Raw genomic sequence first — 60,879 nt, 5'->3', positions numbered from 1 at the left:
TTTTGAGATTAATGAAATTTGTTGGCACCCAAATTCCAAGTGTTTCTTTCTGTTTGTGATAATGTGTGTGCCGCTAGAAGTCTTGATACTTGGTTTTAGTCATGAATGAAACATTAAAGGAATTAAAATTGGTCCAAGTGCACAATGTAGCCGACGTAGTCCACTAACTGGCGTTGCCAGTTGCCCTCAGTGCTAGACTTGGTAACAATGGTTTGAATAATTCCTCGTTTCATTGATAGCTGTCTGAACAGCGTTTACAAAAGCGGGGTCGTACCCGTTGGGTAGCTTCCCTTAGCTAAATATTGAACAAAAATTTAGCTAAGTCAAGATGCTCTTAGGTAGCGGTATGACTATTTGTAGTAATACCGAAGGTGTTCGGTATTCCAAGGGTGGGTCGTTGTGACGCCATCCTTGTCCATTAAGTAGAAGGTTCCCGGGCCAATGACCTCTACAATTTTGTATGGACCTTCCCAAGTTGGGCGGAGTTTCGTCGGTAGGGGTATAACTTCTTTCATCACCCAGTCCCCCAGTTGGAGGTTGCGGGCCTTAACCCTGGCGTTGTAGAAACGTGATACTCGCCGCTTATTCTGGAGATTGCGCAAATGGGCTGCGTCTCGCTTTTCCTCTAGTAAATCCTTGTCGAGGTTAACTCCGTCGCAGTTGGTCTCGGGGCAGTAACCTTCGACCCTAGCGGTTGGTTGGATTACCTCGACAGGCAGGACAGCCTCGGTCCCAAACATCATACAAAAGGGGTTTCACCTGTGGCGGAGGTTGGGGTTGTTCTGATGGCCATAGAACCTCCGGGAGCTTCTCCGCCCAAAAACCTTTGCCTCATCTAGCCACTTCTGCAATAGTTTCTTGATTATCTTGTTTGCCGCCTCGACCTGGCCGTTGGTTTGGGGATGGGCGACCGATGCAAAACGCATCTTGGTGCCCAGATTGGCGGTGAAAGAGATGAGTTCCTTATTGTTGAACTGTGTGCCGTTGTCTGTGATGATTGCGTGCGGGACACCATAGCGGCAGTAGATGTTCTTCCAGAGGAAGTGGATTACCTTGGCGATAGTTATCACCGTCAGTGGCTCCGCCTCTATCCATTTGCTGCTGTAGTCAATGGCGACAATGATATATTTGAATTGACCTTTGGCGGTTTGGAATTTTCCCATCAAATCCAGGCCTCACGTTGAGTGAATCCAGGGGCTGACGATAACCGACAGAGGTTCCGCCGGAGCGTGTGGAAGATTAGCAAATTGTTGGCATTTGTGACAGGATCTTGATATCCGCCGGGCGTCATCACCAAGCGTAGGCCAAAAGTAGCCTTGTCGAATTGTGCGATTAGCCAAGGACCTGGCGCCTGAGTGATTTCCGCATTCCCCGCCATGTATTGTTGCCAGCACGACCTGTCCCTCTTCTGGGGTTAGACAACGAAGGTTGGGGTGAGTGAATCCCTGGAGGTAAAGTTTGCCGCTCTGCATGTTGTACCGGGTTGCTCTCCGCTGGAGCTGTCGCGCCTTGATTTTGTCTTCCGGCAATGTCTCGTTGCGTTTGTATTGGATAATCTCATCCATCCAACTAGGATTGACCTCGATGCTAAAGATCTCCGCCAAGGTTTTGGTGATACTTGGCCTGTCCAGGGACTCCACCCTTGTGTCTGCTGGGCTCTGGTGTGGTTGGGCGGTTGCCAGTCTTGCCAGCGAATCAGCCTTGCCGTTCTTTTCCCTGGGGATTTGTGTGATGGTGTGGAACTTGAATTTCTTGAGCAACGTCTTGGTGTACCCTAAGTATGCCACTAACTGCTGATCCTTGGCCCGAAAGCTGTCGTTGACCTGGTTAACGACCAGCTGAGAGTCGCTGAAGATGTTGACACTGTCGGCCCCTGAATCAATGGCTAGGAGTAGGCCGGCAATGAGTGCCTCATATTCCGCCATGTTGTTAGAAGCTTTGAAGTTGAATTTCAACGCGTACTCGACGTTAAGCCCCTGCGGTCCTGTCAAGATGATTCAGGCACCGTTGGCCTTGGCTGAGGCGGACCCATCCACGTGTAGGTTCCACTTCGACTGTTGGGGTGTCAGCTCTACAGCCGTAGCAATTCTGTTCCGAGCGGTATATCGATCTTGGTTTCGGGCTGACGCTCGGTGAGCTCAGTGATGAAGTCTGCCACCGCCTGGCCTTTCATCGCGGTTCGTGGTTTGTAATCAATGTCGAACTCGCTGAGCTCAATGGCCCACTTGCTGAGGCGGCCCGAATGTTCAGGATTTGCATTACTTGTCTCAGCGGTTGATTGGTTAACACATGGATTGTATGGGCTTGGAAGTACTAGCGGAGGCGTCTGGCGGCAACAATGAGTGCGAGAGCAAGCTGCTCCAATGGAGGATACCGCGTCTTTGCTCCGTTCATGCCCTACCGGCATAGAAAACTGGGAGCTCGTCCTGGCCTTCCCGCCAGACGATGGCGCAGCTCACCGCTGATTGAGATACCTCTAGGTAAATGTACAATGTTTCTCCTTGGACAGGAATGGAGAGGAGCGGAACTGCCGCCAGGTATTCCTTCAGGCCTTGGAACGCCGCCTGGCATTCTGGGTTCCAGTCGATGACCTTCTTGTGGGTTTTTTTGAGGACTTTGAAAAATGGGGCACACCTGTCGGTCAATCTGGAGATGAATCGAGACAGGGCGGTTAGCTGGCCCTGGAGGCATTGGACGTGCACCTTCCACTCTGGGTCCTTCAGGTTGAGGATAGCCTTTACCTTGTCAGGGTTGGCCTCGATGCCCGTTCACTGACAATATATCCCAGAAATTTGCTGGCGGTGACGCCAAAGAAACATTTCTCCGGGTTGAGGCCGTAGGCCAAGAGAATGGTTATTATGATTTTCAGATTTGCCACATGTCCGCTGGCCTTTCTACTTTTGACCAACATGTCGTCTACGTAGACTTCGATTATCTTGCCCAGATGTTCCGCGAACATGGCGTTCATCAGCCGCTGATAAGTTACCCCAGCGTTCTTCAAACCGAAAGGCATCACATTGTAACAATACAGGCCTTTGTCGGTGGTGAAGGTGGTGCATCCTGGTCGGCGGGATGCATCCTGATCTGGTTATAACCGGAAAAAGCATCCATCATGCTGAGAGCTCGTGTCCAGCGGTTGCGTCGACGAGTTGATCGATGTGAGGTAATGGGAAGCTATCTTTCGGGCATGCCTTGTTAAGGTTTTTGAAGTCGACGCACATCCTCCACTTACCGCTAACTTTTTTACCATAACCAGGTTGGAAATCCACTGTGGATAGATGACTTGGCGGATGAACCCAATGCCCTGGAGCTTGGCAACCTCTTCTCTGATAGCGCGTACTTTTCTTCGTCGAAGGCTCTGCGTTTCTGTTTGATAGGGTAGAAGGATGGCTTGATGCTCAACTTGTGTGAGATGATTTCAGGGGAGATACCTGGCATGTCTGCATATGACCAGGCAAAGACCGTAGCGTTGTCACGTAGGAACTGGGTGAGCTCCGCCTCCAACTCTGGGTCCAATTGAGCCCTATGCGGACCGTCCGCTCAGGGTGCTCGTCCGAGATACTGACAACCCTCAGTGATGTTTCTGGGTTGACCGGCTCCTTCCTTACGTACTTCTTTTCATCCTCCCTGGGGTCCTCAAAGATGTTTGGTGCGGTGCCCGACTGCTACCGCTAGGATCTCGTGGCAGCAGGCCGATTGTGCCATTGTAGTAGAGTAACACTCGCGTGCCAATTGTTGACTTCCCTTGACACATCCTGTGCCGTTGGGTGTGGGGAATTTCATGAGCAACATGTACCCGCGATGATGCACTTGAGTTTGTTGAGCGCTGGCGACCAATGATGGCGTTGTATGAACTCGAACAATCGACACTATGAACTCCGTATGTATCTCAGCCATACATGGACTACTGCCATAATGAACCGCATATAATCAGAACCCAGCGGTTGCGTAACGTCGCCGGAGAAGCTGAGCAGTGGTTCATGGTCTTGGAGCAATTTTCTGTTCCTCTTAAGGTTGTTGTAACAACCGCGAATATAACATTGACAGCGGAGCCGCTGTCAACCAGGACTCTTCCTACTGACATTTTGCCCAGAATAGCGTCAATCAAGAAAGGATCGTCGTGGGCAGATGTACTCCACGTTCTCCTCCTCCGAGAAGGTAATGGGTTCCCAACCAGATCTTGGGATTTTGGCGGATCTTTCGTAGAGGATGTTGCAGACTTCCTTTGAGTGATTAGCTCGCGCATAACACTTTCTAGCTCTGTGAGACATGCTGGTGATTGGAGCACCTCCGTCGATTGTGTTGATGCGGCCCATGGGCTCAATATCGGCGATCATGGGTGGCGGTTGGCGTACCTTGAACTGCTCAAGCTTGCCGTCCGATACAAAGTCTCAATGGCCGTTTTGAGGGCGTTGCAGCTGTTGGTATTGTGACAGTTGTCCTCGTGGTATTTGCACCACCTGCCGGTGTTCCTTGGTTTTCCTATTTTGGGTATTTTCCCGGGGGCGGCGGTGGGATCTGATCCTTGCATTGATTGTATATTTCTTCATGTGAAGCCGTGAGGACTGTAAATACTGCATACCGTTGGGAAGACTCCGCATGTTTGTTGCGGTTGTCCCCATGGGATGGGCGGTTTCCCTTGTAGTGCTGATCCTTTGTCGCTTGTTTTGGTACTGACCCTGCTGCCATTCCCTCTTCTTGTCAGCTGGTGGTGTGGAGGTTTTATTAGCGGTCCCCTGCTGACTGGAGGAGGGTTGTGTCGACTTTGTCAATGCCGCTGGTGGCGGTGGGGCCTCCCCATATGTGATGAATTCTGCTTGGGCATGAATGACCGCCTCACTTATGAGGTGGTCGTATACCGCATTTGGATGATTGTAGTTGAGGTGATAGAGAAATGGCCCTTTGAGGAGTCCCTGCTTAAAAGCCGCTGAAGCCATTGTTTTATCGAGGTCATGGCACTGAGATGCTGCCGCTCGCCATCTTGTGACGAATGCCTTCAGTGTCTCCTCCGTACCCTGCTTGACGTTGAACAATTGGCTTGTGTTGTGGTTCCCGGCGGACAGTAGGATGAACCGAGAAAGGAAAGCATGCGATAATGCTTGAAATGAGTCAATGGATCCCGGCGGGCACTCGAAGAACTAATTCATTGCCTCATTGTCCAGCGTTTCACTGAACAAGTGGCACAGGGTGGCGTCATCGAATCCCTTGTTGTTGGTGACCTTCTTGAAGGTGTCCATATGGACGAAGGGATCAGTCTTACCGCTGTAATGTGACATTTTAGGGGTCTTTGCATACGCCGGTCTGACGGCTAGCAAAATTGCAGCGGTAAATGGTCCTGGCCTGGCCGCGAAAAGCGGGTTGAAGCTGGTCCGGGATGCCCGATTCCGCCCGGATTAACCTTTGTTCCAACTGCTGCATCCTCTCCAATATTTGAGCGGTTGCATCGCCGGGGGTCCAGGCGACCACTCCGCTGAGCTGATCCTCGCCCTAGAGCGGGCGAGTCTCCCTCTGTTCTCGCCCTAGGTCTCGAGCGATGGGTGCGTAGTGATGACTCCGCCTCTTGTTCCAACATTGGCTGGGGTGTGGGGGGTGGTCCCATTGCGCTAGCTCTGGTGGGTGCAGCGGGACTTGCATATGTACGACAGGTGCTGGCATCAGTGCTCCCGTGCCGGGTCGGCTATGCCTGGTGCTTCGTGACTGTTCACTTCGTGCTGGTTGGGAGTTGCTTCCAGCGCTTTCTTTAGCTCGTCGAAGCGGGACACAAGCGTGGCCACGGTCTCTGGGCTTCGGCCTTTTCCTTGCCTTCTTGTTCACGTTCTCTGTTCGCCTTGTGAAGATCCGCCAGTGCCAGCTCGTACAGGGAGGCGAGGTCTTGGCTGGCGGGTGGCTGCTACTTGGGTTTGTTTCACCGCTGGGGTTGACCGGGGTGGTGAATAACGCGCGGTTTACGCTTACCGCTGGGTTGGTGGGTTGGGGAATGGCGGATTGATCTGCCTGCCCTTCAGCGTTTCCCCCGCTGTCGTTAGTCATGGTGATTGTGGCGGGATGACCTTTTGTTCAAGGGTTCCATAGACGGCGCCAATGTTAATGCTCAAGTCCGGCGGTAGCCGATTCCTTGTTTAACGCGGGTCCGGTGGGCAACCGCTACTCCTAGGATTAGGTGATTCCTGTTGCTGCAACACGATAGACAAGGCGTCAGAGGAGACCGAGTTGGGTGGTCTTTACTTCTCCGATGCCTAAGTCAGTCACTGTATGCGCAGCATAACAATAAATGAGTAGTAATTGCGTAATTAATGAGGAGAGAGGAGAGGACCTTTTATAGGCGAGGAAGGGGTTGATCTTCTTCTTGTTTCCGATGTGGGACTGCTGTGCTTCGATTCCCAGCGTCAGGGGCTTCTGATGCTATCTTGACGAGGCGCGTGGCGGCACGTCAACGGTGATCTGGGGGCGGTCCGGGGCTCGAGCGGTAGCCGCCTGGCGTGACTTCGCAGGTCATCCCTTGGTGAGATTCGGTACCTCCGGCGGTACAATGAGCGTGGCTCATTATAGCTAATTATGCTCGTTCTAGCGTATGTAGGTACAACTGGTACCTCGTAGGGAGGCCACCCTCCCATGCTCTCCAAGAGGCTTCAAGAGAAGGAAATATGTGCATTGTATCCCACATCGGAAATATAGAATAGAGTGGGACTTCCATTAGGTATAAGAGGAAGTCCTCCCTTCTTGGAAAGGGATGGGATCCATGATCCCTACACTTGTATCACTACAAAGGTCACTTGACCTCACTCATAGTAAAATATCTAAGTGGACGTAGCCTTGCCTCAAGGGCAAGGTGAACCACTATACATGTTTTCTCTCTCTCTCTCTCTCTCTCTCTCTCTCTCTCTCTCTCTCTCTCTCTCTCTCTCCGGTCATACTTCATACTTAGGTCCTGTATTCTCACACAGAACATTGGCGCTAGAAGGAGGGCCCCTTTGTTGGGTACGAACCTCCGACCTTGAGCAAGGGTCATGTACGGGACCAATCATGTACGCGCAAGACACCCCGCACTCGAGAAGGGTCATGTACGAGTACCACGAGCCACCGGGTACATGAACCTCCAACCTTAAGCAAGATTCATGTACGGGTACCGCGAGTTACCGGGTACATGGGTACATATTATGCAACCCTCACCCTCAACCTCTCCCAAGCCTCCAAGAGCCAGCGGGTACTCTAAGCCACCGGTACTATGAGTCAGCGGGTATGTGCACACCCCACTCCCAAGTACTCTCACCTCCCAAGCTCAGACAAATAGCCGTGTAGCCCTGCTTGCACATGTAGCTCTCACTCATATGTGTAACCACGCAATGGGTGCCCTTGCTCATGAGTTTATAATACTCGCTCGTCATTCCTCGACACCAAGACACCAACAACAACTATTACTCATCCATGCATCCATCTCATTGCCATGCAACATACCACAAACCACTGATGTGCCGTAAGTCCACCAAGGTACCATTCCCGGGGCAGCTAGTCTATCTGGGACTTTGATGTCTACTTGGACTATTTTGGGTTCATAATCTTCTCGGCATCACCCGTTTAAGCTTCACCGGTACTGCACTTCAGAAGTGATCTGGGCAGCCATGCTTCCTAGGCTTAGTCATCAACTCCGTACCGCTCTCTTCCTCCGGGAACTCATCACAATCTGGACCCCGAAGTTCCTTCTTTCGGTGAGTCACCGATACCATCCTGACTATCCAGTACCCGATGGTCCCGTCTGAGATCCAGTTGCCATGTCAACCTCCTGAATCCGGGAACAATCGTTTCCCATCTCTGTCCTCGCCACCCGGCAGCACCTGCACTTCCCAGTAGCAGCTTCACTCCCCATGCCAGCACTTCATCTCTCGGTTGCCAATACATCTTCCTTCGGCACCCGGAACATCCCTCCCGACATCAATTTTGCCACTCGACATCAGTACTTTGCGAGAGCTTCAGCGTGGTGGTTTCACCTGTACTTTGCTTAATGCATACTCACCGGTATCTCAAAAAAAAAGCTCGAGAGAACTTCTCTGGCACCAAGATTCCCGGATCATTAATTACTTCACCTCCAGGTATCACACCCATACCCACCGGCATCTTCTTCACCTCCAGGTGACCTTCACTGGCACCCGCTGGCCTCACCGCATCATCTTCTCTTCTCGGCAAACTCCTTGGATCCACCTGCAAACCTACTCCAACACTTCTCGCTTGTAACATCCCGTATCTTCACTTACCCGTTTACTAGTCATTTGGACGGTAAACGACAACTACTTTCACTTTACCGTCGTTTCGATACTTTTAGTGGCCCTAAAATATGACTTTTTGTTCGGGTCAAAATTTGAGAAAATGTTCTTCATGAAAGTTGTAGAGAACGTTAAACCGAGCGCGTGTATATGTGGTTCGTAAAAATCGGAGTTCGCATGCGAAAGTTATACGCGAAAATGTGAAAGTTACTGTTCATGGTAAAAATTATATATATATGGAAAAATTACCGAGGTAGGTTTCTATTTCCGGAAACTCACCCCCAACTCTCTCTCTTCCCCGCGCTCTCCCCTTCCTCTTCGGGCAGCAGCTTCCTCGCTGCAATTCGACGCCGTCCGGCCGTCCCCCGGCGTGTTCCAAGCCACCACAAACTCGCCTCCTTCCCACCTCACGCTGGTGCCCTTGATTTGCAACGATTTGGCCGAAAAAGCTCAAATCGACGTGAAGTTCCTTCCGGGTCCAATTTCGATCCTTCAGGCGATTCCATCGTTTCCGACCACCTCCGACCGCAAAGGTGGACAGCAGGGACTCCTCGAGCTGGTGAACGTTTTCCCCAACCCTCTTCTTGCAATTCCGGTGTAGAGGTCGAATCGAAGAGGGCATCTGAAAACCATTTCTGGGTTTTCTTCACGGGATTAATCCGGACGTTTAAAGGTAAATTGAGAGAAGTTGTATTTGAGAATGTTGTTGGGTCTGTGGTTTTGCAGCTACTGTTGAATTCTGGTGGCCATCGGAGGTGGTGCAGCTGGCGCGTGAGCCCCATGCGCCGCCACTGTGGGTGGCGCGTGGAGGCATGTAGGACAGTGTTTTAATTCCGGTTTTTAGCCCATTAAATCCTATAAATTGTGTAGAGCTTGTATGTGAAGTTGGTGATTTTGGAGAAACTTGGAATTAATTATGAATTTCTGAAGTTTTAGGGTTTCGATTATCGAATTACGAGAATCCGACCATTGGATATCTCACGGTTCTGCCTTGGAACCTTTAAATTAACGAATTGGTATTAGTAGTATAATTTGGGCTAAATCCGAGGAGAATTGGGAGGTGAAATTATGAGGAATTGGTTTAGGAATTGTATTAAATTATTGAAGAATTATTCACGGAATATAATGTGTACAGGACGACGTACCGAGCTATTGCTCGATGACGGAACACGAATGCGTGATCGTCGGAATAGTACTGTGAGTGGACTTTTGTTTTAAATAGCGATGCATGCATTTATTTTCTTAAATAATGCTTTAGTGATTATTCCTATTACTTTTTGAGGAAATGAATTAATTTTCGGAAATTGATTTCGAATTATATCATGGATTTATTTTCAATAATGAGCTTCAAGGTTGGTTTTGTTTTATTATATTATTTGATGAATTCCTTATTTCCGAGGTAAATTTCTGGAATTAAGCATATCCCTAATCACCGAGTTAAGCTCCTGGAAGATTTTAAGATGAGTTTCAATGGAGTTGGATATTCTCAATTGTTTATTGACTTTCAATTTTGGCATCGGGAATGCCTAATTAAGGATTTTGGATTTGGTTGGCTTTTTGGAGATTTTGAGAGATTTTGGAAATGGGATTTACCTATACTAATTTCCGGTTTTGGTTACGGATTTGAGAATATCTGGGCGTGTAGGACACGCCGTCGATTTATTTCCATTTCTCACTTATCCATTTTGAGATTGAGAGTAATCTTGGCGTGCGGGGGCACGTCGTTGAATACATGGTTTCTATCTCGTGAGAAATGTGGGGAAGCTACATGGATTTACTGGTTTTCGATTATGTTCCTCACCATACGCGGGTTATGTTGTTAGGTCTCCTCCTCACTGACTTTGTGTTTGTGAGTGGCAGTTGAGGTAGCTTGTTCTCCTCCTCACCTACTTTGTGTTGGTGAGTGGCAGTAGAGGTGATTTATTCTCCTCCTCACGTGGGTGGCAGTCGAGGTTATTTGGTCTCCTCCTCGCACAATCTATGTGTGAGTGGAAGTTGAGGTTATTAGTTCTCCTCCTCGCACAATCTATGTGTGAGTGGCAGTTGAGGGTAGGTAGAGCCTGGAGGCTCCATTGCCCGCATGGTGATATCTCTTCCCCATATCCTATTATTCTCGACTAGCGGGCCTAGTCTGATTTCCGTGTAACCTGCGGGGCTGGTCTTATCCTGTTGAGTATCTGAGTTTCGATCTTTCCTCTCGGTCTAGTCGGTTTTTCTTGAGCGGAGCTTCTCGTGATTTGTTTCTAAATCATTACATGCATCGAGGGATTTTAAGGAAATAAATGTGGGAAAGTATAAATCCACTTGGTTTAAAAATTGTTTATTTTTGTCCACTCACGCTAACGTATTTTATGTACTTTCCCCTGGGCCCTTCGGTTTCAAATGCCCAGTTTGCAGGCGAATTGGTTGAGGTCGGGCGTACACGGAGTTGAGGCATAGTCAACAGCATGGCTTCCGCATCTGTCGTTGAATTAGGTTTTCCTCTTATACCTTTCTGTTAGAATTGCTCTGATTTCCTATGAGATTTATGCTTTTCGAGTTGAGATGTGTGTTTTGTGAATTGGAGACTGATGTTGATTTAGGGAGCAGGGTGGCTCCAGGAGCATAAGGATGAATTGTTTGAGGAGTGTAAATGTTTTCTACAGGTTTGGGTTGCCCATTTTAGGGGAAGTTCCGCCAAATTTTTGGTAGAATTTCTTCTAAGGTGGGCCCCGCAGGGTCACTTTGGATTTCAGGGTGAAATCCGAGGCGGGTCCTGTCATCGCTGGCCTAACCCGGCATCTTGAGCAATCTCCGGCACCTTCTGAACATGTCCAGGTCAGGCCAGAACCACATACCCAAGTGGCTTCGCTGACCCATCATAGTCTCTCAGTCGACTCAATGATCTCTATCCGGGTATCGTCTCGGTCTCGGAGCACGGAGATCAGAGAAATCCATCCGGGTTCAAAAAAAAAAAAAAAAAATCTCTCGGCACCTGAAGAACAGGTTTGGACACCCACCCTCCAACACCCATCTTGACAGATATTACCGGTACCTTCCCCAGCTCTCGGTGAGGTCGTAACAGCTCCTACTAGTGCCTCATCACAGCAGCACCACCGGTGGCATCACTTTCCTCCCAACAACAATCCCGGCAGGCTCACCGATAACCTCCAGTAGCTTTCGAAACTGATGGAGCCTGATGTCTCCTCTCTGTAGTCGAACTCGTGTTGGAAAAATATGGACTTAACATTATCTGATATGCATTGAGGTTAAGCAATTGATTTGACGAGATATAAATACAAGAAGTACATGAATATAACTCTATTTCTGGTTATCTATTGAGGTGTATATCTTTCAATAGAAGTAGGGAACTCATTGGCTAATTAACCTGATTAGCATTAAGTGTTGTGATAAAATTAAGCCTCTCTAAGTAATAGACATTCAATCGATATTAGACTCCTTATGGGATGAGTCTAACTCGTGTGTTTTGGCCAATATAAATAGGGAGCAAAGTCCCTGTATTCATCACCATTTTTTGCATATCGTTCAGCCCCATTCTGAAGCTTTTTGTGTTGACATACAGAAGGCTTCTAGCTCCAGTTCTGCTGCTATTCATCCTCATTCCAGTTGCTCAAAGATGTCTAACCTTGGTCAAGATGTTTCTGCAGGGATCCAAAGTGCCATTGATCCAGGTGAAGTCCTAGTTCCACTAGGAAAGCTATTCTGCAGTTTCTGTGTGGATGTTGTGCAGCTGGTTTAATTGTTCTTGATGTGTGTTGTATGATTTGATCTTGTGGATGATGTGTTCTGTGATTGCATCATGTAGTTTAACAAATGTATCAGAGCTTAGGAATTTCATAAAACACATATCACGTGTTGCTTGTTTTGCTTTAGTTTAGGGATCGGATTGATTAGGGCTCACTGAGATAAACTCTCAGTTATGGGGATTCAAGACCCCTCTTTAGAATTGATTGGATCATGAGGAAGGGTTGAAATTTGCTGCTTGTTTTCTTTTGCTTCCACTATAAAATAATTGTTGCAGCGCTGTAGCAGAGGCCAAGGTATGTTCGTTGGGAATCCCAGAACTTGTATTTCAATTTTTGCATATGGAAAGGGTTGTCATATGGATTACTGTTTAGCATATGGAAAGGGTTGTCATAATCATATTTGGAATGCTTGATCATGTATATTGAAGGAATTCTGCATATATGGTTGAATGCTTTACTGTGATCGTGTGATGTAAAGTGTGAAATTGAGAATTATATGATTACTGTGATGGTATGATATGATGATTTTGATTGAGTATTGTTTGTTTTAAGTATGCTATGGTTTTTAGTTAACAATTAGAAATATGTGTCCCAACATAAAAGCTGCAGTATTGTTATTTTCATGGCATAAATTAATAAGTTCATACAAAAATTGAGCATATGGTATTCTTGAAAGATTGTATTGGTCATTTTGCACAAAGCAAGTTTTCACCATCACTCTTCAAGGATTTTAAGTTTTAACAAAACTGGAACTTGTGTTTCTGCATTTAAAATTGCACTTATATTTTGTCTTCCAAAGAAGTAGTTCACTGTGTAATTTGAATACAGAACAGTATCATATGTAAATACAATCATCTATTTAGATACCTTGAAGCTTTCTTGTCCAAAGATTTTGACTGGTTCAAGGAATGACTGATTTTTGTAAAATGCAGTATGGTGATTAGAACTTTAGAATGTTAACTTTTATACCCAAAGGTGTTACTTGATATTATTTCAGTTATGGGGTTTTATGGAAAACTAATCATGTATCTGCCTAATTTTAAAGCTCATGACTGCTTTTGAATTTTATGTCTTTTTCTTTATTTTGGTTGTGTTAGTCAAATACATGATTTTGTTTTACAGATTAACACACAGAAAACAAAATCTCACATGTTGGTTTACAGACAAGTTAAGAAGCTTGAACTAGTTGGTTATACTGATTCAGACTTTGTAGGCCATTATCTGGATTCTAAAAAGTCCACATCTGGTTATGTCTTCACGCTTGCAGGAGGGGATGTTGCATGGAAAACCATGAAACAGTCATTGATTTCCACCTCCACTATACAGGCTGAGTTCATAGCCATTTATGAAGGAGTCTGTGAAGGCTTGTGGATCAAATTTTTTTAATACATACTAAAGTATTAAGTTCAGTTGTTTCAGATGCATTGAAATTTTTTTGTGATAATGAGGCTGTAGTATTTTTTTGGTAAAAACAGTAAGAGGTCCAACAACTCTAAACACATAGACTTAAATTCTATAGTGTTAGAGAAAGAGTGAAGCATGGTGAGATAATTAAATGTCTTGAACATAAATACAGAGTCACAGCTTGCAGATCCTTTCACTAAAGCATTTTCAGTTACAAGTTTTCAGAAGCATACCAAGAACATGGGAATTCTATCTGTTTTGGAGGCTTGAGTTCAGTGGGAGTCAATTTTAATTTTTAGAACTTTATTTTGTAATAGGATTCTTGGTTCAGTCATTGTCGTTTTTATTTTTGCTTGTAATTTTTTATACTGCAGTTTATGAATAAAATGAGGTATTTCATGTGTGTTCTTTTGGTTTTAGCATTATTTTAATTTCTGCAGTCTTGCAAATTACAGTTTTTGAACTTTAAAATATTAGTGTGTGTTATCAAGTGAACTTTTCTGCATTGAGGAATTTTGCAGATTCAGTTTCAGTTTTGAATTAAGCAAATACTAGTTCACTAGTGTTTTCAGTTTTGCTGTAAGATTTTGAGTTGTCAAAATCATTATGTTGGACTATAAGCATTGATTTTGCAGGTAGATATACTTATCCAAATTTTGCTTTTGTTATCACCTTGAGCTTATGTGATTGCAGAAATTCGTGTTAGTGATTTTTAATCAACCTGGTTATTTAATCATAGTTGGTTCGAGGTTCTGCATTATTTTATGCAAATTGACCAAGCTGAATGAGTAATGAGTAGTTATGTATTTCAGTGCACACTTTAGTTTGTTATCTTTATCAAGTTATTGGTTCAATTGTGTAGCAAGCAGACAATGTTAGTCCAAGTGGGAGATTGTTGGAAAAATATGGACTTAACATTATCTGATATGCATTGAGGTTAAGCAATTGATTTGACTAGATATAAATAACAAGAAGTACATGAATATAACTCTATTTCTGGTTATCTATTGAGGTGTATATCTTTCAATAGAAGTAGGGAACTCATTGGCTAATTAACCTGATTAGCATTAAGTGTTGTGATAAAATTAAGCCTCTCTAAGTAATAGACATTCAGTCGATATTAGACTCCTTATGGATGAGTCTAATTCTTGTGTTTTGGGCTTTTGGTCAATATAAATAGGGAGCAAAGTCCCTGTATTCATCACCAGTTTTTGCATATCGTTCAGCCCCATTCTGAAGCTTTTGGTGTTGACATACATAAGGCTTCTAGCTCCAGTTCTGCTGCTATTCATCCTCGTTCCAGTTGCTCAAAGATGTCTAACCTTGGTCAAGATGTTTCTGCAGGGATCCAAAGTGCCATTGATACAGGTGGAGTCCTAGTTCCACTAGGAAAGCTATTTTGCAGTTTCTGTGTGGATGTTGTGCAGCTGGTTTAATTGTTCTTGATGTGTGTTGTATGATTTGATCTTGTGGATGATGTGTTCTGTGATTGCATCATGTAGTTTAACAACTCGTACAAGCAAACTCGAACTTGATCTTGATCTAATAGTCACTCGGTGATGTTGCACCAAGGCTCTCCCACAGATATCGCCTCAGATGCTGCTCGCACTCTCTTCCCCGGGCACCTTCATGAAGATAAGAAGTTGTCTTCCTTACTTTACTATATATCATATGCTCATTACTATTCGCAGCATGATATATATTTGACATATGCACAAATATACTCATAGACACCTCAGCTGTTTCATATCAACACCTATTGCATGCATACACCCATGCACATTACAACCAGCAATATAATCCCTGAGCAGTTTCGAACACGACCCCGGTCAAGGAGCCTCTTTCCAGCACTCCGGGTACTTACACACTCTTCCGGGAACTCTTTGACTTCTTCCCCACCGGGATCATCATCGTCTCGGTCAAAGTTACGGGCTGTGAGTAGTCGAATTCTCCACTGAGAATTTAGCTTTGTTTTCTTCTTCCGCACCAGCTATCTCCTCCGAGGTCGTCATGTCTCTTTGATTTACCCATCAATCTTCTCTAGACACCGGGCAACGCAGCGGTGACCAACCCCTCCATGCAAAGCTGAGTTGTTGTATATACATTAATTAGATTGAAATTTCAAGCAATCCCATGTCTTCACTATACACATGATCTGTTCAATTACTACCACGTATCAATCAAGTAGGTATACATGCAATTAGGGTTACACGTACCCTGCAACTTTACAGCACATGCCTGTCACTTCCATTACAATACTGCATATATGACCATCCATGTCTCAAATAGACTCATATATAGACCTGCTGCGTATGTTTTATCCATATCTCACAATCATATAAAGAAATGTTATTTTATTGCAGCAAGTCCATTTAGGTTCCAGGAACCTAAGAGCATTTTCAATTGTTGAGTCAAAATGCCTATGTCAAATTTAAATTTGAAGATTGAGGTGGCAAATTGTCAATTTTGACATACTTTTACTCCAATAGATAGGTCTAATTTAAATATTATTTTTTTTTTAGAATATTTTATAATAAAGAGAAAAACGTTTTCTCTTTCTTCTCTATCTTCTTCTCCTTCTGTCTTCTGCAACTTTCTTTCTTCTGTTTGAATCTCCCCAATTCTTTCTCTCATTTTCTTTCAAGAAACAATAACACATGAATTCCCATAACTTCCAAAGATCTAAAAGCCTCAATTTCTCCAAAATATAATTACAAACTTATCCCATGAACCTCCATATCTCCCAAACAGAGATGGTCAGATGGCTACAATACTCTCAAATCTCTATTTGTTTCCCTCTTTATTCCTCAAAATCAATCTCCCAACTCACCCTAATTTATACATACATATACACAACCTCCGTTGCACCCTGCCGTCGGCGAAAAATGGCCGACCTTTGCTACTCCCAAATTGCTCGTCTTGGATGATGGGGTTTGATGCCCAGCTCAGCGAAGACCCACTGAAGAATGGTAGTGATGCCAGATCTACTCGGCTAAGCAAAAGTCTGCGTAGGAACTAGGAAGAAGAGAAAGAGGCAGAGAAAAGTGGGAGAACGAGAGAGAAACAATAAAAAAAGAAAAGACAGTTTCATATAGGGCTGTCAAATTTGACAGATTGAAACTAAATTGTTATCCACCGTGGCAATGACACATGAATTGGAGGGTATTCTCATATGTCATTTATAGCTGTTAGGGGGCCACATGGATTTTGACCTCTCCATTGGAGATGGTCTAATAAGCCATTCTCTGATTTGTCATACAAAATATTGAGCATGATCTTATCAAATATAGCACGTCTATGCTACTCTATGAATCACATCTCTGGCAATACTACACATCCATCAATTACTTCATGTAATCATGAACCCTTTCTAGCTCCTTCTCCTTCTGGTACCACACAAGATCTTCCTGATTCTTGATTTTGCAAGGACGCTTCTGATCAATTTCAGCCCATACATTCTTCAGCTTGGTGAAAAACAGTGACACTGGTTGCCCATTCTGTTGCATTCCTGCAGCTTTACACATCAGTTCCTGAACCTGTATAAAATCAGACTCATTTGTATAGAGATCTCCCAACGTCTTCCATATTGCCTCAACAGTTTCACATTCCTCTACCATCTGTAGCACATCATCAGTCATGGCTCTAAATAAAATAGACATTACAAGCCCATCATCATCTTCCCACTTAGCATAGGCTTCTATGTCATCTTCACGAGGAACCTTGATTGTTCCTGTCACATGTCCCATCTTGTGTATCCCATGAAGATAAACGGACATAATCTTCTTCCATGTTCGGAAATTGGTACCAGTGAGTTTAGTACCTCCAAAAGAACCACCTTCTGAGCTCTTAACAGATACCTCAACTTTCTGAACCTCATTGGCCTTAGAACCCTGACCTTCACTGTCATCACCACCCATTGCAGTAATAAAATAGAAAAATACACAAATCCCAAAGTGCGCAGCGGAAATAAGAATAACAATAGTAACAACAATTTTTTTTTTTTTGAAACCTGGTTGACCGAGCTGGATGTGTGGACCGAGTCGGTTGACCGAGTTGGGATGAGCGAACTCACTGATGTAGGTGGGTTGACTCACTGAAGGAGGCGAGTTGGAGGCGAGTTGACTCACTGAAGGTCGAGATAGATGCGGGGAGAGATCGAGAGCAATTGATCTGAAGGTGAGGAATCGATCTGGAGGTGAGGATCGATCCGCAGATTGGGCTGGAATCGATCGACCTGGAAGTGGCGGAGAACGAACCGAAGAGGATCGGAGACGTCTGAATCGAGGAGGGCCGAACCGGCTGGATCGGTCTGAGTGCTGCCGTGAACTGGGCAGCGACGCCGGAATCGATCGACCTGGAAGTGATGCAGCGACGCCGGAGAGATGTGATGCAGCGACGCCGGATCTGGAAAAATCGACAGGTCTGGTTTGAACACGATCTGGAAACCAGCGGCTCTTCTCCTAGTGCAGACGATGGGCCCGAACTGGAGATGAGAGGGTGTCGCCGAAGTCAAAGAAGAAGACACTGGTCGTTCTTTGACGGACGCCTAGGGTGCAAACAAACGATGATGATAGTCTGAAATTTAAGATAAAGAGACAAAGTCCTCTCGGATCTTTGCTCTGATACCAAGTCAAATAAAACAAGGTAGAGAGAATAAATTTCTGATCGATTATTACACATATTCTGTGGTGTATATAAACAGATTACAATCGTACTACAACTATTGTGTACTACTGTACTACACAACCTATACAAGGTAAGTAATTACAACAATATATTCCCTTGTAGTCTATTCCTAATAGGGAACGATGACTCACACTAACACACATTGTATGTGTATGAATGGGTGGAAAAAGCAGGAACAGTTGTTGTTTGATTGCTGGTGAAATGAAGAAGGGCAGAAGAGGACAAGGCTCTGAGTAGGTGCACTGATCACAGTTTTTCATGTAAGATGAAGCGAAACTACCAAGAAAAGAAGAAAAGGTAAAGGTAGATACCGATCAGTCCAGCCACCCCGAGAGAGCATCTTATAATGCATGAGTGAAGATATTTTGCCAATGTAATTATTGGTTCGGTTTTTTTTTCGAAGAGAATATTGGTTTGGTTGATAGGTAGATGCAATTGCCAGTTTCTCACCGACTGCTCTTGATTTAGAAGCACATCCTGTAATGAACATGCATGAGTACATGACAACTAAGTGAGACTGGTTATTGAGAGTTTGGTAAAATGAGAGACGACATATACGTATATCAACTGGTGGAAGCAACTGCAATTAACTTCATGCATTGTTTCTTGGACTGAATTGGAAACTACACTAATTTCATCGATCATCAGAACCATTTGTTTTTTTCCTTTAAAAAGGATTATGGGTTGCAGAATAGGACTCATTCCATTCTTCTTTTTCAAGAACTAGTTAATAATGTCTCCAAAAACATGACACAAGTAGTCTTATCTTTTATTATTTCTATACCTAATTTTAGTTCCATGTGGATTTAAAATTACTTGCTCAGTTACTGATTCTAAAATTAAAAAACTAACTTTATTGTTGATTACTTATGCCACACTTTCAGAAAATTAAGTTCACTGCTGTCTATTGGTTATGTAGATCTAACTTCACGATTGTCAGTCTTTTGTTAATTTTGACATTAAATTTTGGAAGTTGTCCTCAACGAAAAGAAGAGAGAGAGAGAGAGAACCAGTTTCACATGTGGTTTTAATCGCTTCAGGAGTGAGTAGCACACTAATTTCATCATCCGAACTGATCAATTGAAAGTTGCACCTTCCCGTTAAATGCAAGCACGAAATTTGAAACCAACACGAATTTTGGAATAAACATGAAATATTTTATCTTGGATGAAAGAATAAATATGAAAATTTTATATGATCTTTACTTATTTATACACAAACTTAGAACAAAGGTCAATACGAGTAAATCCCAGCTAGATATTCATTTAGTCATATGTAGTTTTTCAACAACGAGAGAGCAGGCAACCGAAAGTTTGGGAAAGTGATGTAGCTAGATTTATCCAATAGTTGCTTGCAGCTCTGTTCTTATACATTTCCACCATTTGCCTCACTATAAAGTTTTTCAACTCGGTCCTGCAGATGATATAATTCAACATACATATTTAGGATTAACTTATCAAAGTTCCAACCTTTTTTTATCTAAGTAGAAAATCATACCTTGTAATATTTGAGTAATTGCGGTCTTTTCAGTTTGAAAGTTGGAGTCATGAGATCCCTCTCTATGTCAAAGGGGTTTGGTTCCAAATGAACTGCTTTTAACAACTCAAACCCTCGAAGCTGCAACATAAATGTCTTTTAAGTCAGATGAATAAACTTAAGCAACATAGCATGAATCAGGAAGGAGCACATACTTGTTGTTTCCAACCGTACTATTCAGCTCATCCAAAATGTATTTTCTTGCCTTCAGGTTTTGACACAATGATTTGTAGTCATCAGTCAAATGATGCTCAGCTGCCCAGTCCTCCAAGGCCTTTCTGTCAGGAACAACCACAGCAACAAGAAATTACTCGAAGCTGTTCCCATAAACCCAAATCTGCCGACAAGATGAAAGTTTAGATGTTAAGATGTCCGTCTGTAACTTCAGAAAACATGAAAGAAGGTGGAGGACACTAGCACAAAATCAAATGCAGCACAAAGACGAACACAAACTCATTTATTGATGAAATAAAGGTAAGTCCTGTCATTCATCATACAAGTAGAATACAAAGTTAGTGACATACCGATGTGATAAGGGGGCATTGCAATTTGCAAGTATTTGCTTTCAATGCTTTCCACAGCAACGTATTCACCGTGAGACAGTTTAAATATGTTCTTTTTCCTGTCTATAACTTTCATTGCTCCATTAGGCTGCCATTCCCCAATATCACCTCTGGATAGATAGCCCATACAATGTGCTGTAGTTTGACAGAAAAATTAGTTCATGTCTACGGATTGGTGATGGACTAAAAATTATAGCCATGTGTAGATCAACAAGCACCCCAGTGTCCTATATTGATCAGCTCAGTCACACCAAAATATTGTCCTTCAATTCTCAACAAATTTTTGTCCTAGCCCAAACTCTGATATAACTTTGGTTCCCATTGACTCATAGACAAAGGTCTTAACTCAATAAGTAGCTACAGATCTAAGATGTCATAATACTTCAGAACTCTTCACTCACCATCATCACTCAGTTTCCTCTTCTTGTGAATCTTGATTGAAATAAGTAGTCTGAGATTTTATCATAGTTCAGGACTAGTAATACATTATTACAGTACCAGTAAAAAGGCCTGTTGATCCTGGAAGGAGCCTAGAAGAGGGGGGGGGGGGGGGGAGATTTGAATAGGCTCACAGCCAATTTTTCGTTCAAAAAACTTTCTCAAGGATTGCAACAGGGTGATCAATCCTGAGAACTGATATTGAACAGAAGGTATTGTAAATTCAACAAACCAACTAAAGCAAAAAAGAACACATGTTTTGTTGACGCAGTAAAACCCTATCAAGGGAAAACATCTGCGTGGCCTTTACTCTTAAAAGACCAAAACCAAATCACTAATGAAACAGATTACAAGTTTACCACACTGGGATTGCACTGACGCGGCAATCCTTCTAGACTAACTCACTAGACTGTTGTAATCACTCCTTGCTAATTGTTTACACAAGTGAACAACTCAGAAATCTCAACTATGACACAAGCTATGAACGCAGCAAGTTCAACTTGGAGATTTCACCTTTGAAGCTTATAATTCCCAATTGAACTCATGGGATGCAAGAGATGAATATGCATGAATGGTTTTGTGTTTTTCAAATTGTTTTCAACATGGAACAAGATATTTTGAAAAACAAAAAACCAAAGAGATGAACTCTTGATAAACAAAGGGACTGAAACACAAAAGTATTTTCAATACCCGAAAAGGAACAGAGAACCAATATATATAGAGGAGGAAGAGGAAGGACAGTTCACTCAAAGAACCCTTAAACTCAATTGGAGTAGGTAAACCCATACCCACAATTTCATATTGCACATGTAAACCCATGCTCCTAATTTCAATTGGGAATACCAATTCAATAAGCCAAACACTCCAACTCCTTAATCAAAACTGACACAAGAAGGGAACCCATGAAAAACCCATGGTTTTGTGAAAGAGATGCCATGCATGAGCTTACCGGAGTGATAGGAGCATAAATGCGACGAATATAGTGTGAAATCCCTTACACTTTTCTTAGCTATTTCCTTTAAAAAGTCAGTTTTAACTTTGTTTTCTTTTTAGGTAGTTCGTGAAGTGATTCAAGAGAAATAAGAGCTGAAAGGGAGCAACGAAGCCATGAAACATGAAGTACTGATGCAGAGGACCAAGTTTGATCAACCATTTGGCCAGAAATTACAAGGAAAGTCCACGGAATTCATTGTGCAAAACAGTTGCTGGAAAGCAGAAAACTGCAGTTTCAGAATCAGCTTTCTGGGAACGGTTTTGAGGAGAAATTATTGCATCATTCCAGCTTCACATTTGACGAAAGGACCAGCGATCCTTGAAGACATGATGTTATACTTCAACTACAGCCAAAGAACAGGTCAAAATCATCAACGAGGCAGTAGGAAATCAAAGTCGAAGTATGCTTCCCGATAAGGCAGAAACTGTCAGCTTTTCACGAAGCTTTTTGAGAGATCTTTTCCGGCGATTTTCTTGGAGTTTTTCCAGAAGGTTATCGATCATTCTAGATGATATGATGTCATAGAACACGTGGGAGTCAAGAACCATCCAGAAACTTGTCAAGACGAAGTCGTTCCTTGTCCAAGAAGGAAGCTTCAGAGTAAGAAATCGAAACCTAGTCGAAACAGGACTGTTTGGCAGAAATCTTTTGTGGACGAATTTTGGGGGCATTTTTGGAAGGTTATTGCTGCTGCAAACATGAAGGAGAGTCCTAGAATGATTCCTCAAGATTTTGGGAAGATTACTAAGGCTTGAAAATCATTTAATTATGCACCAAGTAGAGTGATCCTCAAGCAATTAGGAGAGGCTTTCAAAGCAGAATTGGGAAAGGAAACTAGGGCTGTGTATTCTATATATATAGAGCAGTATAACACGTTGAGATACAACATCCTACAGCGCCTCTTAAGCTCCTAACCCTAGCACACAAAGTCTCAAAAATTCCCAAGTCTTCAAGAAGGAAAAACCGTGCACATCACCATCCATCTCCATCAAGCTCCTGCCGTGCCCCATCTTGAAGGATTGCCTGCATCTAAGGCTGCCTAAAAGTGAATTCGTGGCTCTCATACTCTGCTCTTTACGGTTTTTATCCTCTTGTAATCGAATACTCATGCTTTTAATTGTTGAATTTAAGACCATGTGTGGCTAGTTATTTTTGTTAGGGGCGAGGTTTGAAGCCCCAATTATGTAGAACATATGTTTGATTAAACTTAGTTTCTTGATCTATGGTGTGGGTTGGTTGTTTATCTCTGATTGATTGAAAACTTTTGCATGTGTATGTTTTATGGTCGCGAACATAGGATTTATGCATGTAATTGGAGCTAGGTTTAGAAAATAATTCACCTAATCGTTTTGTTTTCTAATCCACAAGTATGCAAGGCTTTGAACAAAAGTTGATGTTTTAAACAACTAGAAGAGCATGCTAGGTAGGCGTTCCACACTAGACTGCAACTCTATAATCAATCGTTTCCATGAGATCTTAATGCTTCAAATATGTTGACACTATATGTGTTGTTGATAGGATAGCGTTCTATACCTTGATTGCATGTTTGATAGGCTTAGCTATTGTGCGTTCACGTAGACTAAGTAATTAGGGAAACATTAATAAGGGACATGATCTGCTCCGACTTGTTTCTTGGTTGATTTCTGTTCACACCTTAGTAATTGAAACTAGGTTAACTTAACATTGTTCGAAAGTAATTGGTGGTGGATTTCCGAGTCTCTAACGTCTTCTCCATATTGTTTTTCAACTTAAAATTCGAAATTGCTTTCTTTGTTTTCCTTTAATTTTCGTAAAACTTAAAAACCCCCAAAACATTTATTTTTTTTCCTTTCTTCTTTTATTTCGTTGCTTCCTCTCTCCTTTTCCCTATTCTACGTTTGTTTTCCTTTCTTTTAGTTAGTTTCTTTGTTTTGTGTTCTTTGTTAGTTTAGCTTAGTTTATTTTTCTTTGTGATTAATTGGTTACCCTCAATCCTTGGCATCGAACGATCCTTGCTTACTCTATATTGCTAACGACTACATCTTGCAGGGTTAAGTTGAGCGCTTGTTTTTAGCGTATCAATTTTTGGCGCCGCGTCGCCGGGGATTGAAAAATACTTATTTTTCACAATTTTAATTTTAGTTTAATTCAAGTTTCGGTTAGAAGTTGTAAATCATACTTGAATAGTTTTGGAATTCTTGTTTTTAACGTTGACTCTATCTCTACGTCCTCTAGGCGCATCTTATTACAACACGATGTCTAGGATTGGTCTGGATACGAGAAGTGTTTTCAAGTGAGCTTTGTCTCCACCAAAATCGTTCCTTACCTACCTGGTCGTGTTGGAAAGGAGTTACCGAACGACGTAGAGAGAAAGTTTTTGTTAACGATTAGAATTCTATTTCTTTCTAACTTGATTTACGAGTTCTAGTTGAAATAAAATTTGTTTTGTGTTAGTTTTTCATAATTTCGTCCCTTACATTTATTTCCCCTTGTTTTTTCGTTTTTTTTTTTTCTTAGGGTTCTAACGCCATTCTTGTTTGTTCCTCAGGCACTTCAACTCGTTTATGCATACAAGGAAAAATCCAAAAGGCGAGCTTGTTCCTTTTGATCCTGAACTTCTGAAAACAATTCGAAGCAAAAACAAGTTGAAGGAAGCAAGCTCGTCTTCACCAAAAGAAGAAGAAGAAGTGTACGACATCTCATCACTCTTTCAAGAGCAAGTTTCAACGCCAACACCTCCACCAATGGCTCTCACCATTAGGCAACTTTCAACTTCTGTGATTCACCAGGTGGTGTCCCCACTTGTATAACCTACCCTGATGCAGTTGAAGGAGCAACAGCTGACTTTGAGTTGAAGTCTGGGCTACTTCATCGTCTTCCTACATTCCATGGACACTCTATGGAAGATCCCAATCAGCATTTAATGGAGTTTCAGTTCATTTGCACAAGCATGAAGCCACAAGGAGCTGATGAGCAAATCTTGAAGTTGAAAGCCTTCCCATTTTCGTTGGCTGACAAGGCAAAGCAATGGCTTTATGAGTTGCCAAGTGGACGCATCACATCTTGGGCAGACATGATGAAAGCATTTTTGGAAAAATATTTCCCTACATCTCGGATCATCATGCTTAGGAAGAAGATAAGTGGAATTCAACAAGGGCAAGATGAGTCCTATGCAGAGTATTATGAAAGGTTCAAAACTCTCATCACTCAATGCCCTCAACATGGCATGAAGAATGAGACCTTGCTCACTTGCTTCTATGATGGTCTCACCAACTTGGAAAGAGATATGCTCGATGCAGCTTCAGGAGGATCATTTGTTGACAAGGAACCTGCAGCTGGAATGATCTTAATTGAGAATAGGGCCCTGAATCAACAACAATATGGCGGTTCCAAGTCCACCCATACACGTGAAAAAGTTAATGAGGTAAGTACATTGGTTCAATTGGAAGATAAAATTAACAGGCTTACTTCTATTGTTTCTCAGGGAATGAAGGGACAAGTTATGGTATGTGGAGTGTGCTCAATGCAAGGGCATATGTCTGATCAATGCCCTCAACTCATGGAAGGAGGAAACTTTGAAGGTGTCAACGCCCTAGGGTTCCAACAGGGTACCAACGTCCAAGGAATGACCCATATTCTAACACCTACAACCCTGGATGGAGGGATCACCCCAATTTTCGTTGGAAGGACAATGAAAACGCCCCAACCAGCTTCTCAAGCCTTCAATCAACGTCCTCCAGGCTTCTTCCCAAAGCCACAGGCTCCTCTAAACTCTAATCCTTCGAATTCTTCATCTTCTTCTTCTAATAACTATGATGAGATTATAAAAACTTTAACTGTTTCTACTCAGACTTTGTTGCAGAACCAAAATCAAATGCAAAATCAAACCAACAATTTGATGCAAGGTCAGAATCTCATGCAAAAGAGGATGGACGCAATGGAGAAACAGCTTGGTCACGTGGTTGATTTTATGACAAAAGGCCCTGAAGGTGGTAAGCTGCCAAGTAATACTATTCCAAATCCAAAGGGGGGCTTTGAATCTGCCAATGCCATCACCACTAGAAGTGGAAGGATCATCAATGACGTCCCCAAGGCACAAATGCACACCACCGTGCACATTGATGAAGAACAGGAAACACCAATTTCGAAGAGGAAGGAAAACAATGGCCCAGCGACTTCCAGGATTGAAACTGACTTAGCAATCCCAGACCCTGCTACGTCCAGGATTGAAGGCTCATTGCAATCCCCAACAAAACCAGAAACCAAAGGTAAAGTGTCTAACTCTTCAATTCCGGTTAATACTAATGCTTTCCTTTCTCCTATGCCTTTTCCTCGCAGATTTGCTAAGTCCAAACAAGAAGAAAGCGACATGGCTGTTTTGGATACCTTTAAAAAGGTGCAAGTCAACATTCCCCTTCTTGAAGCTATAAAGCAAGTGCCAAATATGCAAAATTTTTGAAGGAACTTTGTACAACAAGAAGGAGAATTCGAGAAAAGGAGGTTGTGAAGGTGAATGAGAATGTCTCAGCGGTTATCCAAAGGAACTTCCCCCAAAATGCAAAGATCCTGGAAGCTTCACCATTCCTTGCGTTATTGGTAACACTAGATTTGAGAATGCCATGTTAGATCTAGGTGCATCTATAAATGTTATGCCTTATTCTGTTTATGCATCTTTAGGTCTAGGTACACTTAAAACTGATAACGTAATTATTCAATTGGCGGATAGATCTAAGGCCTTTCCGAAAGGATTGTTGGAAGATGTGCTTGTGCAGGTTAATCACTTGATCTTTCCCGCGGATTTTTATATCTTGGACATGGAGGAATCCACCATAAACCCAACGCCACTTTTGTTGGGTAGACCTTTCATGCGGACTGCTAGGACAAAAATTGACGTCTATGCTGGCTCTCTAACCATGGAATTTGATGGAGATGTGATAGGATTCAACATCTTTGAGGCTATGAGGTATCCAATTGAATTTGATTCATGTTTTTCTATTGACATACTTGATACTCTTGCACAGAAGGTTTTGGAAGCAATAAGAGAAGATACGTTGATCACAACCATTGAGCAAGGCGTTGGTTACACCCATGATGGCGTCATAATTCCCATGAAGAAACTTCAGGAAACGTTGGACCTCAAATATTTGAGGACGTTTCTTCCGTTGAAACTCATCTACGTTATGAAGGTAAACCTCCTTCCCCTTTGTCAATTCAGTTATCTACTAATAAACCTCTTCCTTCAGTGATTCAGGCCCCTACACTTGAACTCAAACCATTACCGGATCATTTGAAGTATGTTTATTTGGGAGATGACAAAACATTGCCTGTCATAGTCTCATCCAAGTTGACGCCATCTCAAGAAGAAGAACTTGTTAAAGTGCTAAAGAAACACAAGACTGCAATTGGATGGACATTAGCTGACATCAAGGGAATAAGCCCACCACTTGTGTGCATCGAATTCTTCTTGAGGAGGGTGCCAAACCAACTAGAGAGGCTCAACGTCGTCTTAACCCTCCAATGATGGAAGTTGTGAAAAAGGAAGTCATCAAATTGCTCGATTGTGGCGTCATATACCCTATTTCAGACAGTAAATGGGTCTCACCAGTCCAAGTTGTGCCAAAGAAATCCGGAATTACGGTCGTGAAGAATGAAGAGAATGAACTTGTGCCCCAAAGAACCGTGACTGGCCATAGAGTCTGCATCGATTATAGGAAGCTTAACGCCACCACCAGGAAAGACCACTTCCCTTTACCCTTCATCGATCAAATGCTTGAAAGGTTAGCTGGTCATTCTTTTTATTGTTTCCTTGATGGTTATTCTGGTTATAATCAAATATGCATAGCTCAAGAGGATCAAGAGAAAACAACTTTCACTTGTCCTTTTGGCACTTTGCTTACCGTCGAATGCCATTTGGACTTTGCAATGCCCCAGGTACGTTTCAAAGATGCATGCTCAGTATTTTTTCTGATTATATTGAGAAAATAATTGAAGTTTTCATGGATGATTTTAGTGTTTTTGGTGATAGCTTCGAAAATTGCTTAGGAAACCTAGAATTAATCTTGAAACGTTGCATTGAAACTAACCTTGTTTTAAATTGGGAAAAATGTCACTTCATGGTTGCTCAAGGTATTGTTCTAGGGCATATTGTTTCTTCTAGGGAATAGAAGTAGATAAGCTAAAGTTGATCTTGTTCGCTACTTACCCTCCCCCACTTCTGTGAGAGAGGTTCGTTCTTTTCTTGGACATGCAGGATTTTACAGACGCTTTATCAAGGACTTCTCCAAAATTGCAAGACCCCTATGTCGACTTTTGCAAAAGGAGGTGACGTTTGAATGGAATGCGGACTGCCAAGTTGCGTTTGAACAATTAAAGGAGCTTTTGACCTCTGCTCCTATCATGCTTCCTCCGGATTGGTCCTTACCATTTGAGCTCATGTGTGATGCTTCTGATTATGCAGTAGGCGCAGTGCTTGGCCAAAGAAAAGAGAAAAAGCCTTATGCCATCTACTACGCCTCTCGGACTTTGAATGATGCTCAATTGAATTATTCGACTACAGAAAAAGAATTATTAGCTGTTGTTTTTGCTTTGGATAAATTTAGATCTTATTTACTTCAAACTAAAGTTGTTATTTATATTGATCATGCAGCTTTGAAGTATTACTCTCAAAGAAGGAAGCGAAACCGAGGCTAATTCGATGGATTCTTCTTCTACAAGAATTTGATGTCGAAATTAAGGACAAAAAGGGGAGTGAAAATGTTGTTGCAGATCATTTGAGCCGCCTTGTACATGGTGAGGACGCCATACCTCTTATGGAAACTTTTCCGGATGAACAACTCTTCGGAATTGAGGTAAGTGAACCTTGGTATGCAGACATAGTCAATTTCTTAGTCACTAAAAAAATTCCAAACACGCTGTCAAGCTCTATGCATGCAAAACTTAAAAAGAATGCTAGGCAATATGTTTGGGATGATCCTTATCTTTGGAATTTTGTGCGGATGGTATAATTCGACGTTGCGTGCCTGAAAGGGAGTTTACTCATATCTTGACATTTTGCCATTCTGAAAATTGTGGGGGTCATTTTGGTTCTAAGAAAACTGCTCTTAAGGTGTTGGAATCTGGTTTTTATTGCCTAGTTTATTTAAGGATGCTTATGCTTTTTGTATGACATGTGATAGATGCCAAAGAACCGGAAACATAGGACCTAAAAATCAAATGCCTTTAACTAATGTTTTGGTTGTTGAAATTTTTGATGTTTGGGGTATCGATTTTATGGGACCTTTTCCTTCATCTCAAGGTTTTCTTTATATTCTTCTCGCTGTGGATTATGTCTCAAAATGGGTGGAAGCACAAGCCACCCGGACTAATGATTCCAAAGTTGTTGCAGATTTTCTTCGATCTAATATTTTCTCTAGGTTTGGAATGCCTCGAGCAATCATAAGTGATGGAGGATCGCACTTCTGCAATAGATCAATTGAAGCCTTGCTTAGAAAGTATAATGTGACGCACAAGGTGTCAACGCCATATCATCCACAAACTAGTGGACAAGCAGAAGTGTCAAATCGTGAAATCAAGAAGATTTTGGAGAAAACAGTTAGCCCAGTCGCAAGGATTGGAGTCAAAGGCTAGATGATGCCTTGTGGGCGTACCGGACAGCGTATAAGACGCCAATAGGAATGAGTCCCTTTAGGTTGGTGTATGGAAAAGCTTGCCATCTACCCGTGGAATTGGAACATCGAGCTTGGTGGGCTGTGAAGAGCTTTAATATGGATTTAGATGACGCTGGGATTCATAGAAGCTTCAAGTGAATGAGTTGGAAGAACTACGTAATGATGCGTACGAGAGTTCCCGGATTTATAAAGAGAAAACTAAGGCCTTTCATGACAAGATGATTCGTGGGAAAACATTCATAGCAGGCCAAAAAGTTTTATTGTTTCACTCTCGTCTCAAACTCTTTCCCGGTAAGCTTCGCTCACGATGGGTTGGTCCTTTTGTTGTTACTTACGTTTTTCCCCACGGAGCTGTGCAAATTCGAAGTGAGCAAACAGGCCATGAGTTCAAGGTGAATGGCCATCGATTGAAGCCATACTACGCAGCCTTTAAGGAGAGCAACGTAGAGGAAGAAGACCTTCATGACACACCTCCTCTCATAGATTAAAAGCATTCACTACGTCTGGCTGAAGACTTTAAACCAAGCGCTTCTTGGGAGGCAACCCAAGGGATGTTTTCTTTGCTTTCTTTGTTTTCTATTTAGTTCCTTTTTATGTTTTTCGTTTGTGTGCAGGTCATAGAGTTGTAGAGAGGTGTGAAAAGTGTTCCTTCTGTAAAACAGAGTACTGACCGTACAGTCCGTCTACTTTAGACAACTACCGTTTTTAGCTCAGAAGGGACCAGAAGACGTGCCATATATGAATCGAAAGATATTTGAGTCTAGTTTCTGTAAGTTTTTACAGAACTGGATTCGGAGTTTATATGTGTTCCCAGTTCCAGTTTGAATGCAGCAAGGTCAGCCCAGGAAAACAGAAAACTGCGCAGTTGTGTCACAGAAAAAGAAAAACTGGGCATATTTCCGTGGATGAAATGAGGAGTTCTTTACATGGACTCAAAGCTCTATATGTATACTACCTTCAGACCAAAAATCTCGTCCATTGACCCAGTGATGCTCCCGGAATAAAGGTTTGAGTGGGTAAAGGTCACTTTGCCCGGATTTCTGTTCCAATTTCTGTTTTTTCTCTAACTTTATAGGGCTATAACTTTCAAACCGCTTGGAGTTAGGAAGTGTTCCACATATGCACAGAAAGCTCGCAATGTCCACTTTCACCCCCAAGTGGTATAATCGTCATCTGAAGCTGCATAAAAACATTATGGAACCTGGAACATGGGCTGCCGGCACAAACTTCTGGTTTCCAAAGATGCAACAAGACTTCGCACGGAGCTTACGTTAGGAAGTCAAGACCTTATGGTCTTGAGGTTGGGGTCTTTTGTTGTCATCTCCAAAGGTCGTGAGCATTGGGAGGTCTACAAGGGGGAGCTTTTCTATCAACCTTCTCACCTTTCTTCTTTTTGATTTCCCTTCTTTACACTTCTATTATGCATTGTTTGATTTAGTTTTCCATACATTGAGGGCAATGTATGATTCAAGTGTGGGGGAAGGGAATTTGAGTCTTACTTGAAAAAAAAAAAAAAAAAAAAAAAATTTCGTTAGTTATGTTCTTTCTTTTAGCATTTTTAGTTCTTGTTTTTGTTTTGTTTTTCGAGTCTTAGGTTGCTTTCAACTGTCTAGGATGAACTTAATCTCTGAAATTATGGATAAAAGAGGATCACAATATTGAGATGATGTTAAAATAATTCTTTGGTTAATTATGATATATACAAAGCATATGAATGTGTAGTAGATGTGGTTTTTGTTGACCTTGGTACAGAATTATGAGCATGTTGATGATGAGTGTGATTCATAATAACCCTTGTGAGAACTTGAGCCTATTTTCCATTCTTTGTGAGTGTTTATTGAAAAATTATACTCTTATTTTTTTGGCGATGCTTAGTGATCTCATTATCTTTCTCTTTGATTGACTGCTTGCCACAGATTAAGTTTGACGGACTCTAGAGATTACTAGAACTTGCTCTTGTACTAGTTGAAACTTTTATCAATACATGTCCCTGATTCTGGAAAGGATAAAGGCACCTAGGAAATTCCACCATAGCCAAAAATAGCCTGTGTCCATATTTGTGCCCGTCGTGGGACTCCTCTAGTTAACCCCTTTGAGCCTACATTTAAACCTTTTTCTTTCATCACCCTCAAAATCCTAACCTTTGAACCTTAGTATAGTTATATCCCTACCCTTGTTCTAAGGATTTAGTGGAGCTAATTCATGAGACAGAAGATTTTGAAGGCACTACAAAGAGATGATGAGAAAGAATAAGTGTGGGGGAAAGACTTGTCCATGAGAAAGAAGAAGAAAAATATATGTATGCCGAAAAAAAAAAAAAAAAAAGTATGTATGGCAACGAAGAAAAAAGAAAAGAAAAAAGAGTGCAAGTATTTATGGATTTTAGTCCCCCCATTGTGGATAAGGAGTTTGTTTTGAAGTGAAGGCCTAAGTTCGATGAATTTGGTCTTTGTCCTATTTCACAAGTGTTTGAAGGAATGTTAGAATGAAGCAAGGGTCCAACACAATGACATCCGGCTCTTAATAAAGACACACAAGAAGTTCAACGTTGCAAGATGCCTTGGTGACTAAAGAAGACGTCTCAATGCTTCAATGAAAGCTCCGCTAGTTTTTAGAACACTTTGTGTTTTTCCTTACCCTTTCGTTTCTTTAAACCCCTAAACCTTGGCCCCATTACAACCTTGAAGTAAGACCTCTTTGATCCTTAAGATGGGCAGCCTTTGATCTGTGGAGATTGGTTACAAGAGTTGAGCATATGGTTCGGTCCGTCCGGCAAGTAGTTGGTATCCTTCATGAGATCGTAAAAGAAAAAAAAATCATATATTTCGACATAGCTTTCTTCTTTTATATGTGAGCTTTTTGTTTGTCGAAAATATTATCATCTCTCACATATATTTGAGTGAAAAAGCTTTTAAGCATTAGCCTTGATCTGAGAGAAGAAAGAGTGGTGAATCCTGTGAGGTTTGAATCATACTTGTTGGATACATGCTAAGCTCCACCCATCACCATTGTCACATCCGTGTCTTACATGCTTATATGTGGAATATATGTTTTAATTAACTCTTGAATTACTTATGATTGATTCTTGGTTGCATGCTAATCTTGATGCTATGAAAGTAAGAGATTACTGAGACAACAATGTTGAAGGCATAGTTTGTTTTGTGTTTTGAGTCCTTGTTTTATTTTCTTTGTTTTGATTTTGCTAAGGGACTAGCAAAAGCTAAGTGTGGGGGAATTTGATAGGAGCATAAATGCGACGAATATAGTGTGAAATCCCTTACACTTTTCTTAGCTATTTCCTTTAAAAAGTCAGTTTTAACTTTGTTTTCTTTTTAGGTAGTTCGTGAAGTGATTCAAGAGAAATAAGAGCTGAAAGGGAGCAACGAAGCCATGAAACATGAAGTACTGATGCAGAGGACCAAGTTTGATCAACCATTTGGCCAGAAATTACAAGGAAAGTCCACGGAATTCATTGTGCAAAACAGTTGCTGCAAAGCAGAAAACTGCAGTTTCAGAATCAGCTTTCTGGGAACGGTTTTGAGGAGAAATTATTGCATCATTCCAGCTTCACATTTGAAGAAAGGACCAGCGATCCTTGAAGACATGATGTTATACTTCAACTACAGCCAAAGAACAGGTCAAAATCATCAACGAGGCAGTAGGAAATCAAAGTCGAAGTATGCTTCCCGATAAGGCAGAAACTGTCAGCTTTTCACGAAGCTTTTTGAGAGATCTTTTCCGGCGATTTTCTTGGAGTTTTTCCAGAAGGTTATCGATCATTCTAGATGATATGATGTCATAGAACACGTGGGAGTCAAGAACCATCCAGAAACTTGTCAAGACGAAGTCGTTCCTTGTCCAAGAAGGAAGCTTCAGAGTAAGAAATCGAAACCTAGTCGAAACAGGACTGTTTGGCAGAAATCTTTTGTGGACGAATTTTGGGGGCATTTTTGGAAGGTTATTGCTGCTGCAAACATGAAGGAGAGTCCTAGAATGATTCCTCAAGATTTTGGGAAGATTACTAAGGCTTGAAAATCATTTAATTATGCACCAAGTAGAGTGATCCTCAAGCAATTAGGAGAGGCTTTCAAAGCAGAATTGGGAAAGGAAACTAGGGCTGTGTATTCTATATATATAGAGCAGTATAACACGTTGAGAACACCATCCTACAGCGCCTCTTGCTCCTAACCCTAGCACACAAAGTCTCAAAAATTCCCAAGTCTTCAAGAAGGAAAACCGTGCACATCACCATCCATCTCCATCAAGCTCCTGCCGTGCCCCATCTTGAAGGATTGCCTGCATCTAAGGCTGCCTAAAAGTGAATTCGTGGCTCTCATACTCTGCTCTTTACGGTTTTTATCCTCTTGTAATCGAATACTCATGCTTTTAATTGTTGAATTTAAGACCATGTGTGGCTAGTTATTTTTGTTAGGGGCGAGGTTTGAAGCCCCAATTATGTAGAACATATGTTTGATTAAACTTAGTTTCTTGATCTATGGTGTGGGTTGGTTGTTTATCTCTGATTGATTGAAAACTTTTGCATGTGTATGTTTTATGGTCGCGAACATAGGATTTATGCATGTAATTGGAGCTAGGTTTAGAAAATAATTCACCTAATCGTTTTGTTTTCTAATCCACAAGTATGCAAGGCTTTGAACAAAAGTTGATGTTTTAAACAACTAGAAGAGCATGCTAGGTAGGCGTTCCACACTAGACTGCAACTCTATAATCAATCGTTTCCATGAGATCTTAATGCTTCAAATATGTTGACACTATATGTGTTGTTGATAGGATAGCGTTCTATACCTTGATTGCATGTTTGATAGGCTTAGCTATTGTGCGTTCACGTAGACTAAGTAATTAGGGAAACATTAATAAGGGACATGATCTGCTCCGACTTGTTTCTTGGTTGATTTCTGTTCACACCTTAGTAATTGAAACTAGGTTAACTTAACATTGTTCGAAAGTAATTGGTGGTGGATTTCCGAGTCTCTAACGTCTTCTCCATATTGTTTTTCAACTTAAAATTCGAAATTGCTTTCTTTGTTTTCCTTTAATTTTCGTAAAACTTAAAAACCCCCAAAACATTTATTTTTTTCCTTTCTTCTTTTATTTCGTTGCTTCCTCTCTCCTTTTCCCTATTCTACGTTTGTTTTCCTTTCTTTTAGTTAGTTTCTTTGTTTTGTGTTCTTTGTTAGTTTAGCTTAGTTTATTTTTCTTTGTGATTAATTGGTTACCCTCAATCCTTGGCATCGAACGATCCTTGCTTACTCTATATTGCTAACGACTACATCTTGCAGGGTTAAGTTGAGCGCTTGTTTTTAGCGTATCACGGAGCCATGATGAAGATCTTCTTTTGATCTTCAAGATTTAAGCTTGATCTTGGACAAGACAGTAATATGAGATGGGATGGGGAAGCACGACAGCACAATAGCAAAGCAGCAAACTGATGAGGTAGCAAGTTCCAATTGAACTAGTCTTCAAACTTTGCCTTTGGCTTTCGACAGCAAGGTAGCCACACACAAGAGAAGAGGAAGTAATAAAGTTGCAATTTCTCTATGAAGCTAAAGTGGGGAAGCTGCCAGCAAACTGATCTTCAAGTCTTCACGTGCGTATTTGACAGCAAGATAAGAAGAAGCAAGTTGCAATCATGCTAAGATGGGGAAGCTGACAGCAAGGCAACCACAACAACCGTAATTAAACAATTATGGGCTTGGGCTGCAACCATGGGCTTCTTAATGAGTAGAGTTTTGTGAAGAAGGAATGCCAACACTATACTAACAAGGTCCAATAAGGACCTAGCTATGAGACCAATACCATCTACATCTCTGCTATGGCCAAAGATATAAGCATATGTTCTATTTTAACCCATAGCAATAAAGCAAAACCTCTACTCATAGTTTCCAACACCTGCTTATCTGAAGGGAAAGTTTTTGGTTTTCTGAGGTAAAGTTGGATGAGGCTGGTTGCCTCAGAAACACACTTGACCAAAAGGACATATCAATATATCCAAAGCCACCAATCCATTTTGAGTAGATTGTGATGGATAATCTGAGATGCAGGCAAGTAATTTGGTAAACAAATTTGACAATTGGGGCACAAACAGTCTCAGTTTTATATGTTTATTGTAGTACCAGTTCTTCTTAAAAAGAGAAAGCAATACATTGTTTGAATGTAAAACCAGTTATTTTGAAAAATGGAATGATGGAGGACAGAATTACTGACCTTTTTAAAGTCAAGCTTGTGCTTCGTCTTTTGGAAGACACTACTTCAGATATCCCAACTTCTTGTTATTTAAACCTTTCAGTAGTCATAAGACTACTGCCAATGAAAATGCAAATGCAAAATTTCAACTGATGAGCTGGCTAAGTTATATGCATATTGGAACAGGGTATGGTTCCACTGGTGGAAACTCTACTCAATACCTGCAGGAACAAATTTAGGCATGAATAACAATAAACAAGGGCAAATATTTCTCAGAATTATATAATGTAGTGGTAACTCAACAAGAAACTGATCAAATGAAAGAAGAAAATAATTGCAATTACATAAAACTAATTGGAAACTGCATGTGAAAAAACTTGATTTCACTTTTCTTAAATCATGCCCTCGATCAAGTAAATATCATTCCATATCAGACACCAAGAATATATGTTTGGTGATCGATCGACACAATCATAATCTGAACTTTTTACTTTTGAATGAGAAAATAATTTTAGATAACAATGCTATAAACTCAGAAAATAGAAATACCTTGAAATAATTTAGTGAGATATGACTAGTACACTAGATCAAACTTCGAAAACAAATTTAGTATCACTTTCCATCCAGGCCTTAGTTGAGGCCTTATTTTATAACAATTTCATCTTTTGTTTTTGTTGTAACTTTCTTTCTTTCATCGTCCTTGACAATGTGTGTTAAGAATAGACATGATGGCCTATACATGAGGCCTTATTTTATAACAATTTTTTGCATTGTGCTCGAAGAAACATTCATTCATAAAGTGGCTTTGCGGCCAAAGGCAGTACAAATCGAAACGGTTACATTCACAATTATAAGGCCAAAAGTGGCTTAAAAAATCATAAGGATTGCAGATCTTCTAAGAGTTTCTGGATCTTGTGGCGACAAGGGGCTGTGCTATGATCAATCATGCTCTTCCTCTCTTCACCCACGTCCCTTCTCCGATCTGAGTCGCAGCTGCTATCATCTGTACCGGAGGAAGAGGGAAGGAAATAATCCATCGCAACCCTCCCAATTGGTTATCCTCCGGGATGGAGATGGTCTTCAGAGAGAGCGCGACTCACAATCACATCTACCTCCAGGGGAAAAACGGAAGCCTGATAGTCAGACCCTGGAGGTAGGCTACGGAAGAAGAACGATAGGCCTCAAAGTGGCCTTCCGCCCTTCTCCCTCCTGCTCCACGCGAGAAATCTGAGGAGAGGGATCCCTCAGAACCTGGTTCTGCCGTGTTAGGAGCGCCGCGTGTTCTTCAGTCTAACTGAAACCTGTGAATCCCATCCGGATTTCCAGAGACCAAAGACATGCGGCTGGACCTGAGATTAGGCCATAAGACCTACCCAGGTTTTGAGATTAAGCCATAAGGCCTAGGAATTTGAGGCTAAGGGTGAGATCGTGAGGAGAAGATTTCAGAAATAGAAGGAAGAGAAGTAAGGCTTGCGAAACTATCTCTGGGAAAGCCATATGTGCTTGTGTTTATCACTTCTCCAAAGTACATATATTTATAGGGCCAATCTCAGTAGCCTCAACCATGTGATGGGCAGTTGAAGTATTTTCAACGCCATCAATAAGAGTGTCAATGGAATTGAATGCTAAGATCTTGGAAATGAAGGAAATTGAAAACGCGTGGGAAACGAGGCAGTCTTCAAGGAGGTAACCGCTCCATTTATAGGTTATCTTTTCAAACAGTTTCAATAGCAATAAAGGCAAATTAAACGCTGAACTACTTGATAATTTGAAGCATATATTTGGGCCAAGCAAAGTGGGCTCAATATTTAAATTATGAATAATAATATTGTTCATACAAAATGGGCCTGACACTAGAGGCCTAAAGTTTTCGGCCTGCATGAGTTAAGCGAAGTAAATGTTCGTCCAAGCGAAAACTGGCATCGGCAGCGGCTCGCTCCGCTTGTCGGACTGTCTCGCGAGCTTGAACTAGGTTCTGAGATAGTATTTCAGAGGCTGCTAGGGGTTACTACAGCAAGGGCTCCTCATGCTCAAGCTGGGCCGTCACAGCAGTTAATTGGGCCTGAAGATCTTGGATTTGGGACCGGAGATGATTTTTCATGATCCGCAAGTCTCTAACAAGGGTAGCCCTATCTCCTAGAAAGTCACGAGAGGAGTCCATTTGTTGGGCGAGGCCCTGATAGTGGGCCTGGGCTTGTCTGGCTTGCACAGTCGTGGCCGCTATTGTATTAAGCTACTGGGGGAGATTCTGTAGCAGTTCGTCTATCTCAATGAACTCGTTCTCCTTGATGGCTTGCTCGCGATCGAGAACCCTCAGATACTCTAGAGCCCTGACGAATGCGCCAGGCAGAAGGATATCAGGACTCAAAAGACGGTGAAGCCCGTCCCTAGCTTCATCCAGGAGGAGTCACCTCAAGTACGCGAGCTAGCCTTTCCAGTCTGGAAGGAGGCACATGCAGTGGATTTGGGACTGCAGCAGCAGGAGCTTCAAGAGGCTACAACAGGAACCGCTTCCAGCACTGGCCCCACGTTCACCCCTTCTCCTGCTTCAGGGGCATGGGGGGCAGGCTTTTGGTTAACTACAGCTTCACCAGCTGGGTCAGCGGGATTGGCGCCAAGTACTTCCACAGTGACAGCTACTTCCCCGATAGGACCAAGATTCTGGTTTTAAGGAGAAATCATTAGAATGCCCAAAGAATAAGACAAGAATCAGGACATCATGCTTGTTAAAGAGAAACGTACCTCTGCAGCCGGAGGCTCGTGAAGGATCGCCACTGGCACGGGTTCTTGAAGCACCTCGCCAGGAATTGGGTCAGGCGCTATCTGTGCTAGGACAGGTGTGGCGTTTGGTTCCTCACGAGGTGCATCTGAAGGAGGCATTCTCACTTCCACTTCAGGCGAGCTATCATCTATGACCTGCACTGGGATCGGGCCGATTGCATATTGCTCGCAACGCTGGTAGGAGATGGAGGATTATTAGAACCAGTAAGCGCTTGGGCCTGTGAAGCTGATGTGCCTTCGCTAGCAGCTGAGGGGCCTTCCCCAGTTTGTCTTGAAGACCTATAACGAACCTGCAAGCGAGGATTGTTATTTGGTCGCATGCAATGAAAGGAAGATTCCAATATACACTTTTAGTTTCTTACCAGTCGATCAACGATTGGTTCATCTTCCGCCCACGGATCAGTTCGAGGGTCAGAACGACTGCGCTTGCATGCCAAGATAGCGGCGATCTGTCGGGGTCAAAGGATTAGACTTGACTTGGAAAGAAAGCATTGGTTTCTTTTTTGGAAACAAGAGAGTTCTTACCGTTTGCGGGTTATCATCGTCGGAAGAGGAATCTTCGATTTCAGGCTCCGTTATTACTGTTTTTTACTTCCCGGACTGGCCAGTGGCTGGGGAAGCATTAACCGCACTACTGCCAGAAGGTGGCACATTTCCCTGGTGGCAGCAAAGTTTGAGTTAAAAGGGAAAGAGTGAAAGAAGGAATAAAATATAAACCAAGATACTTACCTCTTGAGGGGGCTCGTGAATTACGATACCAGCCTGGGCCTGGCGCGGGGCTCGCACCGGTTACAGGCCGGCTCAGGAGGAGGTGGAGATTGTTGTAGCATCTTCAGGAAAGCGATCAAGTAGCTCAATGTCAGCAGCATAGGGATATCTCAGTTCCCCAAAGATGGTCACGAAGAGTTCGTCATACCGTTGTCTCCAGCAATTGACAGAAACTTCTGCCCACCAGTCCTCATATCCTTCTTCAGTCCCATCCACGGCATCAATATCCTTAGCCCAATCAGGAAGATCAACCAGTGCAAGCATGCTTTGAACTGGCAAAGGCCCAGAAGGGGGCCCAAATCTATGCCAAGAGGTGTTGTAGTTCCAGGCATCATACAGCGGGAATGGCACTAATTGGACGAGGCCGAATTGGGGAGCGAAATGGTTAGGAGGGTAAAGCTCATAACTAAGTTCTTTGGCAGCAATCCTAATGTCTGAACAGGAGATCGCGCGGCGAAAAGCCAAGCGCGTGCGATCGCTGTAGCGTGGAGCGCCAGGGATGAATCCGTTTTCAAGCGGAGCTGGGAATCTTCTACCCAGTACTAAGTCGCAGTAGGGCATCTCATGCAGAAGGTACAGATATGTGAAGCACTCGGAGTACGGAGGGGATGGGTACTTTTCCTCCGGCTGAGCCATTGACCTAAGAGTTGGTCAACCGGTGGATGCAGCGGGATGTCATTGCGACGAAAATATGGAAAATAAGTTTGGATCCAGAAGTCAAGAATCCAAAAAGGGCCAGAGATGCTAGTCTCGAAAGGATGCATAGTGGCCTGGTACAGAGTACGATAAAGGGCGCCCAACACAGGTTGTCCGAGCCCGACAAGGCGGCCGTTGTAGAGGGCCGTTGCCAGAAGAGTCCAAGCGCCAGTGGGCTTACAGGAGGAAGTGCAAAAGATGAACTTACAGAGCCAGTATTCTAAGAAAGCAATTTCGTCGGTCGCATTGTGCTCCTGGCTGTAATAAGACAGCCACCGTGGATAGGAGCCGATGTGAGCGCTACGACAGTTTTAGGCCATGGTTGAAGTGAAAGTAACAGAGTCGAATTGGCCATGCAGATAAGGCTCGCCATCAATGGGTAGGCCAGTGATGGTGAGAATATCCAGTAAAGTGATACTCATTTGGCCAAATTGAAAATCAAAGGTGTTTGTGGCGGTGTTCCAAAAACAGAGAAAGGCAGCGAGCAGTGAGCAATTGCCACCGCGCGGAAGACGAAAACAGAGATCAATAGTGTGAGTGATACCTGCCGCGTTCCAGCGAGCCAGATCTCGTGTTCGTGCTTCGCGATACCAGGAAAGCTCCGCCGCGCTGATAGAGGATGGCCAGTGCCCTATTTTTGCTCGATGATTCTGGGCACCTCAACTGTTGAAATCCCCAGGAGTCCTTCGGAGGACTGGGATGGGACAAGGAACGGGCATGCCATAGAAGGCGATGGCGTCGGCCGGAATAGAGTCTCGCTGTGCTAGGCCCAATCTGACATGTCGGTTTGGGAACCGGAGGAGTAGGGGTCTCTGGATAGTGGTATGGAGACGAATGCGGGCACCGATGCTGGTTCCCCAAGAATGGGCAACCTGTTCATTCAGTTCTTCTTCTTGATCGATGACTATCTTCTTTGGGGGAGCCATTTCTGGGTTTTTGTGAGGAAAATGTTGGCAGTAAGAGGGTTTCTAGGTTTTAGGAGACTAAAAGAGTTTCTGATGTGACAGGTCTGAACTGGCTGCGGGTTTAAATAAGAAATTTTATGAGGGAAACGATACGACAGAAAGGCATTTTCGCAAGGAAAGGACGCGACCCTCATTAATGATATTGTATCAAGCAATCGGCGTGTCGTTTTAGCCCCCTTCAATTAGTTACATCTTCGCGGGCCTGATTTCGGGGTCTGGGGGCAATGTTTGAGCCCAAAACTAATTTTGGCAAGATCCTTTAGTGGATTTAGCACAGCGGGCCGATACCTAAGGACTAAAAATAAGCCTGCTTGGAATTAGGTTACAGCTTCGCCCATTCCGTGGTCCATAAGGGAAACGAAACCTTATTGGAGTCGAGTAGCAGAGATTGAATAGGAAACTTCAATCAATAATCCTTCTATAGCAAGGAATAGTCGAAACCCTAGTTATAAATACCTGGTTTCAAGGACAAAGAAGGACCTCTCTCAAATCAATCAATCCCAGCGATTACAAAGCCTCCCCGGAGCAAACCTTCAACCTCGTTGAAACCAGGTGACCGCGCGCCAGTCCTAGTCTCTCCAAGAGCCGACTGTCAGCATCACCAGATCAACCCAGCGACCGTACTTCCAGTCCTAGTCTCTCCAAGAGCCAACTGCCACCGAGACTCTCTCAACCAGCGAAGCAAGGGTAACGCCCTCGCAACCCAGCGAAGCTAAAGTCACGCTTTAGCAAAACCCGTGCTTTCTCCAAACTTCCCAGTGATTACTCTGCTCAGCCTACAACGTTGAGTATCGATTCGGTGACGCGAAGAGATCACATCCAAAGTCCTTATCCGTAAGGCAAGAAGTCCTTTCTCGGAAGGCTAGAGAAGAACCTTGTGGCGAGGTTGGTGCTCTCCTCATCCACAACACTTGAAGAAGAAGTCAGGTCAAGGGACTCCCCCGACTACTGCACTCCACGGTGCTGGCATGCCCGTGCAATCACACGCTCAAAAGAGACAGTTTGCACGCCAACTGGTTTTGGAGCCAAACAGTTGTCAAGGGGCACCCATAGTTCCAATCATAGGATAAACATTGCCAATGGATGTAAAACAGCCACCACAGCTTTCAGTAAGGCCTACAAGATTTAAAAAACTGATGAACTCTAGTTCTCTTCGTTTCATATATATCTGCTTTTGATGTGTTGTGGTAGCTGATTTAGTAGAAAAGAATACTTCAATTCAGGGTTAATTCGATGATTCTATTCATCTCACAATTAGGGTATATATACAAGTACAAATGAGTAGTCTAACTCTAATAGGAAACAATATTTCCATAATTACAGGATATCTTAATTAAATAAAATCCTAATTACATACAGATTTACAGCGATTCTACACTCCCCCTCAAGTTGGTGCATAGATGTCTATCATGCCCAACTTGCCAACTGAGCTGTCAAATACCTTTCTGCACACTCCTTTAGTAAGAACATCCGCTAATTGCTCCTCTAAGTTTACAAATGGAAAGCGAATAACCTTTCTGTCAAGATTTTCTTTAATAAAATGACGGTCAACCTCCACATGCTTTGTTCTATCATGTTGAACTGGATTATGTGCAATCTCAATGGCAGCTGTATTATCAAAATGCAAATCCATAAGCTTTTTAAGCTTGTAACCCAGGTCTTTCAAGACATTACGAATCTACAACATTTCATAGACTTCGTGTGCCATACCTCGGAACTCAGCTTCTGCACTTGATCTGGCAACAACTTTCTGCTTTTTGCTATGCCAAGTGATAAGGTTCCCTCCAACAAAAGTGAAGTACCTAGATGTAGAACGTCTATCAGTTTTATCACCAACCCAATCTGCATCTGTGTACCCAATAACTTCCAATTCATCTTTTTTCTGAAACAGTAATCTTTTACCTGGCGCTATCTTCAAGTACTTCAAAATACGAATGACTGCATCCATATGCTCTTCACTAGGACAATGCATAAATTGACTAACAACACTCACAACATAAGCAATATCAGGTCTAGTATGTGAAAGATAAATCAACCTTCCTACAAGACGTTGATACCTCCCTTTATCAGTTAGAACTTGATCAGGATAAATAGAAACTCTGTGATTCATCTCAATGGGTGTCTCCATTGGTCTGCAGTCCAGCATCCCCGTTTCAGCAAGTAAATCAAGGACATACTTCCTTTGTGAAAGTAAAATCCCCTTCTTAGACCTTGCAACTTCAATACCCAGAAAATACTTCAGTTGTCCCAGATCCTTCATTTCAAACTCCTTGGACAGATAATTTTGCAATTCATTCATCTCTTTCGAATCATCCCCTGTAACAATCATGTCATCAACATACATAGTAAGAGCTGTACTCTTACCATTCTTGCGTTTGATAAACAAGGTATGGTCAGAATTGCTCTATCTGTACCCAAAGGCTTTCATGGACTTTGAAAATCTTCCAAACCAAGCTCTTGGAGACTGCTTCAGGCCATACAAAGACTTCTTCAATTTACATACCTTGCCACCGTCACTTGGGTAATTCTTAACACCTGGGGGCACATCCATGTACACTTCTTCCTCCAAATTCCCATTAAAAAACGCATTCTTCACATTAAACTGGTGCAAGGGCCAATCTTTGTTTGCTACAAGTGAGATTAGAATCCGGACAGTATTAATCTTTGCCACAGGTGCAAAAGTCTCCTCATAATCAATCCCATAGCATTGTGTATATCCTTTGGCAACCAACCTCGCCTTGTATCTATTAATAGTTCCATCTGCATTAAGCTTCACAGTAAATACCCAACGACATCCTACAGTCTTCTTTCCAACCGGCATAGGTACTAGCTCCCATGTTGCATTCTTTTGAAGAGCTTCCAATTCTTCATTCATCGCCTTTGTCCATTTTGGATCCGTCAATGCTTCCTGCACGTTACTAGGAATAGATACAGTAGATAATTGATCAACAACAAGTGCATGTGACCCAGAAATCATATGGTTAGACATAAAATTGGCTATAGGGTATTTAGCTTTGGCTTTGATATCTGGTTCATATTGTTTCTTAGGAATTCCCTTGGTAACCCTTTGTGATTTCCTAGGTTCGACACTTTCCAACCTAGAAGATTTATTAAAGTTTAGGGGTACCTGAGGAGGATCATTCTAACCAGGATCTTCAATCGGTGATGCAGAAGGGAGAATATCTTGTGTGAACTTCAGATACGTCTTGATTTTGATTCAAGCTATCCAAAAAAGTCATCTCTTCTGTCTCGGAATTCACAACACTTTGTTCACAGTTACATTTTCTGTTTCGGAATTCACAACACTCTGTTCGGCAGTCGCATTTTTTGTTTCGAAATTCGTAACACTTCGTTCGGCAGTAGCATTCTGTTCGGCAGTCGCATTTTCTGTTTCGGAATTCACAACACTTTGTTCGGCAGTCGTATTGTCTGTTTCAGAATTCACAATGCTCTGTTCGGCAACTGCATCTATCCTCCAAATTTTCCAAGTCTTCGAAGACATCAAAATCGACATCAAAATCAATAATAGAACGAGGATTCCCTTCACAACCTCTCTCCCCCTGAGTAATAATGACAGGGTCCACCCCGGATTCCACCCTGGAATCCGAAGTGGCCCCGCGGGACCCACCTTTAAAGAAGGTTTACCAAAAATTTCGGCATAACCTCCCTTAAAAATGGGCAACCCAAAACCTGTAGAATTTCAAATTCACTTCTAAACAACCCTCCCAAAACTCCTGGAGCCACCCTGCTCCCAAAACCGAACAACTTCACAATTTAGAGTATCAAATTATCCAATTAACTCAAATTACAACCAAGTCATAGGTTACAATAATAATACAAAATACTCAAGGTTATCAGAGCAATCTAGAACCAAAAGAACAACGATACACATAGTAGGTTAGCAAGTAACCTACGAGGGATAGATGACAGCGGTGGTGCTAAGCCTCAACTCCTAAAGCCGAACAGCTACACTGCGAACTGGGCATTTGAAACCGAAGGGCTCAGGGGAAAGTACATAAAAACGTTAGCGTGAGTGGACAAAATAAACAATTCCAAACAAAAGAGATTTTATACTTTCCCACATTTATTTCTTTAAAAAAAATTCCGATGCATGCAATGATTAATGAAAATAAAACAAGAGGAGTTCCGCTCAAGAAAACCGACTAGCCCCGCTAGTCACAAATAGTAAAATGAGTAGGGGAAGACGATAGCCATACAAGTGAGCCTCCCAGGCTTGGGTGATAGCCTCCCAGGCTAAAATACTCCCATAACTCCCGTAATATACCCTTACGCCACTAAGTGTAGCGATAGGATACCGGGCTACAGAATTACTGTCACAAAGACAGTAACCTGCGCCACAAAGGCGGAAGGGCTACAGTGATCCCATCACCGCGCCACAAAGGCGGAAAATCAATGCTAGCAATGATAAGTCACCCAAAGTATGGCAAAAGAAAATCCGAAAACCTCAAAAATCCATAAGTACATAAAGCTTCCCCATCTCTTGCAAATGAATTCCCATGACGTGTCCCACACGCCAAGATCATCTCAAATTCAAAGTAAATAGGCAGAAATAATATTATTCGTAAACCGGAACAAAATCCATTTCCAAAATCATCAACAAGGCATTCTCAATGCCAAAACCGAAGTCGATATAAAAAGAGGAAATACAACTCCATCGAAATCCCATTTTGAAACTCCTTTGAAAGTCTCAAATCGAAATAAAATATAATTAGAGAATAATTCCAGAAATCACCTCGGAAATAAGATAATTTCACCATTAAGATTATAAATTAAAAGCAATTTTGGAAACGAATCAATAATCAAAGTATTTATATGAGATAATACGAAATCAATTTATAATCTCATACTCGAAATGTAAATTGATGAATAAATAGAGCATACTTTTTTTAAAATAATGCATGCATCAATTACTTAAAAACAAAAGTCCACTCACGATATACGGCTAATGTGGTATCCAAGCGTAAGGATCCTCGTCGAGCGATAGGTTGGTATCACGTCCTGTACACAATTATAATCCGTAAACAACAATTTGATAAATATTTACGATAATCAATAATTAATCTCAAAACCCATAACCTCAACTTCTCCAATCCTCTTCCACACCCAATCAAACTTCACCATTAATATCCATCCGTCGATTAATGTATTCCATATCGGAACAAGGGAAATCCGAAGGTCGGATTCCCACAATTCAACAACCAAAACTCCCAAACTTCGGAAATTCATAATCCATGTCAAACTTCTCCCAAAATTAACCAAAATCACATATTTAACCTCTACAACAATTATAGAATTTAATAAGCTAAAAATTGAAATTAAAAAGCACCCCTACGCGCCACACGCGCACCTACAGCGACGGCCACCAAATTTCGGCAGCAACAACTACTCAACACGCCCAATCTTTTTCTCAACTACAACACAATCTAATTTTACCTTGAAACAGTCGAAATCAACCGGTGAAGAAAACCCAGAAATTCCAAACCCTAGGTTGTCGATTCTGTCTCTACACGGAAAATTGGAAAGCAAGGCCTTAGGGGAAATGATCTCCGTCGAAAACCGAGCCTTCGACGCCGGTTTGGTGGCCGGAGACGGCCGGAAACGAAAGAATTGCCGGAAAACCCCAATCTGCTACAGTTTGCTTCTCGCCGTCGATTCTCATTTCTCTGGCCAAATTGGCGTGACTCACGGGTACTAGCGTGAAGAGGGGGAGTAGGTGCGCCGGTGATGATCGGTGACCCGTCCCCAGGTGGCCGGACGGCCGGGAATTGAGAGGAGGAAGATAGAGGCCGAAAGGGAAAGAGGGAGAGATCGGGGGAAAGAGAGAGAAAGGGTGGGTTTCCGGTTTTGGAAACCTACCACAGTAAAATTTCTATATATATAAATTTACCATGAACAGTAACTTCCTTAATTCACTCATAACTTTCGCATACGAACTCCGATTTTTACGCACAACATATGCACGCGCTCGGTTTAATGTCCTCTACAACTTTCATGAAGGAAATTTTCTCAAATTTTGACCCGAACAAAAAGTCGATTTTTAGGGCCACTAAACGTACTGAAACGATAGTAAAAGTGAAAATAAAGGTCGTTTACCGTCCAAATGACTAGTAAACGGGTAATTGAGATACGGGACGTTACAAATAAGGCTCGGATTCATGAAAAGCAACATCAAGAGAGACATGTATAGTGCCAGTAAGGGGATCATAACATCGATAACCCTTCTGGAAGTCAGCATAACCAACAAAGATACACTTACGGGCACGGGGATCAAGCTTGCTTCCTTGAGGCTTGGGAATATGAACATAGGTTGTGCACCCAAACACCCGGGGCTCCAAATTAGGCATAGAAGGGATGGTCAAAAGTGTATGAAGCTTCTGATGAGGATTCTGAAACGCAATCACCAGTGAAGGAGTATGGTTGATAAGATATGCTGCTGATTTTACTACTTCTCCCCAATAGGACCTAGGTACATTCATGCCAAACAAGGAAGCACGAACAACTTCCATCAACTGCCTGTTCTTCCGTTCTGCTAAACCATTTTGTTGAGGAGTATAAGAATTGGAGGTTTGATGACGAATTCCATGTGACCGCCAAAACTCAATCATAGGGCCATTCACAAACTCTTCACCATTGTCAGACTGAAACACTCTGATGGATTGTTGATATTGAGTTGCCACCATTTTGTGAAATTCGGTAAACATTCCATATACATCACTCTTATTCTTCAGTAATGACACCCATGTCATGCGAGTGCAATCATCAATAAACGTTACAAAATACCGAGCTCCAGAAAGAGAAGGAATTTTCGCAAGACCCTAGACATCGGAGTGAATCTTCATAAAAGGAACAGGACTTTTATTAAGATTTGGTGAATATGAAATACAGTGACTCTTGGCCAGTTCATAGATGTCACAGTGGAAATCCAAATCACTAACAATCGAAAATAATTGAGGTTGTAGCTTCTTAAGATAACGAAAGGATAGATGACCTAAACGGCGATGCCAAAACCATACAGCTTCCTTCGCATTCTCTACCCCATTGATCTGATTAGCCTGTCCCAAACGATGCTTCTGTTTCTTTCCAGTCTCTGTCAGATCTAGATAGTATAATTTCCCCCTTTTAACACCATAACCAAGAATCCGTCGAGTCAGAATGTCCTAAAACACACAGAAAGATGGATAAAAGGTCACAATACATGCAAGAGCTAAAATAACTTGACCAACAGACAGGAGATTATAAGCTAGTGATGGAACAACTAAGACAGATTCAAGGGCTAAGGTATCAGATAAAGCAATAGAACCTTCTCCGGTGACCGGAGTTGGAGTACCATCAGCAGTAGAGACAACGTCTTAAGGGGAACGTCTAAGGTTTTTCACAAGACTTGGGTCATTAGTCATATGGTTAGATGCACCTGTATCAATTATCCATGTACTATTAAAAGTAACCTTACACTTCATACCTGACTGCGCTACATTAGCGGAGGCATTGTCTAGGTAGACTTCCTCTTTAGTAGCAACAACGGCCTTGCCCAGATTCTTTCGCGGTTTCTTGGTGAAGTCCCACCAATAAGGGTAACCAATCACTTCATAGAACCGCTCCTTGCTATAACCTAATTCCCACAGATAACGCACCTTTTGTTTGCATATGGATTTGGTTTACCTAGAGGACGGTGTGGAGAAGGTCTGGAGAAGTCTGGAGGAGGACCCTGTTTACGTTGAGCCATAACAGAAAATTCGGTAGTTACCGAATGCCCCATAGCCTGTTTCTCTGATTGCATCATTGAGGAATTCATGATTTTCGCAGGATTGGATTTTCAAGGGTTTCAAGATGGATATGAATGTTTGGAAAAAGAAAAGTTTTTTTTTTTTGTCCGAAAAAAAAGGTAGGGTGATGGTGGTTTGAAATTTAGGATGGTTTGATTTCAACGGTGGTGGTACGCAGCGGTTTGTGGTGTTTTTCGGGATTCAGGATTTAGGATTCAAAGGATGCAGCGCAAGTTCAAAGGATTGAACCTGCTCTGATACCAAGTAGAAAAGAATACTTCAATTCAGGGTTAATTCGATGATTCTATTCATCCCACAATCAGGGTATATATACAAGTACAAATGAGTAGTCTAACTCTAATAGGAAACAATCTTTCCATAATTACAGGATATCCTAATTAAATAAAATCCTAATTACATACAGATTTACAGCGATTCTACAGATTTAGAAAATAAAGGTTACTTGAATGAGTACAAAAGCATCCATACTCGACATCTCAAAGGTCAAACATATATACCACGAATTAAGGTGAGAAAGCACAGTGAGTTGAACACTTGTGCTCATATAATTTCCTGAATCTTTACTATGATTTAACCGATTATATGTTATATTCATTATGATATGTAGTCAACCATACCATATCCTTGTGATAAAGTGCTGCAGCTGGTAACCCTAAAAAATTCCTCCACATGTATGCGCAAAGACGCAGCACCAGACAACATTATACGAACTCGTCCTCCTAATGCTTGTTATATCTACCGCAAGTAACACAGTTTGTTAGAATGTAACGCATAAAATAGAGGTAATGCATTGTTCAAATGTAAAACCAGATATTTCAAGAATGAAAAGGTGAAGGATAGAATGACTGACCTTGTTAAACACAAGCTTGTCTAAGAGAAATGGCGCTTTTTCTTGTGGTAGACCCTTCTCCAGATTCGCCAACTTGCTGCCATACAAATATTAATTAGTTTATGGTAGGAATACTAATGCAAACAAAAAAGAGGTCTTAGTGAGACATACTAGTTATATGCATACTGGAAAAGGGTCACCACCAGATGAAACTTTACTAGCAATACCTTCGGAAACAATATTTAAGCCAAATATTAACAACAAAGAAATTCAAGGACATACATGTATACAGTTCAAACTTCAAATTGATGAATCTGTTTTACCAGTGTATATACAGTCATAAACTCGAGGAACCCCACAAAACATAGTAGGCTTTAGCTCCTGAAGGTCATCCAGTAAAAGCCTGACATCCTGCATGCAAGTCCAACGGCAATCACATTGGCAGATGTTGAAGTTGGTAAGTAAGGAAGAGAATACCAATCAAGTTTAATAAGGAAACTAAAGAAAAAGAACATAGCAAGAATGGCACATATACTTACGCCTCGCCAGAAGCCTATTGAAGATCCCTTGTGATGCAATAACTCTCGATTATTTGGTCCTATATATGGGCCACGGGAGAAACAAAAAATATGAATCTTCTTCTGTACACTGTAATACAATTTATTTTATGTCAGTAGTCAATATTATTGCCATCAGGGAAATGTCAAATTGTTAATTGAGTAGTCGACACTTTAGCAAAAAACCATGTGGGAAAAAATAACCTTAGTCGAAGGAGAAAAAGAGCACAACGCGCGTGAATGTGGAGTAGTCGACATCCTTCAACACTCCCCTTGTGCCGCTCAACCTCGGTGGTGATGCTTTGATCATTGCCTCACTAAAACCTTGCAAGGTAACAAAAACCTGTGAGACAAAAATAACCCTGGTCGAAGGGCAAAAAGAGCACAACACATCCTTCACTCTTCGAGATCGAACATGTAGACATCATACCTCCCCTTGATGTCAAGGTCTCCCCCTGATTTCTACAATTATAGGAGTTCAGATAACTTTCTTAATCAGATGCTCTTCACATGTTTCTCAATGTGGATTTAGGTAACGACTTGGTAAACAAGTCTGCTACATTATCTTCTGAACGGATTTGATTCACTTCAATATTTAGAAGTGTTTGTTGTTGTTGATTGTAAAAGAACTTAGGCGATATATGCTTGGTGTTGTCACCCTTGATGAAACCTAACTTCATTTGCTCAATACAAGCTGCATTATCTTCATAAATGCATGTAGGTTCATCTGTGGTAGACTTCAAACCACAAGTTCCTCTAATGTGTCTAACTACAGACCTTAGCCATATGCATTTTCGCACGGCTTCGTGTAGAGTGATAATCTCTACATGATTTAAAGAAGTAGCAACAAGGGTCTGCTTTATAGACCTCTAAGATATCGCAGTGCTTCCCATGGTAAAGACATAACCCATTTGGGAGCGACCTTTGTGAGGGTCAAAGAGATACCCTGCATCAGCAAAACCCATCAAGACGTCATTGTCATTTTGATGGAAGGAGGAGAGAGCACGGAAGGTGCGTTTTGCCTTGTGGAGTCTGATCCCACACTTCCGTTATTTCTTTTCTCTCTGTAAGGATAGAACAAGCCCATATCAATTGTACCTCTCAAGTATCGAAAGATTGTCTTTATGCCAATCCAGTGGCGGCATGTTGGCGCAGAACTGTGTCGAGCTAACAAGTTCACTGCGAATGAGATGTCCGGTTTTGTGCATTGAGCTAAGTACAATAATGCGCCTATTGCACTTAGATAGGGCACTTTAGCCTCTAATAAGTCTTCGTCCTCATCCCTTGGACGAAACGGATCTTTTTCAGGCTCAAGACTACGACCGATCATGGGAGTAGTCACAGGCTTTGCTTTATCTTCATTAAAGCGCCTTAATAATTTTTGAGTCATAATCCCATCATTACGGTGCTCAAGTTCTAGTCTGAGGCAAAACCGTGTTTTCCATCTCAAATTCGCATTTCAAGTATTTAGCAGTTTCCTTTAACTCATCTAGAGTTCCAATTAGGTTCATGTCATCGACATAAACTGCTACAATTGCAAATCCCAAACTTATCCTCTTTATAAACACGCATGGCATATTTCATTGTTGACATATCCCTTCCCAATCAAGTAGTCACTTAGACGGTTATACCATATCCGTCCGGATTGTTTCAATCCATATAGTGAGCGTCTCAATCTTATTGAAAACGCGCTCCGTGGTTTAGAGCCACTTGACTTGGGTAATTGAAGTCCATCTGGAACCTTCATATATATATATATATCTCTAAATCTAGATCCCCATAGAGATATGCTGTAATCACATCCATAAGCTGCATGTCAAGTTTTTTGGAAACTACCAAACTGACAAGGTAGGGAACGTTATAACGTCCATTACAGGAGAATATGTCTCCTCGTGGTCGATTCGAGGCCGTTGTGAGAAACCTTGCGCCACAAGGTGGGCATTGTATCTAACAACCTCATTTTTCTCATTACGCTTTCTAACAAAGACCCATTTATGGCCAACAGGCTTTATACTTGGGGGTGTCAGCGTTATAGGCCCAAATACCTGTCTCTTTGTTAGTGAATCCAATTCAACCTGGATCGCATTTTTCCATTTAGGCTAGTCTGTTCTTTGTTGACATTCTTCAACGGAGCGAGGTTTAATATCATCGTATTCTATAATTCCTTGAGCAATAGAATATGCAAACACATCATCAAGGATAATAGAATCTCGATTCAACGTCTCATGTACACTAGTGTAATTCATGGAGATCTCCCTATTCCCTGGAATTGGTTCTAACATTGGAGCTTCCCCCAATGATGTCTCTTGGACATAACCATAATCCGGAATATCTTCATGAGACGGGTTATTTATGTCGATGATTAATAGATCATTCTGTGCCAAACTCGCTTTCTTTCTTGGGCGAGAATCCATCGAACCTTTGGGACTCCCACGTTTCCTTGCTGGGAGCCCGGCCTGAGCCACATTGCCATCACTATTAGTGGTGGCGGCGCCATGCCAATACCCCTAGGGGTGGCACCATGTCCATGATTTTTAGGGACATCAATCTTTGCAGGCAAATTTGCAGCAGGTATATGTGATCTTGTTATTTTAGCGATATCAGAAAACGCATCAGGCATAGAGTCTGCTACGTTTGAAGATTGAGAATTCTCCGCACTTTAATTTCGGACTGTGCGTTCGGGGATCAAGATGAGACAAAGTGGGGACAGACCACGACAATTCCTGTCGTTCCTGTTCAACATTATTGTTCCTATCTCCCTCTAACGACGGGAAGACTGTCTCATCAAAGTGACAATCCACAAATCTAGCGGTAAATAGATCGCCTGTCAAATGTTCTAAGTAGTGGATAATGGTTGGAGAGTCATATCCAACATAAATGTCTAATCATCTTTGAGGACCCATTTTGGTGCTCTATGGCGGCGCAATTGACACATAAACTGTACACCCAAATATGCGTAAGTGTGAGACATCAGGCTCATATCCAGTAACCATCTAGGATGCAGAAATGGGTTGAGTGGCAGTAGGCCTCAAACGAATGAGCACAGCTGCATGCAATATTGCATAGACCCAAGCAAAAACAGGGAGATTGGTGCGCATACCCAATGCCTAGCGACCATTTGAAGTCTTTAATGGTAGCTTCTACGAGACCATTTTGGGTGTGAACATGAGGAACAGGGTGTTAAACCTCAATCCAATGGACATGCAATAGTCATCAAACGTTTTTGATGTAAACTCTCCAGCATTGTCAAGACGAATTGACTTAATGGGATGATCAGGGTGGTGAGCCCTTAATTTAATGATTTGTGCTAGAGTTTAGCAAATGCAACATTTCTTGTGGACAATAGCATGACATGTGACCATCTGTCGATGCATCAACCAACACCATAAAATATCTAAATGGTCCGCAAGTTGGTTGAATAGGTCCACAAATATCACCTGCGATTCTTTGTAAGAATGGAATATTTTCCTTTGTCCTTTGCATAGATGATCTCGATCCTAATTTTGCTAAAGTGTAGGCTTTGCAAAATGAAAGATGGGCTTTAGAAGCAACAGGAAGTATCCGGTTGAGCCACGAAATCACAATTGACTTTAGAAGTAGAAAAAGGAACCAAGGAGGTATTGGTGGCGTCAATACCACTTTTGGGCCGCAGGGGTAGGCGGCGCTATCCCTTCCTTGGACGAATTTTGGTTCTGACTTCTTTTCGTTTTGAAAAATAGATGCCGTGTGAAGTCTTTAATATACAGATCATCATATCACGACCTGGGTGTCCAAAAGGTCATGCCAAAGCCTATATGCAATGTTCGTAGTCATTAGAGGTGATGCAAAGAACTCTTGTCCATTCTCACAATGTGTTTCCACATGAAAACCATTGGCTCTTATATCTTTAAAACTCAATAGGGTTCTTCCAGCCCTAGGAGCATATAGAGCTTCGGTGACATTAATACTTGTGCCATTTGGCAACATAAATTGAGCTGGTCCTCGACCATGAATCAATTGTGATGGTCCAGCCATCGTAGTCACAGAAGATCGACTAGGCATCATCCATAGAAATAGTTGCCTATGTCGCAATATAGTATGTGTGGTGCCACTATCAACAAGGCATTCCAACTCTCCAGGAAACATACTGAAAAATAATAAAGTTCGGATTTAAAACATGTCATGACATCGAATAATAATACGATACTTTATTAATAAAGATAGCCAATGATTACATCAAAGGTCCCAAAAAGTCTAATCCAAAATAAAATCAAACTAAGACACATTGTAGTCACTCTATCCGTTTGGTAACTCCAATCAAATATGACCAGGAAAGTAGAGAGATGTTGGTGGAGCGAGGCTCTCTTAAGTACCATTAATCTCAATGACTTTCCTAGACATCATATTTCATTGGGTGCACCACATAAGAAAGAGTTTAATACAATTGTCATTTATTGACTAAGGCATATTGCCATTACAAAAATTCTTGGAAAATAAAAGGACTATTCTAATCAAAGTCTGCAGCATCCTTGTGCACTTCATCTTCAGCTTTGAAGTCCTCTATGGTGAGATTGACATCTCCACCATCTTCTTCTTCTGCAAGGTACACTTCTTGCTCCCTCAGGTCCCTGTATGCCCTGTATCTTGAAGCTAGTTGCTCACTTGCCTTGCATTGCTTGAACCAATGCTCACTTGATCCACATCGATGACACATGTCATTGTGGTTGCCTCCCTTTAATTGAGGTGCACGTTGTGGGCGTTCCCTAGAGGGTTGGAGCCACCACCACGAGCCATGGCCTCCACCACGAGCCATGGCACACCACCACGACCAGGATACCACGACCACCTCTCCCACGTGTGGCATTGCCACCATGTATCCACACCAAACTTCGGTTTCCTTCCTTGTTAGGGCTGTTATATGGACCATACGTCCCTCATATCCCTTATTTTAGGGTTCCGCTCCTTGCGCCCTCTTTTGGGTGCATTATAATTCGCCTCATGAATGCTCTTAGTTCCAATGGGCCTTGAATTATAATTCCTCACGAGTATGTTATCATGTTTCTCAGCTACAGATATGAGATTGATAAGCTATGAAACCTCGTGATCCGTCTAACATTGACTTCAGTACGGTATTGCTTTGATACCACAATGGCTGAAATGGGGAAGGTGGAGAGAGTTTTCTCAATTAGCTCTTGCTCTGTGACAGTTGTCCACAAAACCTCAACATGGACTGTAGGCGAAGAGCTTCTGAATTATTTCAGCAACAGACTTGAAATCAGCAAAGCGCAGATTGTTCCATTGAACCTTCAAGTCAGGGAGGAGGGAATCTTGGACATTGCCAAAGCGCTCTTCTAGCGCTACCCATAGCTCTCTTGCATCCTTGATCGACATATACTCCAATCTGAGTGCCTTGTCCATATGGCGTCGCATCAAGATAACTGCTTGAGCATGCTTTGTAGGTGTTCGCACGAACACCGATCCGGTTAGGTGCCTGGATTATGGGTAATATTCCCTTTGAAGTGAGGTGGTTCTCAACATCGGTTACCCAACTGTGGTAATCCGAGCATGTTGAGTCAAGCATGGGAAAGTCGAGTCTAGGTTCATTACATCCTGAAAATAAGAAGAGAAGATATATTAGTTTCGGAGCTAAACTTCCACGAAAACTAAAATAATAAGATTTCCGAGCTATGCTACCAAGAAAACAATTTCCAAGAATCTCTTTTGGATTAGACCAAACAATAATGTTTTAATATGGTCAAATTTGATGCTTACGGACGCTCTTAGTCCGAGTATTATGAACACTCTTAGTTCATACGAACATTCTTAGTTCGTTAAGCGTGAATCCCCACAATTCCGCTTTATTAAATAATCGAACCGATGTTCGTATATTGAAAATCTGCAGAAAATAAAGGAATTTAAAAGACAAGAAAGCAGGAACTTAATCTTTAAAGCTTACTTGTTGAAATTCGAGCAGATTCACTTCTGAACAGCTCCCACTTCAAATGGTGTACAGATCTCAAAATGACTCCAATAGGGAAATTTGGAGGTCAGATAGAAGAGGCAGAGACGAACAACTTTATGAAGGAAGGATTTTGATCTGAGGTCCCGATCAAGACATTTCGGGGCGTGTAAATACTGATATGCACAGGAACGAGCTTGCTGCTGTGCTGCAGGGCAGCAGGTGTGCGACGATGCTGCAGGGGCAGTAGGAGGCACACGGGTGCTCAAGGGATGCAGGAGCAGTGCACGGTATGGCTAGCAAGGGCTAGGAGCTTGCGGTTTTTGGTGAAAAATTTCGGGTGTTAGGGTTTTTTTTTCTGGCTAGGGCTTGGGTTAGAGTATCGTGCTGATAATGTGTTGTAGAGAATTGGAAATTGATTGTATTGTATTCATCACATGAGGTTTATATAGGGTTACATCATGTATACAAAAGGCAATACATAATAGCTATACTAATCAATCGCACATTATGAGTCTGTCAATCGCATAACAGTATGTCAATCACACATTACAAGTATGTCAATCGCATACATCAAGTATGTCAATCGCATACATCAAGCAATGCCTATTGCATGAATATTCATTATCATTTACAACAATTTTAAACAGGCACCGCATATATGTATGGAAACAGAATAAGGATTGCAATTTTCATTTAAGCATGAGGAAATAATTTCATATTGATAATGCTACAAAATTCAAAAAAAAATGAACTTGTATTGCCCTTTTCAGTGACAAAACTATTGAATCCCTATGACCAAAACATGTTCTCTGCAAGTTTATTTGCCTCTAACATATAAATGAGGTCCATTTATGCTTGAAAACTGTGCAATAGACCAAACATAGGTAAGGACCAGGTGAAAATTAATCACCAGATTGCACCCAAAACAACTCATGACAAGTTACAGGAGCTATTCTGCCTCATTGAAGTTCACTAGCTGCCACTGGAAAATGATACATGCACTTAAAATTCTAGGAAAGGAAACAAGCATACCAAGGGTGTCGTAAAGTGGAACATATGTAATGGCATGGCTATTACAGGCCTGTAAAAAGAAAAACAAAAAACACACAAGCATAAGGCTAAAAAGTCGCAATCTTTCTAATAAGATTCAGTTGTTCAAACTTCAACTAGTCACAAAAATGGGCTCTCAACAGTCAACATGGCATTTCTTCATTCTAGTGTCTTTCAATATATGCAAATATATGAATAACAGTATTATTACCTCCATTGCAATAATCCATTGGTAGCAATTTAATCCATATATACCACAACAATCTCCCTGCAAACATTGAAACATATAAAAAAAGCAATCTTTTCATAAGTTATCAAGGGAAACCAACCGCAGCTTTCAGTAAGGTATGCACGATAATGTAGATATCTTCTTTGATATATTTCTGCTTCTGATGTGTTGTGGTAGCTGATTTAGAAAGTTAAGGTCATTTGAATGACCACAAAAGCATCTCATACTCGACATCTCGTAGGCCAAACACATCTATCATGAATTAAGGTGAGAAAGCACGTTGAGTTAAATACTAACCTTGTTGTAATTTCCTGAATCTTCACTTTGATTTAACTGATTCAAGTATATATTAGGGGAAGTCTAAGGTATGTTGATGTTTGTCATACATCAACTTTTAATAAATATATATTAAAAAATTAATTGGCGAAACCTGTTATTTAGGTCAACAGTTAACCACTTATAATTTGACATGTGTACTTAAAAAAAAATACCATAGTAAGTACTCATTTATTATTTTACGTAAATCATTCAAAAACTTGTAATGAAGATCGTAAATGTAGTAATTACTTTGATTACAGCTATAATTATCACTAAATATGTTCAATGTGGTTGTTTGTTGTAAATTGTCTCATCGATGATATAATTTACAAAAGAAATGACTCTAGTTACAAAAAGAAAAATTAGATTACAAGAATAAGAACTTGAAAAGTTTTAGGTCTAATATGATTATTTACCATATAAACAAGCATTTGTTGTAGCAGTGGTAAATGATTTTTTTTTTTGTAAATAGAATCATATTTCAAGTAATTACCTTAGGTTCACACAACACACAATCAATAAGCATAAAACAAATAAGCCTACAAGAAGTGGGCAAAAGAAAGAGATACCGTTTAAGCAACCATAAATGCTTAACTGACACTATAACATACTAGGCAGTGAGTCCTAAACTATAGCAGAAATACAAGATTAACGGGTTCTAATCTTTATCGCAAACAATAGATATTGCCTAGTATATTCGTATTGATGTCTCCCTTGCTGAACAAGAAATATTATTGAACATGAGGTCATTAAGTTCTATGTTTGCCAAGGATGGAACCATGATGTCCACTAGCAGAAGCCATTGCCTCAAGCACGGAAAGGGCAAAAAAAAAAAAAAAAAAAAAAAAAATAAAGCTAAGGCCCCTGGTATCATGAACTAAAATCCACCAAGATGTCTTATTCTTCAATCAAGTCAACAAGAACTGATCACCATTATCATCTAAATGATAATGGCGCAACCTACCAGCTAAACTTTAAAGTCTTATAATCGAAGGATTCCATCAAGCCTTTATCACTAATCAGCAATTGCTAATTTCATGGACTGTGCTCCAGACTATTTGATAATTTTGACTTGGGATAGATCATCTATTATGAATTTTTATGTACTTACAGGCTTGTTGCATAGAATATATAATCTTGGAGGGTGACAGCTTGTCTTTGCTATTCCCAAATATACTGAACGCAAAATCGAAGCAAACAAGGTTAATGAATCAAGATTAATTGAACATTGAAAATAGGAATTGAAGCATTGGGATGGACTCAGGTTTGATAAACTTGAGAATAGGAATCGCGATTGCATGGTGACGGTGGAAATTGAACACCAAATTGAAGCAAACAAGGATTACTTGAGGATGGCAGGAAGCAAAGAAGGTTAATTGAAGAAAACTTACGAGTGGGATATGTTCCTCCTTCCTCTCGTATTCTCCTCTTCACTTTAGGATTTTTTCTTAGAACAAAACTAGACAAAAACTGAACGAATTTTTTACAAAACTGGACGAGTTTCTTCCTCTTTTCTTTGTCTTCTCCTTTTTAATTTAGGGTTTCTAAATTTTAGCGTGGATATGTGATTGAGAACTTTGAAAAAAAAATAAAAAAATTATACAGGCTACCAAGTAAGCAGGTCACCACTATTGAATATTCTAGACTGTTAGATATATTCATATTTTAATTATATCCAACGACCTTAAATATTTGAAAGAGTTGATGTATGACATACATCGACGTATACTAATTATGATATCCAGTCAACTTAAGCAGAATCCTAACAATTTGCACCTCAAACATCAAGTATTCAAACAAATAGCTTATTACCTACTTTTGAAATGTGTAGAACAGTTTGGTAGGCAAGATAAAATCTCCAAAAGAATACCACGTGATAATAGAAAACAAGAAAAGGAGAAGGAAATAACTTTTATAAAAACGGAAGTGACAACAGTAAGAACAGTAAAAATATTGCATGTATATCATGTTTAGTACAATTAATGAAATTAAATTATGAAGATTCTAGTACCACAGTATAAGACAACAGTGTCTTTAAGCATCTAACTAATTAAGATAATGTCAAAAAAGTTTATAAGATATTGTTCTCGTAAAAAAGCTAATGAAATTTCAGCACGGTTGAGGATAAACTCAATTGCATTTGAATGAGTGAATAGCAAGTTGTACAGAATGGATAGAGTCCAAGATTTTATGATAGTTCGGGACTAGTAATACATTATTACTCTACAAGTGAAAAGATATAAAAAAAAAGGGAGAATCTAAAATGTAATATGTATTCGCACTACTACAAAAAGGTCATCAGATGACGGTGAATTTTGTTGTCTGATGACCAAGCTCACCGTGGTCTAAGTGAGTGTTGTGTGATTGAAAATCAGACAATGGTGATTTCACCATTGTGTGATAAGAGTTTGCTCAACAGAATATATATTTCCGTTGTGTGAATTCTGCGCAGCATGCGCCTGACATGGCATGCGCGGGGATGCCTTGGCACATTCAAACAACAGAAAATGAAATTTTGCTGTTGTCTGAGATTCATAACACACAACGGATATAACTCATTCTTTGTTGTCTGAGATTCATAACACACAACAGATATAACTCATTCTTTGTTATCTGAAATCAATAACACACAACAGCTATAATTCTTTCTTTGTTGTCTGAGATAAGTAACACACAACCAAAGTGAAAGTTATCTCTGTTGTCTGTTGATCAGTCAGACAACAGAGATGATTTGATTTCTGTTGTGTGATATTAATCTCAAACAATAGAATTTGTTTTCTTTTGTTTGGTTATTGGTTCTCACAACAAATTCTTTATATCAACCATTGTGCGAGCATTATAAGGTTTGTTGTTTGAGCTTGGTTCTCACAACATTATTTTGAGCTGTTGTTTGTTCATTATGCAATTCATACTTGGAATCTCTTTCCAAAAATAATGCTCCATATTACCATATAAAACCACACTCTAATCCATATCATTCAAGTAGCATTTTTCAAACATTCAAGTTACTAGATAATATACCAAACAAGAAAGCATTCCTAGCTGCTACCTACACAAATCAAAAGCATCCTAGCTATTCCCAGCTGCTACCTAGATCTATGAATCAAACTTGGCAGCTCACATGCTGAAAGGAGGTAATCCATAGTACTTGCTTCTCGAGCTCTAATCCCACTCCAACTCATTTATGTGCTTCTTGAGCTTTGGATTATTACAGCAGAAGAGGCATCCTTGGTTATGGTTCTGATGTCTTCCTTCCCAGTCCTCACTCTCATATACCGTATAGTCTTTGTCATATGAAAAAGGACTAGGAATAACTTGCAAGTTGGACAACTCAATGGGTAGCAAATCAGTATGTGCTATAAAATAAAAAAAAAGAACAAATCAGAGAAAACAAAGACAGAGGGTGAAAAGAAGAATCAAAGAGAAACAAAGAACCAATAAATAAGGGGTATACAAACTCTCTGT

General features: G+C 41.6%; 1 non-coding gene and 1 pseudogene across 1 annotated transcript; both read right to left on the bottom strand.

The window, feature by feature from the left end:
- Positions 1-19,348: 19,348 nt before the first annotated feature.
- Positions 19,349-35,692, bottom strand: LOC112173205 (annotated as a pseudogene).
- LOC112174989 lies at positions 24,726-24,832 on the bottom strand. The gene has a single exon (XR_002926289.1). It is a non-coding gene; the product is annotated as a small nucleolar RNA R71 (small nucleolar RNA).
- Positions 35,693-60,879: the final 25,187 nt, after the last annotated feature.

The sequence above is a fragment of the Rosa chinensis genome, chromosome 6, assembly GCF_002994745.2.
Source record: "Rosa chinensis cultivar Old Blush chromosome 6, RchiOBHm-V2, whole genome shotgun sequence".
Taxonomy (NCBI): domain Eukaryota; kingdom Viridiplantae; phylum Streptophyta; class Magnoliopsida; order Rosales; family Rosaceae; genus Rosa; species Rosa chinensis.
This window is presented reverse-complemented; position numbering and strand designations above follow the sequence as displayed.